This window comes from Dromaius novaehollandiae, chromosome 12 (genome assembly GCF_036370855.1).
Source record: "Dromaius novaehollandiae isolate bDroNov1 chromosome 12, bDroNov1.hap1, whole genome shotgun sequence".
NCBI lineage: Eukaryota > Metazoa > Chordata > Aves > Casuariiformes > Dromaiidae > Dromaius > Dromaius novaehollandiae.
In genome coordinates, this window is record NC_088109.1 from 19,768,145 (window position 1) to 19,839,381 (window position 71,237).

At 44.3% G+C, this 71,237-nt stretch overlaps 2 protein-coding genes across 7 annotated transcripts in view; both read left to right on the plus strand.

Moving 5' to 3' along the window:
- The window catches only part of KBTBD8 (kelch repeat and BTB domain containing 8), an 11,048-nt gene extending 4,182 nt beyond the window's left edge, over positions 1–6,866 (plus strand). The window contains exons 3-4 of the mRNA XM_026111088.2: positions 1–472; positions 3,238–6,866. The exon at positions 1–472 is cut by the window's left edge and continues 643 nt beyond it. Of these exons, the coding sequence (XP_025966873.1) occupies positions 1–472; positions 3,238–3,701 (936 nt within the window). The 3' untranslated portion in view covers positions 3,702–6,866. The remainder of the gene's footprint in view (positions 473–3,237) is intronic.
- A 6,886-nt stretch (positions 6,867–13,752) lies between these two features.
- LOC112989794 (monocarboxylate transporter 2-like) lies at positions 13,753–59,059 on the plus strand. Of its 6 annotated transcripts, none has more exons than XM_026111157.2 (7): positions 14,102–14,187; positions 16,765–16,812; positions 18,476–18,642; positions 18,983–19,206; positions 47,987–48,130; positions 53,056–53,931; positions 57,279–59,059. In XM_026111157.2, exons 4-7 carry the CDS (start codon positions 18,990–18,992, stop codon positions 57,569–57,571), a joined length of 1,530 nt encoding a protein of 509 aa, XP_025966942.2. In that variant the 5' UTR covers positions 14,102–14,187; positions 16,765–16,812; positions 18,476–18,642; positions 18,983–18,989; the 3' UTR covers positions 57,572–59,059. The 6 variants fall into 6 exon arrangements, with proteins under 6 accessions (XP_064375245.1, XP_025966942.2, XP_025966933.2 ...); XM_026111148.2 differs by having other exon boundaries at positions 18,479–18,642; XM_064519175.1 differs by lacking the exons at positions 14,102–14,187; positions 16,765–16,812 and adding an exon at positions 13,753–13,868 and having other exon boundaries at positions 18,479–18,642.
- The last annotated feature ends 12,178 nt before the right edge of the window (positions 59,060–71,237 follow it).

A 71,237-nucleotide genomic window follows, 5' to 3' on the forward strand; every position in this document is an offset into this window, starting at 1 on the left:
TTTGATGCTGCCCACAAACACTCAGGAAAGAAGCAAACAGTGCCTTGTTTAGATTCGGTCACAGGGAGAGTGTTTAAACTATGCAAGCCACCAAATGACTTGAGGGAGGTTGGAATTCTTGTATCTCCTGATAATGATATTTACATTGCGGGTGGTTACAGGCCAAGCAGCAGTGAGGTCTCCATTGACCACAGAGCAGAGAGTGATTTTTGGATGTATGATCACTCTAGCAATAGGTGGATTCCAAAAGCTCCTTTGCTGCGAGCCAGAATAGGCTGCAAATTGGTTCATTGCTGTGGTAAACTGTATGCAATAGGTGGTCGTGTTTATGAAGGAGATGGGCGAAACTCACTCAAGTCTGTGGAGTGTTACGACAGCCGAGAGAACTGTTGGACAGCTGTGTGTCCAATGCCGGTAGCAATGGAGTTTCACAGTGCTGTGGAATATAAGGAGAACATCTATGTTTTACAGGGTAAGGTGGCTTGACTGTCTGTTTGGTGTTATATTGGAAGTGGGCATTGTCTAATCCAACTGTCTGTGCACCTTAAGAAGGTGGATCTTCCTGGAGATCTAAAGAGTGCTATGGGACAATGAAGTGGGAGGAAAACTGATGAGGGCAGTGGGCAAAGTAGAGTGAAGCTGCTCGAGTTCTCCTGCCCTGGGGATGTGTCACTAAGTTGTAGTCTTGAGTTATTGCATAAATTGCGGTTCTGGTGTTCTTATAAGATAGCAATTTAGTATTAAATACTATAGCGAAAATTCCTTACTAATCTTCATTATCTAAGGTGAAATACACTAATGTTGAGGGACAAACTTTTGTCCTATGAAAAAGTGCTTTGTATTTAGCTAAATCTCTGAAAATTCCTGCCATCTGTCTTCGATGTCTTGTAAAAATGAATTAACCACTGTGGGCCTTCCCTTTCCCCCCTGCTTTTAGAAGCAATCTAGGTAGCCAAGAAAGGTGGTTTATCTCTTTCTAGTTAGCTCAGTTTCTTGGGTCAATAATTATAGTACTGTCCTTCCATCCTTTATTCCTGTAAATGACCAGATTTATTGGTGCGTTGAATCTTAATTCTTAAATGAGTGGGTTGGGCACAGTTTTAGTACCAACAATGGTAGTTCCATATTAGAGAAACATTTGCATCAGAATAATCCATAATGATTAAAATAAGTATGCTGACAAGGGTATATTAGCAAGATCTTGCTATTCATGGTCATGAAAATGGTATGATGGAAAAGACATTTGCAATTGTTTTAGGCTGGGAATTATATATTAAAAAGAAAAAAAATCATTAGGGGAATGGTTCAAATACTTTTTTCCCTTTGTTTGTAATCTTTATGGGTGCACATACATAAGCCATGTGGTATATAAGCCACTGATATATACTGGTCTCATCACTTAAGTGTAGACTGCTATCTGTAGGGCTGGAGTAAGAGTCCCAAGAGGTGGAAAGAGATGTGGGGTTTTTTGGACTTTTTTTTTTTTTTTTTGCTTTTGCTTTGCTAAGTTCGAGCTCTGTCTAAGCACCTGCAAAAGTCAGGATCTTAGTTAGGATCCATACCACTTTCCCTACACAGCTGGGACCACAGGACAGAAACAGCACAGAATATACTGTAATTTCATTATTATTTACCAGAAGTCATCAGCCTGACTTCCTGGCTTTGCACTTTTGCCACTGAGTAAGATTAGTGGGTTTCCACATGATCTGTAGAGATGGTGTTTTCTTCTTTCAGTGTTTCTATGTTAGGCTTGACTCTTTCTGGTTGTGGCTTTAGATAATTCTGTTATACTAGCAAGCTCCCTGTATCTGTGTTTTCTATTGGGTCAGAGGTCTGCTTTCTATCATTAAAAAGGAATGCTGAGGAGTATTTAGTTTAGTTGGTAGAATACTTGTTCTTCCTTAAACACTTCCTAGAACTGCTAGAAATTGAGGAGTTTTTTTAATAAAGTATTGTAACAGGTAGAAACTGAATAAGAACACTTCTTGTTTACAAATTTTAGCTATACTTAGTTCTGTGCTTGTATGGTCTTAAAGATGACTTGATGCTTTTGTAAATAAGGGAGCTGATGCACTGTGGTAACCAGCAAATCATAATGATTTGCATTGTGAAAAGAAGGGACTTCTCTCTGAGCCTGGTGGTAAAACCTTAATTGAGTTGCACTGAAGTACTTTATCAAAAGTTAGCTTTCAACTTTCCTAGAGAAAGCTTGTAAATTTGAAGTAGTTGATAAGGGCTGGCTTGAGACTTAAAATATCAACCCAAAAAGCAGACATCAATCATAGGAGATTATACTGTGGATCAAAAGTGAATAGTTAAAAGATGTGTTGTTATCTGTAAGACTTAGTCTCTTAAGCTGTGTTCCATCCATTTTGCTGTATTACTTCTATATTTTATACTCGATGTGCTTGTTTACATTGCAGGTTAAAATTCTTAAAATAGCCATGTAAAATCATACCTAATTGGAACTCTGCTCATATTTGGCAAATGTTAAGACTTTTTTCCCCAGGCTTTACAAAAGACAAGGTGGTCTTTATCTGTGTCCTTTTTACCAAGTTTGCAGAGTATGAGCTTTCAATGAACTGAACTTCTGTTATCTACAGTCTGTAGACATTACTCTGTGCAGTCAATGGAAGAGATGCCTTATTATCTAGTCACAAAAGTGTGTGAAGCTACTGATTCATCATTAAAGATTGGCGTGGCATCCTTTTAAGCAAATCAACCTAAATGATTAATCCAGCCACATGATACAAATGGTTTCAAAATCTGCGTGTAGTGTAAGATGCAGTTACTTGCTCAGATTTAAAAAAATTTCAAGCACTTAATTCCAAGATTTTCCCCCGTCTATAGATGGCACATTTTGTGATGATACCAATGGACCAAACAAATACTTCAGACACTTTGAAGATTAAAGTCTTGAAAGGTTTTTGTCCCAGATTCTCAAGCAGGGTTTAGAAGTAGTAAAGGGCAGCTGAGAAATACATAAAACATTGTATTCCTGATATCCTTCAAACTCCCTCTTCAGCCTGGATGTAAACTCAAAGTAACTTTTATCTATGCTATTAGTATTTTTATGCATTTGATGCATAGTGATGGTAGGTGTTTTGTTATGGGATCAGGGCATTTAAAAATTGGAAGACTGTGTGTAGGGAAAAGATACATGGAGGTTCAGTAGCTGCAGAACTCATTTTCTAGAGACGAAACATAAATTATATTTTCTTTTTGCTCTCTTTTCAGGGGAATTTTTTCTCTGCTATGATCCTCAGAAAGATTACTGGGGGTTTTTGACCCCAATGACTGTGCCTAGGATCCAAGGCTTGGCAACTGTGTACAATGACTCCATCTACTACATAGCTGGAACCTGTGGAAACCATCAACGTATGTTTACCATAGAGGCCTATGACATTGAACAAAATAAATGGACTCGAAAAAAAGACTTCCCATGTGATCAATCCATTAATCCATATATAAAACTTGTACTCCTCAAAAATAAACTCCATCTGTTTGTCAGAGCTACTCAAGTCACTGTTGAAGAACATGTTTTCAGAACCAGCAGGAAGAATTCACTCTATCAGTATGATGAGGTTACTGACCAATGGCAAAAAGTATATGAGACTCCAGATAGGCTCTGGGATTTAGGCCGGCATTTTGAATGTGTTGTTGCTAAATTGTATCCACAGTGTCTTCAGAAAGTTATTTAACTTTTTTTTTTCAGTAACAGGCCTTAGTGATTTCAGTGGTAATATGATGCTAGAGAAAACATGTCTTAAAAGAAAACAAAGAAATGCTGTCAGTATTTATTGTAAGCTGAAACAGACAGTTTTTTGTGTATGGGGATGGGTGCTCTTTAAAGGTTGCAGTCTGGGAGGGAATTACTGATTCAGTTTCATATTTACTGATATTTTCCTGGGAAATGAGAAGGAGGTTACAAAGTGCAATTATCAGCATTTTTTTTTCTGGTAAACACTTAATCATGTCATACTAGAGCGATGTTTTTGTGGTAAGAACAAATTAAGTGGAGGAGCCAGGATAACTATGCACTACAGGGAAAGAAAATCTAGCATTAATAGCTAAGGACATCCAAGCTGTTTTGAAGTGACTTTTTTCCTTTCTTTTTTTTTTTTTTTAATACGGGTAAAATTTGAGGCAATATCACTAAGTCTTTTATTTTAGATTGTTGGAAAGTACATAGAGGAATGGTAGATGCTGATTCTTAATGATCTCTTTTTGTACTGTTTTTGAAATCTGCTAAGATGTTCGTAATATTGTTCGTGCACTACAGCTTGGGAGAAATACTCCAGTCAGAATTGGAATATGGAGTATCCCAGAAGGAGGCCTGTGTAAATTACTGTACCACTTCCTGAATGGATTTTTGTTGAAATTGAGATTAATTATTTTAAAAACAAAAAAATCCCAACACCTGTTTTTCTGCCACTTAGATGTAGTGCTTTAAAAGCATTTTTTTTTTCTTTACACTGCTTAAAATGTCTGTCATCCCATAAAGGGCTTTAACCCAAAAGTTGATGGTGCTAGTACATTTTTAATACTTGTTTGTCTGAAATGGGCTAGCCTTATGCCTCTTACTTTTCATGGAGTGTCTGTCTGTCTTCAGGCCCTGTCCTGTCATCACATTGTCTTTTTTAACATTTTTACTGCAGTGGTAGATTCTTGCACAGAATGGTGACAGGATATGGCCTTAATGATACTGGTTTGTGGAGTGTTCATTTGGTCTCCACTAGAGCACAGTGCTACATGCAGTGTTGACGTGTGCTCCAGTAATTCTGAAAAGTGTGGTTTGACTTAACTTGACTACTTTTTCTCCCTGCAATCAAGCCCTCAAATACCTTTGATTTCATTCTGATCTATAATGTGAAAATTTGCACTACTGAGCTGTCTTCATAATCCAGTGTATTAAAGCAAAATTGACAGTAAGTGTCCATGGCTTAAATAAGCTTAGATGCAGATACAGAATAAGGATCCAATATATTGCAACACTTTTTCTCTATGTATTAAACATATAGCTTATTTCTAAGACGTAAATAAGTTCAAAATTTAGCCTCTACTTCAGTAATGAAAACTGGATAGAAAAGGGAAAAGATTAATCCTAGAACTCTTATCAGCTATAATTTGCCATATTTGATTTGTTACAGAGATAATTCTTCCGGAGCGACAAGTATGTTACCTTACCCTTCTATATTTTCTCAAATTGACTGAAGTAAAACAGTTAACTTGAAATGGCAGTGGCCATCACTGCCTATAAGTGCTTACCATTATCTGGCTTAACAAATGATATTTCAGTAAGCCAAATAGTTAGCTCATCAATGTTTATCCCCCTGGCATGGCTGAGAATTTGGATAATATTCACTTACTAGATGGTCTTACTGTTCCCAAATGGAATCTTTCTTATTTAAAGGAATACTCCCCTGGTTCTATTTCTTAATTCTTGCACAAAATCTTAAAATGGCAAAAACAAACAAAAAAACTGTGAAATGTAAAGGAAAAAAAATGCCTCTTTGCATTACATACCTCATCTTCCAGAGATTCACCAAACTGCTTCTTTTAAATGCGAGTGCTTGCATTTTTTTTTTTTTTTTCAGAAGTTGAAGTTGACAACATTTGCTAAGACTGCATTTTACAACAGTGTTGAGGTGTGTTTTTTCTTTGTTTAGTTTTCTTCTGGATAATGTTTTATATATATATCCATAGCCAAGAATAAGAGTGTGGGTTTTTTGTTGTTTAAGTACAACTAATTTCATTTTTTTAATTAACCTTAGTCCTTGGCTAGCTCTTTTTGCGCTGTTGTAGGCCTCTAGCTGCAAGCTTTCTGAAGCACCCTCCCTAACAGTGTTGCATTTGTGTGTAAACCATTTCTTTTTTTGCAAAGTGTTATGTAACTTTTCTCTTGTTTTTTTTTGTTTTGTTTTTTTTCCAAGCTTGGTTGAATATTTACATGACTTCTTGCTGCTTTTTGACAATCTTCTATATTTATTTAGTAGAACAAATTTCAATATATTACTTGAAACTATGAAATAGAATTGAATTAGCAATTGACTGGTCATGTGATGTATAGAAGTACAATATGCTGTGGTTAATTCTGCAGTAGGTTTGTTAATTTTGTTTATCTGCACTAAAGTACGAAGATCTGCATTCTGTTTAACCATTCAAACCGAGGGTATGATCCAAGTCTGTAATGTGTTTAACAGCTAAATCCTGGAACTTGCCGTGGGAGTAGAATATACTGAATATTTTGCATGAAGAGTTTGTTGAGACAGTAATGTAGCTGTGACATTTTGCCAATTCTTAAATGCTTTTATGTTTTGCTGAAAGTCAGATTCCTGGTAAAGTTTTGCTTTAGAGTCAGACTTAAGTAAACTTGCACAGCACAAAAAGAAAAAAAAAAAAACTTGCACCAAAGGTACTGATGATATTTAAACAGTGATCTGTACATTCTGCCCACTTAGTATTTTTCCTGCATTCATTTATTTCATTTTATTTAATGAATTTTTAGCATTGTAAGGATTTACATCAGTGTAAGTCTTTTTTCCAAAATTACTAGTTATTTTAGATGGAAGTATTTTGTAATTTCCACTTGATTCAATCAGTAACACAGAATAACTAAAAGCAATCTTGGTGCACCAAACATGCAGTGTGTGTATGTTCTACAAGAAATCAAAGAGCTCCCTGTTTGTAAGGCTGTTTAGAAGTGGCATCCAACATTCAGTGCTCAGGTATGTTAGTAAGAAGTACTGTAGTCCTATGAGGGCAAATGTGTGGATTTTTAAACATTTTGCCATAATTGCACAATTTTGCATTTTTACTTAATGTCATGTTATGTTTCTTAAAATAAACCTATTGTTGAAATACAATTGACTTCAGCTGTTTTTGTGATAAGTATCTTTTACATAAATTTTAGTAAATTGAACTTCTGAAAGTTAACTTGGTGATAACACTCTTTGCATGTCACTCATTTCTCTATTTCTGTACGTCTGCGCCTCAGTTGCATGTAATGTCACACCTCTTAATGCAGCACTACGGTGTTGCTTGGTGGAAAATGCTGAGCTCTGCTTTTTGTCTAATTCTTCCTGGCCATTCAGGTCTAACTTTTCATTTGCTTACACAGGCAACATGATCTTGCCTTACCTTCTGATGTAGTGATGGCACGTAGCACGTCTGCTTGTAAGTTTTATTGTTTGCTTGAAAATCCGTGTTCCCTATCAGAGGCTATCTAATGACTTTAGCAATGATGCAAAGTCATCAGGCTGGGAAAGCAATGTGAAGTTCTCACCTTGGCAAAGGCATTCCTATAGTCAGATTCTCACAGGCTTCCCCCCCCCCCCCCCCCCCCTTTCAGCCTGAAGACTTGTCTGGGAATAGTTTGAAGACATCTGTCGATTTGGTCTCAGCAGAAGCAATTCAGGAGTCCTAGGCAAATGGTTGCTGCGTATGTTCAGATCAACTCTACTGCATACATTCAGTAAGTCAGACAAACTGGGCTTATTGTGTAGGCCGTCTACGCAGCAGATTGATGTGGCAGACTGCTCATGAGCCACTCAGTGCAGTCCGCAGCCTTCTCTGGATTGCTGTGTGATAATCCTAATCTTGGGCGAGTTTGTGCTGACAGATCCATGTTCCTGACAGCTAGTTCAGAATGTTATACTTCCCTCAGACTGAATAGCCAATCTGAAGCTAATTAAAGACCCAAGGGTCCCAGTCTCTTTTTATGATCATTGATTCATTTTGTATGATCATGTTCATAGATCATGTTCTTCAAAGAGTTGAGCTCCTTTCCTACAACCTACGTGTCAGCGTGTACTGGACAATCTTGATGTCTCTTCCTACCAACAGCAGGCTGCAAATAGAAGAAACTTCTCCACAGGAATTAGCTAGCAGAGCAAGGCCACCACCTGCCCTCCTGTATTCCTGTCTAAATCTGCAACTGTTCTGTTAAAATCGAGGAATACTTCCTCTTCAAGAGTTAGCAGAAAAAGCAATGAAGCCAGGACAGAGGGAGGTAGGCTTACTGTCTTGCTTATTTGCAGTAGGCCAAATAATTCAGCAACACACAGTTGACTCTGTACTCTCTATTTGCTTTCATATCCGATGACTATTAGGGCCATGAAATACTGATGACTGCTGTTAGGAAGACAGCACTAAGTAGAACTGGCTATATTTTCATGCTGTCTCTGGAGTTTCCTAATAAAATAGCGGTTGAGGGTCTAAACTGGTCCCGGGATGGAGCTTGCAGTAGTACTTGAATGGTAAAAACATTCTGAGCTGAGTCTTCCTATCTGCTGTCACCTTTGCTCTGTCTGAGACTCCAAGGACTTGGAAGGAAAGATTTCTCTAGTGCTGTATTATGATTTGGCAACATGTTAGCATGTAATAAACTGCTGGGACTTATATCAAGAATGAGCTGAAGCTGACAAAACTATTTACCCTCCAAGAACAAAAAAAAAAAAAAAAAAAATCCTCACTCTGGATTCCCCAAGGGAAAAAGTTATCAAAGTAAAATAAAAGGAGACTGCAGGAAAAAGATAATAAAATTGCATCAGCTACCTGGGGACAAATTTAATTAACTCAGAGTCCACAGTGTGGACAAAGCTAGAGCGTTAGAAGCTAATTGGAATTATTATCTCCTTGTCTCCTTGTAATTTTTTTTTTTAACCCAAAGGGTAAAGAAACCTAACTGACAGCTGTCTTAGTGGAAGCCTCAGTGAGTGCTTTACAGTCTTCTGATTTAGCTGAATCATTCTTCAAAAAGATATCAGTGTATCTATGAATTAAGTAGTAGCTGTTACCTTTATGAAAGATGCATATGGAGATGTGCACAACCTTTCAGCCAAATCCTAGAAGTAGTATCTTGAAGGAGCTCTTGGTTTATAATGGCTAGGGAGAGGGAACAGGGATGAAACTGGGACAGATGTAGTTAGGTCATATTCTTTGATTCTCCTCTCTAATTTGTCTTCTGCTCTTGTGGAGAAAACAGATAAATGAATTTGTCCTCACTACTCCTAGTATGTCCTGGTAGCTCTTGTAAAATCCTCATAATGCTTGGCTTGTGTTATAATGTGAAATAGAGCATAGCAACAGATGAGATGAGTTTGCATGGTCAAGTCAGTGTATTTTAGATATGAGGAGCAGTAACAGCTAGGTGTGGGAGCAGCTTAGGTACAGTTTTGCAAATGAATATTTGACTATATCTTCTGAGTAAAGGAATAGTCCTTCTTTGGACATTAAAATAAATTATGGTGTGTGTTTTTGTTTTGGTTTGGTTTTTTTGAGAGAGAGATGGGGATTTGAGAGACTATTTCTGTCTGGGGCGGGGGGATACTTTCTGGCCATGTTGGCTTGCCTTGCTACCCAAAGGATGTCAGAAAGGAAGGTATGTTATTTTGGAAGGACTTGCTGGAGGAATGGAGTATTGTGGAGGTGACGCCTGCACATTCAGACCTGTGGGTGCGTGCCCACGAGCATCCCCAAAACAAAATGGCATTGCCTTGTGTTAGATAATCAGTTGGGCTGCTCCACAACATCTGATTCAATCTGACTTCAAGAACCAGAGTACAGATTCATCATAGCCCCAATATGTTCTCTTCAGTCTAGAAGTGTATTTGCATATGCAGCGTGTGGGGAAGTATCTCACAGTAGGGCAGTAGTATGCAGTCAGTAGATGGAGAAATAACCACCTGGCAGTTGCCTTTTCCTGCTGTCTGCAGTAAATAATATTATTCTGCCTCCAAGGGGGCAGAGTTAGACTAACGAAGCTTGGCTCCCTTTCTTAACATCTAGTTACATGTGCCTCACTGCTGGTTTAAGTTTCTGTACTTTATGTGAATATTAATGCAAAGATTCACTGTAAGAGGCAGGTATCTATTAACTTTGGCTAAATTTATATGGTCAAGCTACAGTTTAACAAGCTACGTCAAGAGCAGCAGAACTAACAAAGCCTGATTTCCGATGTGTCTCTCTATAGCGGGTTCTCAGAAGCATAATAAAGGCTGTATTATTTAGCTTTCTTTTACTGGAGGTAGCAGTGGGATCTTTTTTCTGTTTAGCCACTTAATTTCATAAAACTTGTGCAGACTGTTCTACGCACTTGAGACTTTTGCACCTTCGTCAAATGTAATTTAAACTGCATCATTCCAATTTAAGCCAGTCAACAGTCTAAGAAGTTTTGAGGTGTGTGGTAACAGATAGTGAATGAGCACATACACGAAATCCCATATACTGTGCTTCCTTAGGCAATAATGCTAAGAACACCACTTAGTGAATGTTTGGCTATGTTTGATTTTTGAAGTGCTAGATAGCTTCCTGCTATCGTAAGCACTGAGTAAAGAAGGCATAGCTCTGCTTGGAGAGGAGCAAAGGGGAAATAGATTAAGGAGAGTCTCTTTATACCACCTGAGCAAAAGTGAGGCATTCCCAGCGTAGGGGGAGCTTTGCTGCATGCAATTCTATAAAAATGGGTCACAGGCTTCTCACACATGCTAAAGGCTCCTGTAATTGTGGACAGCAGCCCACAACAGGGTAACAGGAGAGGAGAATGTGTCCCTTGACAGCTTCAGTTATTCTTTGAAGTGTGGAGTCTGACCTGTTAGAAGACAGTATGTGCTTATTTAGATATCTAAGTGTCACTGAGTACCAGCAATGATAACACATCTGTGAAACATCAACCAAAATAGTACCAAATAAATCCATTAAAGGAATACTTTCTGTGTTCTAGTGTCGTCTTATAGACCTGCATGTGACCTCTGTTCCTACAGCTCTGTTACTTTCAGAGAAAACTGGCAAGGTGCAGTCCAAATGTAAGCAGTATAAACTATATTTAGTTCGTGCCTGCTTTTGAGTCTTTCTTGTTTAACAATGAGATATGTACATTTTTGACTATCTGTAAACTCAGCTCTAGATTTCATTAGATTAATTACCACCTAATATATAGAGACAGAAAAAATGTTTTTTTAGGAGAAGAATCTTTCATAATTTGAAGTAGACCTGGTGTGTGATTTATCAGTTGCAGAATAATATTTGCAGAAAACTTTTGAACTATTCTATGCGTTTCTAGTGTGATTCTATTCATATTCCTTCTGTAAAAGTTTTCTGCAAACATTCAGGGATGAGTGGAGCAGGAATATTTAGTGAACAGCAAATTAACCTTCTCGCACAGGCAATAAATGAAGTATGGGGGAAAAAATTAATAACTAAGAACTAACTAAATTGTTTTTATTCCAGAAATTTGATTTGTATTTTTCTCTAAACATAAAGAATAAAAGATATGCCACACACTGCCTGTAAACTAATGTGTGCAGAGCAAGTGTTAAGAAAAACAGCTGTCCAATTCATTCAAATTTCGATTTTTCATTGGCTAGTGAAATAACGGAGTTTCTGCTGCTCTCTTCCACCTCAGCCACCTGTGCAGCTGATCAAGTTTTTCCAAGCTGATTTAGAAAAATAGTCTAAGTAGTTTGAATTGGTGTTGTCTCTGAAGTGCATACAAATGATCACAGGCCAACAACTATAAGCAGATGATCTGTAGAATTTATGCAATTCTTACGTTTTAAAAGACTATTCAGGTTGACAGCACATTTGCTTGAGCATCCTGTGAACAGGAGGAGGTGGTGTTTGTCGAATGAATCATTAGAAATGATTTGTTTAGTTTTGTTTATAACAGGCACTCAAGAGAAGTTCCCAAAAGAAGCAATGTAACAGCTTTGAAGACTCTAAATGCCAGATACCAAGAGAGAACACTTTAGAGGGGAAAGCTCTGACCACTGAACTTGGATAGCTTTCTTCACAGTTCTGTTTCTTTCATCAACCTCGAGAAGTAATGTCTCGTGTGCAACTTTGGCAAGCTGTGTGGAGCACTTGGAAATGAATTCATTATCACTGGTATGTAACAACTTTTGTCGTAGATGGTCTGCATGGTATGAGATTAAGTGTGTAAACCTCTACTACTGGAAGTTGTGGAATAACTTCATTATGTGCTGTCACTAAGATATTGCTCTCTTCCAATAGGCTGAATCCTACAATGGTTAATGTGTTACCCAAACATGGGGGTGGATAGAGGAATCATACAGTTTAATATGGGCAAATTCATGGTTTGATCCAAGCTCCAGTTCAAAATGGCCCGGGGCCAAGGAAACTTTAAATCTATGTTTATAAGCAAAGGAGAGTGAATATTTTTTGGAAGAAAAAGACCAGCATTGTAGAAGCCACTTAATTCTAAAAGTCTAAAGGAATTTCACCTTTCGTAATGCCATGAAGTTTTTAAAATAACATTACTCCTACAGGTTTAGTGTTGAAAGAAATGACTCCTGTGAACTCCTGCTCTGGTATGATTGCAGTCCTTTGAATAGGCAGCTTCCGATAACCTCCTGTGGGATGGAGCACAGAGAAGCACATGCATCTTGAACAACCGGTAATGAATTCCTATAACACCCCTAACAGTGTTTAAGGTTTTATTCTTTTTAGAAGACAAAAAAAAAATCAGATATAGTTGTTATATTTCTGAGGGAGAAGGTTTTAAAACCTTTTTAGAATGATAACAGAAAAGAATAACTGGTAGAAGCTGGGAACTAGGTAGAAAGAGCTGGACCATGGATCAGTCAGACCAAGGTACGTCTAACCTGGTGTTCTCTCCCTGGCAGGGAGTTATTGTGGATACCTGGGAAGACAAGAAGAACAGAGCAAATTGTTTATATTCCCTAGCCGCTAGCAATTTGCAACCCACAGTACCAGAGGTAGCATCTTTGTATTTAATAACCCTCAATGGACTTTTTTTTCCAAGAATTTGTCTCGTTGCCTTTTGACCCTTGTGCAGACAAGGTTTGACCCTTGGTGACCTTTAGCACCCTGTTAGTATTGGATGCTAGGAAAATCCTTTTAAATGGGAGGTATGTGTTACATGTCCCACGTTTGCGAGAAGAGCATCTGAGCTGGCTGCGAGAATGCTGGTAGCAGCCTTTCTTATTAACGCAAACTGGAAGCTGGTGGGTGGTTTTATGTGTTTGTTGTGTCCTTGTAGGGCAGATGTTTTTGCTGGGGCTATAGGAAGTAGCATGGGTGACTGCGTGTGGCTACAAGGCAGGAAATAGGGGCTCCAGGACATGCTGACTTAAGTCATCTTGGGTGAATTGTTTTTCTCTTTGTCTGTTTCCTTTTCTGATGAGTTTTCTACTTGGACTGGACAAGCACGTTACACTGGCCTGGCTACTGTTAGCTTTCTCCTCTATTTCTTGGGCCTAAATAGTCTGTTGCAGTGTCTGGATTATAAACACAGCAGGGGAATGTTTTAAATCCCCCAAATGGGGATTTGCAGTGTAAGTCTTATGGAAACATTCCTACTGAAATTGGGTTATATAAACCTCTGCAAAGTGTGTACTCATGTTGTGGACATTGCTCTTTCGCTGGTCCAATTCAACTACTCAGTTACTGGCAATAAATTCAGGAACTTTCTGTATCCCTTCTCCCTCCGCCTGCTCCAGGATGAAATTTACCCCCCGCTGCATGTTGCCCTGGCCTATGAATCTCTTTCTTTATTCTTGAGTGATCAAAATAAGTCTGACGCAGGATTTAGGTGACCCAGAGGTCTCATGCTGACCTACTGCATGGGAGGGAGTTTCAGCCAGGAGGTTCAAATGGCCACAGCAGGACTGGCACAGACAGGGGTGCTCTGTATGCGAGTTCCCCCAGGGGAGAGTGGGAACAGAGCCTGGAGAAAAGTGACTTGGAGAAAGACTAAGTTAATATGTACAGAGAGAGAGGATGGAAGGAAAAGAGATGGCTAACAATTTATTAACATCCGTAGAGGTGCGAGAGAAGCCGGCACTGGGAGCACAGTAAATGGGGAGTTTGCCCTGAACTTGTTCCTGGTGAGTGAAGGAGGGTCCTTGTTCATGAAGGGTCGGTGAATTTGGGATCCTGCTGCCTGTTGGTATGTTTGCCTGTGACTCGAGGGGTATGGTGGGAGCAGGGGGGTGTTGTAAGTACGAGAGAGGTCTTGTAGCTGAGGATGCAGCCTCTGATCTCAACCTTTGATCTCGGCTGAATCTGGGGCGGGGGAAGAGTTTAGCACAAGGCTTTAAAAGCCAAGGAGGTCACTGCCAGGGGAGCCAGCGAGCAGAGTGCAGCAAGGAGGGGAGTCAGCAAGGAGGGGAGCCCTGCTGAGGAAAGCAGCCGTGTTGAATGGTGGTTAGTGAATTCGTATGTCTGGTGCTTGGTGGCTTGTTTGACTAGAGGGGAATTTAGCACCAGGGAGTCTCTGGATCAACAGGTGAAGCTGCATTAGACTTGGTTTTGATTTATCATAGTGCTTAAACTATAATATTATAGTCTAAGAATAATCCCAAACTGACTTCGCTTACAAAAAGGGAGGACAGTAGTTGTACACACTGGTTCCAAAAGGAAAAATTAAGGAGACAAGCAGGTAACGTCAATTGGACTGAGACCTAAGGGACTTGATTATGCAGGAGACCTGGCTTTTTTTTTTAACATTGAAGTTGCTGATAGCAGCCTCGGCCAGTTTCCTAAGTCAAAGGGCAAAATAGCAGCTGAAGAAGCTCCAGAGGTGACTGACTGAATAACCATCTGTAAAGAGCTAACAGGAATACAGCAGGAAGCCTACAGGGAATGGTGGATGGAGGGATGGGAAGTGCAGACAATGTAAAACCTCACAAAAAGGAGCTAGGCATAAAGTGAGGAAGACTGTAGGTGAACCCAAGTTGGACCATGCTATGGCTATATGAAAAACAACAGTCGGGATGTTCCTCATTTACATGATAGAAGGAAACTAAAGAAAGAAGTAGGACTTTCAGTGCACTCTGGGTAAAGCAAAGATAAAACCCCTCGAGGATAGGATGCGATGGGATGATTCTCAAAGAACTAACAAACAAAATTCCACGCGTAGCGTGACTGGAGCGGCTGTGGCCGGTAGTGGAAGGGGAAATGCCCCGCGAGAGCGGCCTTGGACCCTCCTCGGTGCTGACCTGCCCACAAACAGTGGTGCATGACAAAAAGGAGGGGAGACTGAATGTGTTGCATTACTGGCTGTTCACAGCCCAGGCTACTAAACCCTGTTAAAATAATCCCTGAAGTCACTGTTTTATTCTCCCAGATTAGCCACTGCAGACCTTGTTTTACTGTCAGGAAAGTGAGAGATAACTTGTGGGGGGGTTTTTTAAGTATACGCTACATTCTCATTAAGTTCAGTTCCTCCCTTTCACTTTCTATATTATGTAAGAGTTAGACTTGATATATAAAAGCTGGACAATGAAGCACATACCACAGTCTGATTTTATTCAAATGTCTTCACGATAAATCTTCTGTTAAACAGAAAATGAATTTAAATTAACAAATATATTCATAATGTTAGACTTTTAAAGGCGTTGTACAATTAGTCATACACTTTTACAAGCAGAATGAATTGGCTGTAATAAAAAATAACCTTTCTTGTTAATTCTTGAAAATGTCTGAAGTTCACACTCACCCTTTTTAAAGGACTCCTAAGAAAAAGGCTTGAATTTGAGGATTTTGAGAATTTTTGCATGTCCTAAATTTTGATAGACTGTGAGTACCCAACATACAATGTTAAATAAGAAAACATGGGGTACCCAACATAATGTTGAATAAGAAAACATGCCCTGACTATGCTCACCCGTGAATTGATTTTTATTTTGCCTAACTTCAGAGCCTTTAAGATATGTCAATATTTGTGGGAGCTGGGTATTCTAAACAATATTTGAATAACTTAAATTGAGTAGAGTTACCATAAATGAAAGAAATACCCAGTGCAATGAAATGCATATTCGATAATAGTAAAATCTCTTGAAAGTCTTGTCAATGGACAGTCATTTCAGCGCTGCCACTATTACTCTTTAACATGGATTTCCTTCTAAAATCCCTACAGTAACAAAATATAATTAAAATAATTTTAAAAGACAATTCACAGTTATTCTTCCTATGGAAAAACTTAGGTGATGGATAATTGATTCTGCATCAGAATAACTTGTTCCATTTTCTCTGGATCCCCCAGTGAGAAAATAATGTTGCATTAATTTTTATAGGACCATTTTGTTCCTTAAAGTCAGAACAGGAGAAACTCTGCGAGTGCCATCTTCCTTGCTACTGAAATGATAATTCAGCATAAGAAAATAACCTCTTGGTTTAACAGGATGCTTCTTATTTATGGTTTTGTTATTGTTTGTTTTTAAGACCTTTTAGTTGGTCTTGTTTTGATATAGCAATGAAATCTCAAAATCCAACAAGTAACAACCCTAGATGTTACCCAGGTAGAAATCAGAGGTTTTTCAAGACTGGATTTCTTAAATATCACCATTTATAGTCTGTTTCCTCCAGTTATGATCAGGTGTGGCTCATTTGCTTTGGACATTAAATGCACAGCTGTGCATTTAGTTTTTTCTTTTTCTTGTTGCCTTGTAGAAGACAGCTGAGTAGCTCTGATCTGTGCATTTGCTTGAGGTACCTATGTGAAGCATGCAACAGCTCTTGGCCATTGCTGTTTCAGTGCATACCAGACGGGTATGCTAGCTGGAGCACTGGTGAGGCTTTGGTGTGGCTACACTGCTTCTGCCCCAGACTTGCTGGCAGGTGGCCAGATCAAAACACAGGCAGTACTCATGTCTGTTTGGACTTGCCTATGTAGACATTCCCACAATAACCCTAGACAAGCAATAGAATAAAGTGGCTTCAATTCTAAGGATAATTAGAGGGGAAGAAAGGACTTCTACCATGCCTTTCTTTATCTTCCAGTGATGATCCTGGACTATAACTGGTAATGAATCCTCACGTGGGCCTCAGGTAAGCAAAACCTGTAGCCACATGTGCAAGGCATAATCCTTGCTTGCTTTCTAGACTGGAATAGACCACAAGTCCGTCTTGCCTACAGCAGCTGGTAGTAGATGCTAGGGAGAAGGGTGAGAACAGGACTGGTATGTGGTGATTTTTCTGCAGCATAACCTCTTGCCCTCTGCAGACCCCCAGAACCGGAGGAGATGCCTTTGCAACACTGAACATGTGCTTACTGTAAATTCCATTAAATGAAACGTAATTGGAGCTGAACAGTCTCAGCTGCTAATCAAAAGGACAGTGAGGAAAGGTTACGATGAGGAAAAGCAACAATTTTCTTCTGAGGATCTGAAACTGTCAGATCATTGGTGGAGGTCTGGTGAAGAGTACTTCTTAATTCATCCCCATATTTCCTGCTGGATCTGGAAATCTTGTTCAAAGACAGTGTCGTGTTCTTTGCTCAGGGCTGCGTTCCCTTCCACAGCCTTTGGCTGCCACAGACATGAATAAACTTGGGTTAGACAGCAGGTTAACAACGAGAAGAAGGAGGCTCTGGATCAGCATCTTAATGAGAGGATCAGGGAATAAACTGTTTTGGAGGTTGTAGGGTTTGGGAACTGGATCTCGATATATTTCTCTATCATTCTTGAACCCTTTCTCAGCTCCTTATCTTAATGCTGTGTGTCCAGTTCACAGTCTGAGGCTGTCCCAGGATGATACTAAGGCTGGAGAAGACTGTCTACACCATATGTGCACCAATTGTCCACACGCAATTCTCTGTAGGCATTTGGGGAGCTTGAGGCCTGTAGTGTAAGGGCCCTATTTTGGTGTTAGCACTTAGCAGCAGTGAAAATTGAGGAAAGAAAGCGTAGCTTGATTTCAGGAGCATGTTTGTAGGCATGTTCTTGGCTATTCCGATAGTGTCCTCCTACTTGCAGCTTAAATCCAAACAGCATCTCTCAAGTGGTGATGGACTCTCAGATAGACACACTTACACTTCTTTTCACACAAATTACACTATTTTCCCTGAGGGTTTTTCTTTGCCAGATAAAGGTCCCTCTCTCCCTAGTCAACTGACTACGACCTCTGAGGTTCAACAAAAATGTGTCCAACCGATGCATGGGGCCTGCTTCTTCCCCTCACTTCTGATGATGTCCTTCCCTATCAACTTCTATTGCTTCCCGGTTTGCAATAGATAAAGGCAATAAACCACCTTTTATCCACAGACACGGTTGCAACCTGTGTCTCTCCCCTCCCCCCAGCACCCTTGGCTGTGGAAACTACTCCTCTCTCATCCTGTTTAAAGTCTTGACCTTGAGAGGAGCCTTGTGCATTATCTCCTGAGAGGCATATAGGGTTTTTTTCTTTTTACCCTTATTTTATTTTAATGGCCAGAGAGTATGGGAAGAATGCAAATGAGTGAATGCCCTCTTTGATCTGTGTTGCTCCTGAACATAATCTGCTAACCTGGCAAGAGCCAGGCACAAGTGGAATTGCTGCCCCTTAGTAGGAAGCAATCTCAGCCAGAAATTGCAAGAAATTGCTAGAAGTTTGCTTGTAAGTTCAGTGGAAGTGAGCTGCCGAGAGAACCTCATCCCTGTGCAGAACTGGGGATCTGGACATACTTTTGGGACCGATTGCCTGCTGCTTATGTAATAGGAATTATTCTTTTAAGCAGGGATAACCTGAAATCATGAGGCTTTTCCACCCACATCTGAAAAATACACAATGAAGCGTTTGCCCTAAAAACGGCAAAACCTTGGCTTCTCGCCCTCTCCAGAGGGACAGACTGAGTGACTGTGAGACTGTGACAAGAACACCTTCCAGAAGCCAGCTTCTGCGGTAAGACACTGAGCTACAAGCTGAATGTGTGAGAGAAAAGCAAACGGAGGTATTAACCTGACTTCTGAATGAGGTCTGTCCCTGTAATACAGGAGCCATGGGAGTATTTTGAGGGTACCTCAAGATGTTTTAAAATACAGGTGGAAGGTCTGGCCTGGGTAATTGGAGAGGGAAGGGTGATTTTCCTTTTGTAGGATTTGCACAATAAAACCATTAACAGCCAGGAAAAGCCACGGTTCCAAGAGTGAGTGACTCTTTGTACATTTAAATTATTTTATTAAGCTTTAAAATGATGCCTGACTACATGTGATATGCATGTGTTTTTTGCTCTGAAATCTAGATTGACCATGTCTCATCAAGTACCTTCAGATCTGGGCTATGTACCCCCTGATGGTGGATGGGGATGGGCAGTGGTGTTTGGAGCTTCCATCTCGGTTGGATTTGCATACACCTTTCCTAAAGCTTTCACAATCTACTTTAAAGAGCTCCAGGCTGTTTACAGCATCTCCTACAGCCAGATTGCTTGGATAACTTCCATCATGTGTGCTACCACCTACGGAGGAGGTAAGTGAAGCAAAACCATATCTCTCTTTAAATCAGAGAAGGAAAGAGCTCTACGCCGAAAGTAGAAAAGAGGAAATTATTGGAAAGATCTAACTGCAGATTTGGCTTTCTGTTTTCTGATGATACACGTTGGCACACTAGAGAAAATCAGTATTGCTAAGTATTTTATTGACAATATATATGATGTTGATTCTTATTATCTCATTGCAAATCTTGCTGTGTTTGGGGTAGAGGCTTGGCCCTCTTGATTATTTGAATCTTGGTCAGTTATTTCAGCATATTCAATATTACATCTTTTGCCCAGTTCCCATTCTTGCCTTCCTTTTTGAAACAAAAACATGTTTCTTGTTCTCACGATTGTAGAGAAGATGTTGGAAACTTGAAAAGTTAAGTCCCACTGATCAACAGGCATGGTATTTACATGGTACATGTAAATCTTGAGCAAGTGTGTAAATATGTTTTAAAATGTTCCCTGATTCTATCACTAGAATCTTGCTGCCAGTCATTTATTAAGGGATTGAGTTTTAGTTTTCTTTCTGCAGAATCTTTCTGAAAGCCCAAATGTGTCCACTGATTTCTTCAGGTTAAAAACTGAACTGAATACTCATACCTAATTTTCAAAAATAGGTATTGTGCAAAGCTCATGGGAAAGTATTGCTTGTCCTCGTAATGAAATCATTGATTGGTTATCCTTAAAGGGATGTTTGCCTCAGACATTGATGCCAGGTATTAGCCTGCAACTTTGATCTGAGAAGGTGGTATGTGCATTGCTGTTAATAGTTAGTAGAAGACCATCTTGCTTTTAAGTTCCTGATGCTTTGTCCACTGCTCAAAGATTACTGCTTGGGGTCTTAGCAGAGTCTCAGTTCTTTTTAGCCCATGTTGCAAGGATTAACACTTAAGAACACAAGAAAGGCCACATGGACTCTGATCTGCCTAAGTCAGTATTCTGCCTCAAAAAAGGTCAGTGACACATTCTTAAGGAAAGAGTATTACAAACAAGTCTTATATGGGGGGATCTTCTCCTGTAAATGCCTTAGCCCCCAGGACTGTGCAATTTAGAGACTTCCTTGGGTCAGGTATTACAAGTGTCAGGCATATGCACTGTACAGAAGGTGTGCGTGCTCATCTTATCTACCCTAGGAAATAGTATACAGCAATGAAAGAGGAGTTGTTTTGTGGTCTGCTATGGCAAGGAAGATGGTGAAAGGAGAAAATTTCTGGAAGGCTTACCTTGTACTCAGGACAGTGATACAAGTTGCTCTGTCTGTGCCCTGAGCAATACTTGTGACTTTGCGGACAACCTGCATCTTCACTCTTCTGACAGCTTATGTCTAGTGTTATTGAACATGTGATTCCCAAGATGACTTTGTGTCTTAGAAAGCTGGCAAAGGAGCAAGCAACTTTTTGCTTATTGATTCAAATCCAGCCCTTGTCAAGGGAGAATGAAAGCTCCTGCCGCTAAAGAGCCAGCAGATGGTCTCAACCCATTCCCAGTGGGCAGATACCAATGTTGCTAGCCTGCTGCCACAACTGATGCTAATTGGCATGCTCAGAATTAGGGATGTAAATGACTGAAGAAGTCACAGAGAAGTGGGAGGAAAGAATTGCTTTCCTGCTTGCAGAAGCGGCCTTTTCAGATCTGGCTAGAGTTGATAGGCAGAGCTGGGAGGAGGCTTCAGCAGGCTCTTTGGGCTATGGCCTCTGTAGATAAAAACAGAAAAGTTCATTTCCATAGTCGTTAAATTGTCAGCTCTAATAAGCACCTATTTCACTTTGAAATAATGAACATGTATTCTATGACCGCTGTTTGGCTCTTGTGGTTTCATGTGGAGAACTGAAAAGGGCTAGCAGAGTCTGAGCAAAAGTTCAAAAGAGACTCAGGCTCTGTGTGTGGCTGTTAGAGGGCTGACTTCCAATTTTCAGAGGGCCCTAACAGCCTTCCTGAGGATGTCTGAAACTGAGCACTTAATGTTACAGATGTCTCAAATTGATTGAGATTTCTGACTTTTGTTTTCATATTCTGTGAGCTGGGGTCTTCGACACCCAGATGAAGATATAGAGGAGAATATGGCAAGGGAACTGGTGTGAGTGATCTTGATGGGGGAAGAAGCCATTACTATATAAAGCTTTTGGTTTTCGTTATTGATCTTCCCCCCTTTAAATACTGACTTTTATTAAATCTTGTTGCTGCAGAGCTATCACCATAAGTTATAGCCCAGTGTGCAAGCGTCTGACTCTTCCAGGTGTCAGCACGTAACAAGAGGAGGGGATCAGTGTGGTGAGAATGTCAGTTTAAGTGGGAAAATATGAGATGCTCTCATGGCTGTTAGAAGCAAGATGACTTTTCCTTTTCAGCATTGCATTTGCCATTACACAAACTTTGGGCTTAGAATTCACTATCAATAGAAGGAGCTCTCCTGCTCTGCCTTTCCTGGCACTTTCACAAATGTTTAAGTTTATTGCTGTAAGAACACCTTCAGTCTTTGTGGATCTGTCCTGTGGTGTGGTAACTGTTGCTCCTAGCCTCACTGAGATTTCAAGTCACTGTAGCATCTGGGTTTTAAAAATGGACTACAAAAGAAATAGATCTTGGAAGAAATCTTGGGAAGAGTCCCTGTGTCATGATTATACACTTTTCTAGAATTAAGAAAGATCAATTATTTCCTCTGTTCTTCTGAATGATTAATAATTCTAAACACTTTCCTGTCATGTTCTCATCTTTTAGTTTTTGTTTCTCGTAAGTGATGTTGGCACCTCCATATATCTAAAAGCAGCAGCATGCTAATAGTAATATAAGAAAGAAAGGCAGTAATAACAGATATAGGAGTTTCATCTCGGAGAATAAATATCTAGGAGTGCATAACTAATTGAATACTTGGTTTGATTTTCTTTTCAGCCACACCAGTGTAAACCTAGAGCAATTCTATAGCATCTAGTCAAGCTACACATTGTATTTGAGTGAGCAGGAATGTATCAGCAACGCCCACCAGAGTGGTTTAGGGCATGCTGAGGATCCCATACCACTCCTGAGGAGCAGCACTGGCTCTTATCCTCATTTCATCCCCTATCAACAACCCAGTACAGGTTGCCTCAAATCCTACCTGCCCTTGGAGCAGGCCCCCCAGATTTCTGCAAGGGAAGGGTCATCGTCCTTGCCCAGCTGTATCACCACATGATCAGAGGGGAGAGGTCTGGGCTGGGACCTACTCATGCCTGCTGATTGTTGGATCCATCCAAGGTTTTGCCCTTGGGACTACTTTTAGGCTTATCCCTGAGCTGGCCCTGCAGCATCATGGTGAACATGTTGGTCTCTAGGCTCCCCCAGCAGCTGTTCTGTGCAGCAGTGTGGTTGCAGCCAAGGTGCACCAGAGATGTGTAAGCATGGGGACATGAGCCTTGTGCTGCTCATGCGCAGCTTTGGGGCTGCTCTCTGAGATTATCATCCTGTTCACATCCAGTCAGACTTGTTGTGAGCCAACTGAGGGGAAAAACGAAATCGTGGTTCTTTTCCTCTCCACCTCCTGCCCTTCCTCATTTTTCTTATAAATCATTTTGGAATGGAAGATTTGGCCAGTTTGAGCCACGGGACTGTTTATCAGTCATGCATGAAAAGGCGCAAGCTGAGATGTTAAAATGTAGCTTGTGACATGGCTTCAGTGAGAATTAGGCCTTTAAACCTCAACTTTAGTTTTATAATATTCAGAAATGTTACAGCTAACTGTATATAAAGGAGTCTTTTAGGAAAGTGTGTGTTTCTTTGCACTTGGGTAATAAAAAGAATGGCTCAACAAACTTTGCATGTAGTTTCTGGGTGAAATTTTGGCTGCATTGAAGTCAATGGGCACCTTGCCATAACCTTTAGTGCAGCCAGGGTTTCATCTTTTAGCTGCAAAATTTGATCTGTTGATCTATAGTGCTAGAAGCTTGGAAAATTTCAGCCCCAAACATGCTATTTGGGAAAGGAGGCCGTGAATGGAACAAAATTTTAGAAGTTCTGTGTCTGTAAACAGTCAGTTTCACAGAAGTCTCCAGGAATGGTAAGCGATGAACTGCCCTATAAACATGGCCTAGATAGTAGATGCATTTTTTGAAACCTCTCAAGAGGAGTCATTTCTGTGGCGTTCATGGGGCTCTTCAGCAGCTCAGTCTGCAAACCTGGGATTGCAGCAAGCTTGTGCAAATACCTACACCTGGACCATAAGTCTCTTCCTTTTGATCTTGCAGGACAAAATGGATGTACAGTGTCAAAAGTTCAACAAGCTCTTGAAGAACAATCTCTGTAAGACCTTGAAAGTTAATACTAAAACATCATGCTTGATCTGCTGGACAATGGTCAGCCAGAAGGGCAAAGCAACGAGAAAAATGCAGGCACAAGAGTCCAGCTGAGTTTATCTACAGAAATATTGTGTATTGCATCACTCTGTTAAGGGCGCAGAGAGCCGATTAGCCTTGCAGGTAGTCAGGGATGTTACTCAGCTATCCAGAGTGCACATGATGCACAAGCTAATCTTTTCCTATGTTTGATTCCCCTTTTGTTGTTGCTGCTGTATCCCAGCATCTCACTGAATTTTAAAGGTAATAAAGGAGCTTGCTGGCTTCCTCCATCCACAGGAAGAGTAGCTGGTTGTGTGCAGAGTGGCTACAGACCCTATGCTGCTTTGCCACCCTGCTTTCTTGCAGTGTCTAGCAGCATTACTGGTGATGAGAACTGTGTGGTACCAGCTGAGACTGGCTTCTGCTCAGTGCACCGTTGTGTTAGAAGCAGAGCACAGGCGCTGGATGTATACACAGCAAACAACTGTTCCAGCTCCCAGGGTGTTACAGACCTGGAAGGTTTCTTGGGGGAACTGTCATGAAGAGCAAAAGCCCTCGTGGAATTAGGATCACTTGTTTCTTTGTCAGAATAAAAAAACAAAGGAGGTTTCCAGTTTGCTTTTCCGCTGCACCTACTGCCTCTCTGTAATAGTTTTCTGCAGCCTTATACGATTATCCCTCCAATGTTTTGGACGCTTGGGTGAGATGGGGTTAATTTCTGAGGTCAATACCTGCATTATGTAAGGGCTTGGAGCACTATGATCTGCAAACAGTGGTGTCCCAGAGGCTACTAGTGGGATGGTGACTTCTCCCTTCCCCCTGCCTAGGAGCTTGCTGACGCTTGGTTCGGGCTCAGCCAATACCACACAGTGCCAGCTTTTGCTGTTTTGGGGTTGGAATCCCTCTTCATGGCACGCATGTGCAATCTCTTATCTATCAAACATCGGTAATGTTTTATGAGATCTGAAGCTCTCCATCTTGTTGTCAACTGTTATTCAGACAGCCCCGAGGCAGCTGATCCCTTTTCTATCCTATTGACAACTACTGGAGAGTTTCTTTGTGGCAGGACAGCCTTGGAGATCAGCTGGAGAAAGAGGCGATCTTCTGGATCCAGCTGTGCCACGCTGCTTAGTGCTGTGCGTGTGCAGAGCTGCTGGAGAGGCTGCTTGTTTTTGGACCCTTCAGTCACAATGCTTTGGAGTAGTTTTAATAGTCTAAACTATAGGTCTTTGCTAACCTGGTTCCTTTTGACTGAAATGAGTAAGGAAACTCTTGTACGAATATTTCCGTCGGAAGCCGCAGGATAACCATGCGCTCAGTGTCAAACCCCGGGCGTGAGCTGCAGTCTCCTCCGTGGCATGGCTGAATCCCAAGCAAGGGTGTACATCCACTGCCTGGGAGCCTTCCCCCTGTTTGCAAGCTGTGGGCTGATGGAGATCAGCTAAATTAACCTAGGGAACCAAATGTAGTAAAGAAGAGCAATAAGCAAACAGGTGTGGGAGACCTAGTGGGCATCTCGTGGAGTATGTGTTGGGGTGGCTCGAGGCAGGGGCAAACACTGACCTTGGGAACAGCTCCAAGGATTTAGCTGGTTGCTGCCTTTCCAGTATGTTGCTATCCTTGTATAAGACCGTGTGAAAGTAATTATTTTAAGTAAAATTGGACTTCTTCCTGCTTTGTTTCAAAGTATCTTAGGGTCACAGTTAGGCTAAACTGCAGTAAATCACCTCTAATTTGGAAAAGGTTGGTGCAGGTAGTTTGCAGTGGCTCTAAGTTGGCAGAAAGCAGCCTAAAGGTGCTCTGGGGTGGACAGTGCAGCTGCCTTGTCATGATCAGTATTCCTGTTGGGATCAGCTAGTCCGTAATGGGCGTTAGGGATCCCCAGCGTGGTAATGGTGTGACAGAGTTTGTGTCTGTGGACGTGTGCACGGTCCACAGGTTGTGGACTTCCCATCTTTAACTGGGAAGAAAAGTCAGTGTTTCATTTATTTGTGTATTTTTACTTCAGAATAAGAACAGCTAGGTAAGGTAAACCAGTGTAAGCAGGGATATAGTACTAATTTTACTTCGACAACAGCCTTTCTTCACTGCGTGTTTACTGAAAGCAAAAAAGTATGCATTCATTATCCTGCGGTAAAACCTCACAGCAAGGAAAACAAGGCTTGAGTCTGGGATTAGAGAACCGCAGGGCGGGAACCAAGAGGTTTCCCTCTGCATGGTGTCCTGCAGTGAAGAGTCCCCTTTACTTGTGCTACAAATGAAGCAGTGACTTGCTCTGCTCTGGCTAATGTGTAATTGCACCTTCAACACAACCTTCTACCCCAGCTGTTTGTTTGCCTGTGTTTGTGTGCATAATTCAAAATGCCACCAGCCTCTGCATTCAGCGATGTTTGGAAAAACTCAGTATTCGTGCTTATTTCTAATCATTTAGGGCTTGGTACCGCCGCACATCTGCCAGCAAAGTTAATAGCTAAATTCTCTGCACATCTCTGAGTACTTCAACCATGTTGTTTTTCCCTTTTTTTACAGTCATTTTCCAAATATAACAGAGCAAGGTCCTACTGGGATTAAAATGTAAATGAGAGTAAGATGCACTAGCAAAGGAATAATTTGCTTCAATTCCCTGGTGAAAACATTCCAGTTATAAGATTTAAATTAATTGTAGCCATCACTTCACCATCACAAATGTTTCTGTTTGGGCTATTGATTAAAATTCTGCAACAGGGGAGAAACAGAAGAAGTGATGTCACTGCTAGGTTTGTTTTATGAGCTACAGGAAAGCAGCATCTCCAGCAGCGTTGCTTCATGCACCTGGCCGGTTTCGTGGCATGGACGCAGGGCTGGAGCCATTTCAGAGCTTCGCTGGCTCCAGAGCGAGTTATTTCATGCTGTACGAATTCCTCTGCCAGCCTGGCCTCCGCACTGCTATTAATACTGGGGCTTAGCAAAAAAACAAGTTTGACATTTCATAACTTTCTGGTTTGGCCTCTCCTTGACCCCCATGTAAAACGTTATTTGGCGGAAAGCAGAGCTGCGAGCCTCTGCGGTGTCCTGTGCCGATTTCGGTCATGCAGCGCGGAGGATCCCTGGACCTTGTGCATGGCATCGCTCTCTGCCGGGTGTGCGCGGAAATGAGGACTTGCCAAAATGGCCATGGGCACGTTAGGGGATGGGGATCTGCTGTGCTTGACCTGTCTGATCTTCCCAGAGGACCTCAGCGTGGCACCTGGTCACGCTCGTGGTCTGCTCCTGCCTCCCTTCCTGCTGCCCCCCAAAACACCGCGGCCATGCAGAGCACATTAGGCTTCCTTTAATTAAAACCTCTAGCACGAAAATATTAGTGGTAAATCCCTGAGTGCTGGAGGTCTTGTGGCTAAACACGAAGGAATGTGTTTTGTATTAGCCCAGTCACGCTCAGCGGCGAGGAAACTCGGTCTCAGCGCGGAGAGGATAAGGCTAATTCTGCCCTCGCTGCCGAGGGGAACTGTTGATACGTCTTCAGGCTCACATTTCACGATTGCAGCTGTTTTGGGTCTAGAGCAAAGGATTTTGTTGAATTAATAATGTTACTATGGATTGATCCCTCGGAAAAAGTTAAGAACGCTGCTGGAAAAATAAATGCATGTGTCTATTTTCAGAGGACTGGGAAACCTCTTTCCTAAAACAGATGGCACTGAGGAACGTAGTGGGATCGCAGCCCGGGTTGCTGAGGCCAGGCCCGTGGTTTTGCAGACAAGTGCTGCTTATCTCATTCATCAGTTTAGAAGCTCTGTTTTAACCTCAGTTCTGGACCGGGTTTCACTGCTAGTTAATCTTATGAGAAAATGGAAAATGAGAACAGTGTAATTTTGAAAAACACAAGTATGCTAGGGAAATGTGAGTCACGGGCATTTGTACAAAGTGCAGAGTTACCTCTTTAGGTGCTCCTTTACCTGATGCCGTTTTCCTGCAGCAGGGCTGGTTGGTTTGTTTGTTTTTGTTTTTTTAATGTGGAAACAGTTTCTAAAGTTTTTAATTGACTTTCAAAGACTCAATGAAGGAAAACACTGGTGGGGTTAGAGTCATAGCTCCTACCTTTGGCTGCAATAAAAAAGAGAAGGAAGCCTCGCATAAAAGGCTCCAAACAAATTCTTTCCAAATACCAAAGTAGCCCACTGAGAATAAGAAATGCTTTCCATTCTCAGGGGAGCCCGGTTGTTTTCCTTTTTTTTTTTTTTCTTTTTTTTTTTTTTTTCAGGAAAAGAAAAACACACAAATTGCCAACATTAGTCATTTTCTTTTACCAGTTTTTGTGACCTTATATTTTAAAGAATATTGTTTATCAAACCTTGGGCTTCAACAAGTGAAAAATGCTAGGTCATTTGATTTATAAAAAAAAATTAAATATCTATTGGAACTGTCACAGAAAGCTTTGCAAAGTTGGGAAAACGGGCACTTGAGGGGGGAGAGGAACAGCTTCAAATTCCAACTTAATTCATTCCCCTTTTACCCCCTTGACCCTCTTCTGTCAACAGCTCCGGAGTTAAGAGCTCTGAATACAATAGCTGTCACTTATTTACATGGAGAACCATGATAGGGAAATGAGTCATCTGAAAAGGTGTTTTGCAATTTTAATCAATTTAGTTGCTGCTTGCCAGCAAATTAAAAAATCTGCCCTCCAGGAAGCGTCTGCTGTCTGGAAGAGCAAGCTGAGCTCAAACCCCCGAGGGGCCGAGCTCCCGAAATGGAGGGGTGCACTCACATAAGCCGTTTGCTGTGGGGTGAGCCCGAATCTCCTGAAGTTGAGAAAAGTCCTTTCTGGCCCAGCAGGCCCAGGATTTCTGCCACGCGCCTTGCGAGACCTGCCAGGGCTCGTTCTCGGATGGTCCCTCTCTCTCCTCGGAGTGTCGTGTCGGGCTTGTGAGCATCTCTTCGGAGCAACACGGGGGCACAGGCTAATCCTTTCCAGACATTATCATTTATCCCCTCCGCTCCCTTCTATCTTCTGTTGTAACTGATCTCCTGTTTGGTGGTGCTTCCCGCTCCAGTATTGAGTTTACCACCAGTTCGTGTGAAGTTGCCAGGCTAGTTTTTCCTGCAGAGGAAATTGTTTAATGTTACATTAGACTTGAGCATTTCTGTAGAAGGAAATGGTCCTGTTTTCCAGCCCCAGGTCATCGCCGGTGTTGTCCCTGCTCCTCTATCCCACTGCTCTGCAGGATCTTTCTATTTGCCCTCCCCATCCTCCACACTGGTGCTAAGGATGAGCCTAGGTTCAATTTTTTGTGTTAAGCTAAGGAAATGCAGCCTGTCTTGGTTCACGGTGGTTTCTGTACAGGCGAGTCTTGCCGTGGTAGTGACCATACCTGCTGTGAAATCCACCGCAGCAGTCCTCTGTACAACCTTTTGGTGGAAAAAGGTGAGGTGTTGAGCGAAAGCTGTCTTTGAAGGTGTGATAGTGAATGCTAAAGCGGCATAGTCCAGGCTGTACGTGTTGTTTTCCAACCGAGTCTGTCTGACCTCGGTACTTGGTGCCTCCCTTGGTCTCCCTGCAGGCCACCCCTCTTTGACCTTGGCTGTATGGGCAGAAACAGTCCCCTCTGCATAACGTCCCACTCCTCTTGTGTGGGTCCCAGACCTTATATGCAGATAACTTTGTGTTGGCAGACCCTGGAAACCATAGAGAAATTGGAGAAAACAGTCCCATCCCCTTGGCCATCCACTTTTTCAGCTGAAGCCAGGGTTTTTGCACACTGGAGAGACCATAATAATCCTGCCCCTTGGGTGTCAGACTTCCAGGTATCCCTTCCTTGCTGCTTCGTGCATGCAGTACGACATTGTAAAACTGAGTTTTAAGGATACCTGCAGCTCATAAAGTTAATCCAGGCTGTACTGCGATCAAATTCTCCAGATCATCATACTGCAACACTGACACCTGAGAGTAAAAGTCTTCTGTTCATTTTAAGTTTACTCAGTTTTATAGGAAGAAAGAAAAGGATAGAAAGAAAGAAATAAAACACCATCTTACAGAGACATTGTAAAGAGATCTTTAAAGGTCTAGGTTATCTGTCTCAGGAGAATTATGGAGCAAGACACTGATTTCCCCCTATCCTCCTTTATTGCTTAATTGCCTATGTAGAAAAATGGGATTTATCATACTGCACGTTCTGTTTTGGGAGCCTTGGAGGGAGGGTGGAAATGGGGAGGAAGGAACTTCCTTCTTTGTGCTCCATTAGACATGCTTGTACCTGAACCAAAAGCAGCACCAGCATTAAAATCACATTGTTAAGGATTAGCAAATTGTGGCTTCAAAATGACTGGACTTAGAGAAGAAAGAGCACTGGAGATCAGCAGGTTTTACCTTCCCCAGGCTGTGCTCGCTCCTGCTCTAGCTGCTGCGGGATCCGGGCGTCCCTTAGTTACATGGTGCCGGCAGGCAGAAACCTCCACTTCAGTTGGAGTGGAAGGATGAGCCCGCTGACCCGCAACCCTTACAGAGGGGTCTGGCATTAGGCTTCGTAAGAGAAGGAAACAAAAAAGTGCATGGCAGCAATGCTTAAATGCCATTCCTAAAAACATACATCTAATTAGCATGGATGAATAAGCCGTGACTTGTTTTCTGAATGTTAGGTTATTTTTTCTGAAATTGGATTGAATACAGATTTACGGGAGGTTAAGGAATAGCTGATGTGACCTTTTAAAATACAGAAGAGTCAAGGGCGCGGTGGAGGGTCTCCTCAGGTGATCTGTGCAGTGCCCATCGCGTGGTTTACTTGTAGGGAAAACGTGCTATGCCCAGATGGTCCTTTGCTTTCTGGTGCCTTGGTGCTTCCACAAGCTGGAGACCGCTGGAGCTGGCGTAAGGCACCGGCTTGTTTCAGTTCGGACCTTTGCGGCTGCGGAAAAAGCTCGCGGTCTCCCTCTCCGCGGTGCCAGAAGGCCGAGCAGGGTGGTGGGGTGGTGTCGAAGCTCTCCGGTGGCATCCGTGTGCGTTCCCGTGCCGTCGGGGCCGGAGGGCACAGGGCTGTCGCCCTCCAGCAACCCGCGGAGCTGCTGCTTAAGCCGGGAGGCGGCGAGGTTGAGCAAGAGGCGAGCGTGGCCGAGCCCCTGTGACTTTTTAGCAAAAGCAAACAGTGCTGGTTTCCTCGGTCGGACTCCCCTGTAGAGAGGCAGAGGACGCAGAGAAGTGGGGACTGTCGCCAGCGGGTGCCCAGCCGCACGGGTCTGCCGGGGCGCAGGTAGGGCAGGGGGCCAAAACCGCCATTCTTTTTTTTTTTAATGAGCTCCCTGGGTCCTCACCGTCCCGGGGCTGGGGGAAAAGCTGGGGGAGTTTCTGCTGGGGGGGGGCGGCCCGTCCCTTGTGGGGCGGTGCCGGGACCGGGCACTCAGCCGCGGCGCTGCCTGCAGGTGGGTGCCGGGGGGGGGGGGGGTATCCCAGGGGGGGTATCCTGGAGGGGGGGGTATCCTGGGTGGGGGGCTGCCTGGGTGCATGCAAGTGGGGCGGGTGCATGCTGTGTCCCACACTCACCCCAAAAGAGGAAAAACAGCAGCGGCACGGTGGGACAGCAGATGTAGCTGATTCTCGCCGCCTGATTTTCTCCACCTTACGCGGTAGAAACGAGCCGTACCGAGGGCACGCGTTCAATTTAAGCTCTGCACGTAGCGTCTGCATTTCTGTGGATGCAACAGGTTTCGTTGTCCAGCGGCTGGGCCCCCGCCGAGAGCACGTGGCGAGGGGACCCCCTGGGAGTGACCGAGCATCTGGACTTTGTTTTCCAGGGCTTCCCGAGGAGCGGCGCGCAGGTGGGCATCCGTCCGTCCGCTCGGCCTGGCCATGCCTCCCACCGCGGATACGGGGCGAGCCGCCAGCCCGCCGGACGGCGCCTGGGGCTGGGTGGTGGCGTTTGGAGCTTTTGTCTCCATTGGATTCGCGTATGCCTTTCCCAAGGGCATCGCGGTCTTCTTCAAAGAAATCCAGGATTTCTTTGGCACGTCCTATAGCGAGATCGCGTGGGTCTCCTCGATTATGTTGGCCACGACGTACGGCGCAGGTGAGTAACCCGGCGGTACCGCTGCGTTGCAGCGTGCTGCGTAAAACCAGGAATAACCCGGGAGCTCTGCTCTGGCACAGCCGGTCATGGCAGCGGGACGTAGGGCACGACCTCTTCTGAAGGCGCTTCTCCTGCCTGGTTGGGACCCAAGTAGGTAACTTGGTGCCCAAACGGCTGTAGAGGACAGCGTGGCCCAGCCGCAGCGTTTCTGAGCGCAGGTGCCTTGTGCCGCGCTGCCGGCAGTCACGAGCTCTCTGCAAGCCCAAGGGAAGGAGCCCGGGGAATCGACGGGATATAAAATAACAAGGTCTGGTTTCCAGCTACAGGGGAGCACGGAGCAGAGCAATAAATGAAGCAGCTGCTTGTTTATCGTGGCAGGTTATAAGCAGAGCAGTGAAATAGCAAGTCAATCATTCTTATCGTTCACAAAGCAGCGCGTATACCTTAGCTGTTTTCTTACGTTTTTTGATACCACTATCATGTCAGACAATGAAAAATTGGGCTGCCTGTGATAAAATCTGAAATGAGATGTAGACAGGAGCCATGCTCTGTAATTGCAGGAAACTTCATTAATATTTTTTCCTGGCCATGCAATCAATTCCAAAAATATTCTTTCTTTTAAATAGGGACTTCTTTTTTTTTGGCTTCCTTAAGAACGCGCTGCCGTGCTTTCTGGCAGTGAAAGTTAAGATGCTGTATGCTTTAAAGGTGCGTGGAGCTGAAGCGATGCTTGAATCAAAGCCACTCTACTGTAATCCACCCTACTGCAACCCGCTACAAAGGCTTGGTCCCACAAGAGACCAAGAGAGAGCAGCTCTGCAAGGCCTTGAGTTCGTATTTGAGAGGTCAGGCTTCTTGTTTTCCTGTTTAGATCCATGTGAACCCACAAACATGGTACTTCAAGGATGAAATTCAAGCAGCTGTTTGGAAAGGCAAACCACACGCAAGCCGGTGTCATCGTCACGGGCCACCCGCTGCTCTTGCACCTCCTGGCCTCCCCGGAGGGCTGCAGAGCCCCCGCGCTGGGGCCCAAATGGCTCCTGGGCGTCATTCCCCTGCACGGAAAAGCACTTTTGCCTCAGTTCCCATAACATAAATAAGCAGTGTGCAATGTATGGAAACAGTCTGGCCCCGTATAGGCTGAACCCAAGCTAATGGCATGCACCTAGGGTGCAGCAGGGGAGGAAAACCCTGCCGCGTGGAGGCTAGCAGAAGGACACCTTGTCATTTAGGTGCTACTTGAGTCCTGTTTTAAAGGGCTGGGATGAATTTCATCCTGATTAACTGGTTTCAATTTTAATCTCTTGTGATGGTGAGTGTCGCAGAAGCACTCAACTGGGGGGGAAAAAAAGGAAAAGCCACCAGTTGCTGTCTTTGGTGCGTTCAGTTGCTTACAGACGAGCATCTAGGAAGCAACGTGGTTTAGAAGTCAAAGAGAGATGGCTAGTTTTTGGTACAAAATACACGTGACTGTGTGGATGCTGCTGTAAATGCTGTGAGCTGATACAAAAATTAGGATGTCACTCGGGAAAGATTTTTTCTGGGATTTTAGTGCATTTCAGCACGCTAAAAGCGTCGTGTGGAGATTAGAGATCACCGTCCATCACTGCAGGCGAAACAGCTCTGCCCCAAGGAACGCGGCATCGGGGAGGGATGCAGAGCACGGGCAGCTGTGGCGGGAACCATGTAAACCTGTAACGCAGCAGAAAGTGCCCCAAAATCCTTCTCCATGAGCTGGGGGCTCCCTTTCTGTCTCCGCAGGCCGTGTCGATCCCAGCTCTGCCTTTCAGCGTCACCCCGTTCCCCCCAGGGCTTTTGCCATCACCAGAGCGTGCGCTTAGCGTGCCCATCTCCATGCAGCCGGCGGTGGTGCTACCCGTCCTCTGCTGGACACTACGGATCTGGAGACGGGGGCCAGCGTGGGCTGGTTTTCCTCAGCCTCATGGCCACGTGGTGCTGGCAGACCTCGGCTGGCTTTGGAGCGAGGCTGGTTGTGGATGTGGAAGCTGTAAACGTGCGGTGGTGGGGTAGACCACTGAGGGTACATGCTCTCATGCCGCAGCTCTGAGTGCAGCAGCTGGGGGTTGGAGGCCACAGCCCGGAGGACAGGTCCCACGACTGCATCAGGTGCAGAGCTCCTGCGTCTCTTTGCGTCTCTTGGTACAAGTCAGGGCAGAGAAGCTGATTCTGGAGCAGGTGAAACGTTGGGCTCATCTTGTCCGGCTTCTCCCACTTGCAGGCTTTCAGGTCCAGTTCCTCCTCTCAAAGGCTTCAAGCCAGCGCTGTGTGCTATGAACCCAGGATGTTGCAGTGGAGTGTCTTTTATCTCAATTACCTGAGCGTCTCCTGTCTTTTGGCAAGGAGCTTTAACTTTACCCTGCCTTATGCTGTTGTGCCGTAATACAGGCGATGACAGAAATGGGCACTGTTAGACTTAATTACAGATGATCATGCCTTTGTACCTTCCCACTCGCCTTGCGGTTGCTCAGAGTTACGTCCGTTTAATAGTCCTCTCCTCCTTTTCTCTGTCTTGAGCAAGATTTATGCTCGTTTGATCTTCCCTCTCGCTGGGGTGATCCCCTTGGCTTGCTGAGATGCCGAGTTGCCTAGTGACTGCAGACAAGGCTGTGGTGGGAGTTTACAGAACATCAAGCAATTGAAGCAGGTGCCCAAGAGTGTATTTAACACATCTAATGTGATTGACTGGGCATTTAACGCCAGAGTGGGTTTGACATATGAACAACTTCAGTGGTTTGGAAATCCTCATTAAAGGAATTGAGCACCAGTTCCTACGCGTTGCCAAAGTCCTGCTCCGCTAAGGTGCCCCGTAGAGTTGTTAGGAAGACAGCACTGTAAAGCTTGATTCGCTTTGCTGATAAGTTAGAAGATAATTTGACACTGGGTTTTTGTGAAACAGTTTTTAAAAATAAGAAATGCTAGAAATGCCCAAGCAAGCTTTTAATGTAGTCCTGAGCAACTAGTAGAGTTGCTAAAAAAAAAACTAGGGTAGTTATCGCTGCAGTTTGTCCATTTCTTCCTTCCTTTCCCCAAATGAGCAGTGAGACAGAGCTGTGTCACCGTGTCCAGGCAGAGGTGACACGGAGCGTGAACTGCAGCCAGCCGGGAGCTGTGCCTGGTGCGAGGAGCGTGTCCTACGCCGAGACGTCAGGCTCCCAGGGCTCCCTGCTGTGAGGTGCTCTCAGAAGCTGCCTGAGCAGAGGTTTGGCTTTTCTGGTAAGCGAGTGCCGTTAGAAGTCCTCAGGTGTTAACCTGGTCCACGTCTTTGTTGACATGAGTCAATGAAGTGGGGTGTTGTGAAACGGGTCAAAATAGGCAAGCAGCAATGTTCGCTGGGTCCCAGCAAAAACAGCTGCTGGGATTACGAAAATAATAGATAACATCTTTCTGGAGGCAGCTGGCCAAATGGTGGGTTTGCTGGTATCATACGTAGGCAACAGGACTGTTAGGAGCAGAATGAAACCCGATGCCTGGAGATGTGGGCCTGCCACCCTCCCTCCCCTCTGCTCCGGTAACAAAAATTGGCCTAGGTATGGAACAAAATGGGCCGAAATGCAATAATCTGGAAGGCAGCCACGCAGATCTAAAGCTGTCCCTGGGAGCCAGCAGCCTCCGCTGTTTGCTCAGCCGAGTTGAGGGAAAGCCCTGGACCGTGGCACGGCGGGCTGCTCGGCATCCTTGGCGGGGGCCACACCACCCGGCGCTTTGGGAAAGCGCAGAGGGTCCGATGTTCTCGCCCGCAGCAGCTTTTGTCTGCAGACCTCCGCAGGGAGCAGTCCCTCCTTCCCTTCACGCGTCCTTTGGTACGGGGCCTTGTTTTTAAGCTGCGCTGCTTTACCTCATAACAGAGCTTTTGTTTGTGTCTCGTGCGTAATGCAAGCAAAGCGTATTTTCTGAAAACACTTCCACAAACTAACCCAGACCTCCACTGGAGCAGTCTGTTGATCTGGGCAGCGTGGACGCAGGTTTACACCGACCACCTGAGGCTTTGGCTCGCAGCACCAGAGCAGCACCAGTTTTGCAGACTGAGGCTGAAGATCGGTGGCCGAGAATGTTTCTGCCCTTCAGTTTTCGTTTGATTCCCCTAGGAAGCTATTTTACACCAGCTGGGGCTCTGGCAATATATATTGCCGAAGTTTTAATGTGTCTTATCCCCTAGTTTCCTAGTCTGGACTATGTTGCAGAAAGCAATTTTGTCACTATGCTACAAGTAGTAAAACAGATTAGTGTGCAGTAAAGTGGATTGCTTGGACTTTATGACCAGGTGCTTGTAGTTCTCTCCAACGTTGCAGTCGCCGTGTTTCTAGGTGCAGAGCAAGCTGAGAGGTTTGTGAGTGAAGAGCACCAGGGAACATTGCTTTTCTCTGACGAAATCCTGCAGGGTGAAACTCTGTCAAGCTGATAAGGAAGGATTTCCATTTTGGAATATTTCTACGTTTTTTGTATAGGTGAAGAGCTCTTTCCTTACCCCAAATGAGAGCAGTGTTACGGAGCAGAGTCTTCGCCTCCCGCAGAGGACAGGACCCCAGACCTGCCCGTGCAGGACCAGCGCCATCCTTTCCTAGAGGTGCTTTCTGCTGTCGCTCAGCAACTAGGCATCAGGCTCTGGATGCGATGGGGACACACTGAGGTTTTTAAAATGTGCAGCACTATAGGGCACTACTTAGTCCAGCTGCATGGTCTTTGCAGGGTTTCCTTTGGCCAACCTGCTTCCTTGGGTTTGTCGTGACAACACAAGACTCAGGGTCCCAAGGTCTTGCCTCGCATACAGGCATTTATTTTATTCAGGCAGACGATCTTAAATATAACCAGAAAATCGAAGCGTGTGGCCTTGATGCCTCCTGACTTGGGCCATGTGCCCCAATTGTGCCCACAATACCAGAGTTTCCCTTTTTCCATTTTTAGGGTGACATGTTTCAAACTAGGCCACAGATGAGTCCCAGGAGATAACCATTACCCCAGGAAAGGAGGTGGCAGCTGAGCTCCCAAGAAGGAATATGAATTTGCTAGTAATTTAGTTGCCCTATTCAGCATCGAGGGAAGCAGCCAAACATTCTAAAAATAAGAAATACTGATGCTACTAATTTAATAGCAGCAATGTTCTTGTAGCTGTTATGGTCTCCTCTAAGGCTACAAGAGAGGCAAGGTTTGTGGGGAGAAGTAGTATCTTTTATTATGGCCAGCTGCTAGAGTTTGACAAATGGGCAGGCTTTCTGCCACATGTGCCAGAATAGAGAGAATAACTTAATACCTAGGACAATATCTGCATTTTCAGGTTTTTTATGATTGTGTGGCCAGAATGATCCTTTCATCATTGTAATGAAACAACAGAAGCCGTCTGAGTGAAACTCGCAGACCAGATCCTGACACAGAGTCATTTCAGCTGATAAGCTCGAATAGCCATGGCTATAGTAGGAGAAGTATGACGTTTTTTTTTTTCTTTCCTAATTTTGAAGAATCTCTCTCTTTCTTTTGCAGTTGTGCAGCTAGACCTTGTGTGTGTGTTTGTATATAGCTGGTAGCTGTCAGTATTTGCTGCTTCTGTTGTCCCTTAATATATAAAGCATTAAGCTGTATCAGGACCTTACATTGTTTTTATTCAATATCTAACGCAATGGAGTCTTGGTCTTTGTCTCTGTCTGCTCTAGTTATACAGCCCCAAACTATCCACAATGCTGTTTTTACATATCCAGATTTGTATTAAAATTAGGGAGTTGCCTTCCTTCTGTTTTGCAAAGACAGAAACAGAGCCACCTTTTGCAACACATAGAAAATGAGAATATTTTGGAAGTAAAAACCTTATCATGAAGCCAGCCAGTGCTTATTACTCTTGTTATTTATTATTTATCATTCTGAAATTGGATGAAAGTCTGAAGATTTAATTCTGGAGATGCCTCACAATTGATTCTTTTCTCTGAAGAAACTTTCTCCCAGAGCTTGTAACTGCTTAATAGATATCTGCTAAAGCAGCAAGGGAGAGATTGTGCTGTTCTTGGAAGTTGAAAGTTGACAGTTGACCTTGAACATTTAATCCAAGATCTTATAGCTATATTTTATTACATTGCTAGGATGATAAATTGCAGTGACAGGTTTAGAAAGGACCTTACAACATGCATTGACATAAAACAATATTAATAATGAGTTTGATTCTGTGGTTTTTACTTCATCAAAACTGCCCATTTTCTCAGGGCTCTCTTCCACTCGTCCCAAGTGCTTACAAATAGTTGTGAAGAGCCACAGCACTAAAAGGGGAAACTGAGGCACAGGAAGGGAGGTGATTTTTGTCAAGGACAAACAGCAAATGAGAATCAGAGCTTAGATGAGGACTCGGGAGGCGCAAGCCTTCCTCAAACCATGGTCATGATAGGCCCCTGGTGGTCCACAGGGCCAGGGCTGGATGTGCTGCTGCTTGGTGGAGCCAGACTTCACGACTGTGTTTCCTACCGGGAGGTTAGTGATGGGGGTGCCGGGCGGTGCCTGGGAAGTTGCGTGTTGTGTATTGCCCATTACAGTGGGAACTGCCAGCATTTTGCAGTGGCTTTTCTGTTCAGAGGCCCAAACTGACGGGAGTCCTCCTCATGGTGGAAAGACATTTGCATAACAGCAGGTTGCATGTGTGGAGCAGAGACCACAGTGGTGTTGTCCAATTTAAGCAATACTTTTTCCAAGGCAGGAGTCCTTTTGCAGCACTGTGCTCGCACACCATCGCTACCGTTTTCATCCCCTGCTGCTGAGAAAGGAGCTGCAGCAGCACGTGCAGCGGCTCTCACTTTTCCTTTAAGAAACCCAAAGCCCTGAACCTGCAGGTTCTCACACAAGTAGCTTCACTCCTAAGAAGCAGAGGGGTTATCCCTGTGGATCGTGCTTGGGTGATGGCAGCATGCGGTTTCCATCTTTTTCTATAACTTTGACTTAACGGAGAAGTAAAAAGGTAAGTACGGTTTGCATTCAGTGATGCTCAGCAGTTACGGGTACGTGTGTGCAGTGCTTATCGGCACTGCGCAGCCGGCCAGTCCCCCGTCTTTCTCGTAACATCACTGCTCTGGGCTGCAATGAGGGTGGCTGTTCGTGCGTGGAGGCAGCAAGCGTGCGTGCAGTCCTTGGGGCTACTCGCACAGCCAGGCGGAGGGCTACGAAGATGGTTAAGGGACTGGAGCATCTCTCTTTTGAGGAAAGTCTGAGAGAGCTGGGCCTGTTTAGCCCGGAGAAGGGAAGAGAAGACTGAGAGGGGATCTTATCAACCTACACAAATATCTAAAGGGGGGATGTAGAAAGGATGGAGCCAGACTATTTTCAGTGGTGCCCAGCGACAGGGCAAGAGGCAACAGGCACAAACTGAAACACAGGAAGCTCCATCTGAATACGAGGAAAAACCTCTTTACCGTGAGGGTGACAGAGCACTGGAGCAGGCTGCCCAGAGAGGCTGTGGAGTCTCCTTCCTTAGAGATATTCAAAACCTGCCTGGACGCAATCCCGTGCAACGTGCTCCAGGTGACCCTGCTTGAGCAGGGGTGTTGGACTAGGTGATCTCCAGAGGTCCCTTCCAGCCTCGACCCTTCTGTGATTCTGTGAAAAAATTTCAATCAGGGCTACAGGTTTCCCTGGGCATGTGCTTTTCTGCCTGGAGACTTTGTTCGATTGAAACAAGACTTATCTATTTATCCACCACGGATACGCAGTGTCCTACCACAGCCTTACGCCTGATGGACGGCCAGGCATCCTGTCCCGGGCCTGGGCACACAGTCACCTGCGCACCAGCTCCGTGTGCTGGCCGTGACCCTCTCGCGGGCTGCAGCCACTTCGTGGAGTCCCGCCAAGCGCTACTCTGGCTCCCTGTGTCATTTAAACGACAAATCTTCCCACGCTGGCACGATCCCGAGTGTAGCAGCACCGTTATGATCTTGGATTTCGTTAAGAAAGCTGGGTGAAGGGTTATTTGTTTCCTGTAATGGATGGCGCTGCAGATTCATATACTTCTACTGGCTCTTGGAAAGCACTCAAGCCCTGCAAGGTCACCACATATGTGCTTATATTTTTTATTTTTTTAAATAGCCCTGTTCTAGTTAAAAGCAATAATAGCACTATAGGTTCAGGTGAAATATTTCTGTGTTCGTGGACTTGGTCACAAAGCTTTATCATTTCGTCCTTTGTTGGAGCTAGCAAGGTCACCAGGCAGGAGAAATAGAGATGTGATAGACTTAATAAAAACAGAGATTAATAAGAACTAGGAAGAAGAAAGCGAAGGGTTTTGGTTGGGGGGTTGCTAATGCTTCACAGGCAGCTTTAGGTCCAGGAGGAGGTTATAATCTGCTCCAGCAAGTAATGTGTGAGTGTTAAAGCTTATTCCACCGGTCAGTACAGTATGAATGTTGTGTGTTGCCACAGGAAGGAGTGTGAGAGCTTTTATGCCAACTTATCTAGCAGTATTGCAATTATTCTGCCCCTGGATGGCCCCCCAAAATAACTGGGGTCTCGGTCAAATTATGGAGGGCTCCTAGGGTATGGACAAAGCCCTTTTGTAAACATGCCCAATTTGCTGATTTGCTCGTAGGGCCAGCGGTTAAGACCGCTAACCAAGAGCTCCTGATCTCGGGATAGGTGTTTCGGTGGCGTAGGAAACTCACGTTCTGCAGTTGGACTTCAGATGCAGACAGAGAATCTGGGGAACGGATAAAAGACTGCGGATCTGCCACAGCAAAAGGTTAGCTAAAAAAACCCATGGGAAAGAAATTTAAAAGACTTGGAGTCGTAACCTTCAGAAGGTCAGCGGCTGTGATCTGCTGTGTGGGTGCGATCCAAACCAGCCGCCCAGGGAAAACCGCTGAGCGCAAGCAGCTGCGTGCTCAGCACCTGGGATGCCATCGCCTTGCAGGAGCAGTTATTGCGTTGCCTAAATATGAAGTGACACGAAGGACCTTGGCTGCAGCCCCGATTTGGGAACTGTTGGCCTGTGGCTCCTCAGGATGCGGCAGGACCAACACGTGTCAGCTCTGTAATCTGGAAATTGAAATGCTGAGGCACTGATCAGATAAGATGGCTGGATAAGGAGGAGGACGCTTTGTCTCTTTGAAGCTTGGCCATCTTCTGCTTTGTGTTTCTTTTTTTTTTTTTTTTTTTTTAGATCAGGATGCTGCTGTGGCAAATTCATGTGTTTCTGCTGGGAGGTCAGACTGGCTTTCCAAGGACGTGTCTGGTGGGTGCAGGGAAGAGGGAGGGCTGCTGCAGCTTTGTTTCCCCGCTTAGTTTATTATCCTCACAGGCTTCTCAGCTTGTTCCTGGTCCAGTCCTGCTTTGGAGACCAGCACCACAGAGTGTGAACTCAGCAGTTTGATGATCGAGTAACAGACGTCCGTGCAGTCTCTCCCATGCTTGGGTCGTGCATCTCGAAGGGGTTGTGCTGAGATTGCCTTGCCCTGCAGCATTTGCTGTAGCCTCTCAAAGCAATGCTATTGCCCCCTTTAATATACAGACCACTTTCCTCACCCAAGAGGAGGGAAGAGAGGCAACTTTTAGTGACCGGTTAGTTGTTGGGGCTGCTGTCATGTATGCTGGATTTATGGCTGCTTATTTAAAACTGATTATTTGCAGTGCAAATTAATAGTAACACAAGGTGTCAGGGAGGTTTAGGGGTGGACTGATCCTTGGAGTTTGCTCTTTGAGGACTCGTTGAGAGGTATTTGCTGCTGTGACTGTCACCTCAACTGTTCCCTGTGCACAAAAACCCATCATACTGTATTATTAACAGGTACTAATACTACTTCTCCAGTAATTTGGACTAGATGAATGCAGGGTTGGTTACCACAGGTCAGCTGGCAAGCAGCAGTTCTCCAAGCTACAGCAACTCAATTACTTGCCTCTGTGTGAACAACCACTTAAGAGCGTGAGCCTGCTGCGTCCCGGTCCCTGTAGCTCTGCTCTAGCAAGGCAGGAGACCTGCAGGGTTGTAGGTGTGAAGATGCCATCCCTTTCCCCTGCTTTGACATGTCACTGTGCCCCGTATTTTCCTTCCTTTCAGGACACGTATCGTTAACGGGTGCTGATTGCTGATGCTGATCTGCGCTGCCTCGGGAGGCTGGTATATTCTGGCAGCATATTAATAACACGGGGGCATTGCTTTCATTTAAGGGGTAATGAGAAGGTTGCTCTGTTACAATAGGCTGGTACCCTGGTGGATAAATTACAAGGCCAAAGGCAGTGTTGTTATTCCACTGAGGGAATGAGATTATTACTGAGGAAATTGCAGGACTGCTCCTATCGGTGTTTTACTACGAGCGTAATAATAGACTTTGTTTTATTAGTATAAATGATTTTCCCCCCTTTCCTCTCAGCTGAGTACGCTCCACTCCTTATGTCCCCAATGACTCCCTATAGTCACTGAGCTCCTTACTATTATCTGTGTTTTCAAGCAGTTTGGAAAATATTAACTATCTAGGCAGTTCTTTTGGTGCTGACCAAAGCCCCCGTACAACAAGAGCTCTGCCTGCTCCGGAGCCGCTGGTCATGGGGAAGGGAAAACTGGGGGCAGCTGGGCTGCACCGGGGGACCTGAGGTCCACGGCAGAGTGCAGGGGGGCTGCGAGTCTCTTTTACGGTCTCTGTGGCCATCCCAGGGCCGTACCAACAGAAATACGATGTTTGCGCTGGCTCTGTGCCACTTTACACCCCCGGAAGGTCAGTCTCGCGAAGCGTGGGATAAATCCACGTGGCGTGGAGGCCTCTCCATTTCAGGGTCTGTCCTTCTGGATCTTGGTTCTTCATCGTGTGTCTGAAAGCTCTGCGGAGAAATATGCCAGCAGCAATTCATCTGAGCCAGCGTTCACTGGGAACTGGGAAGGATGCTTCTGTTAGTTTAAAAAAAAAAAAAAAAAAAAAAAAAGCCACAAGCCAAACTTTACAAATAAAGCACATATATATGGTTCAAAGCATGGGAGGGAAGAACATTTAAATAGAGTGCTTAATAAAAATACGCTGGTGTTTTGCAGCAAAACTGGAAGTTTTGCACCTCATTAAAAATTCATAAGTCTTATTGCTAAAAACAAAAAGGCAATTCAGGTGCCTCTATATAGTGCTGTTGCACTTGCGGGAGTTAGGGCTGATCTGGATTGATATTTCTTCTTAAATGCCAAGTCTGTGTTCTGATCCTGTCTGGATTACAGTTCAGGGCAGTGGCTCAAAGAGAATAAATGACAAGATGGCCTGACTTTGCAGAGGAAATGATGATCCAGTGTATTTTGCATTTTCTTTATGGTTTTACAGTCTCCTCTTCAGGGTCCTTTTCACTCCTGGAAACTCAGAACTCAAGGTGAAAAGTAATTGGACAAGCTAACAAATGAGTTAGGGCTTGCTTTATTTCCCATAGGCGAGTTACTGTGTTTTGCGTGCCACCAAAATCAGCTTTTTTGACATGGCCTTTCATGTACCAGCTAACAAAGAATGGGAATCTGCCACAGGTATGAGGAAAGAGGGGCTTTATACTGGACAGGCACTAAACCCGCGTGATTTATGTGGGCTGAGGATAGTGCTTTACACCACATCAGTCTTCTGGGGGTGCTGCAGTCCCAGCAGCATCTTTAGGGGATGTTTGGCGTGAACTGTTGTGCCCCAGACTGCAGTGTTTTCCTGCAGGCACAGCACCCCTCCACGTGCACCCTGCTCCGCCAGGGCTCTGGGTGTGAAACGAGGCGTTTCTGGGTGTTCCTGGTGGATTGGGCCGACCTGCCTGAGCCGGCTCGGGAATGAGCAGCAGTCCGGGTATGTCAGTGTGATGATCCCAGGGAGGCGGGAGGCCACGTTAGCTGGCATGTACCCTGTGCTGAGGGCGTTGCGCAGCTCCAGGTGACATCTCTGCAGGCATCTCTGGCTTGCCCTCCAGTTTATACCATCTAGGGCTTCCTTGTAGCTTCGTTGCTATTGTTTTTCAGGGAAAAACCAGCAAACTCCACAGCTGGAAGCAGTGGTGCTTTGCTGACTTGGCACATCTGCAGCAGGCAGCGGGAGGAGGCTCAGCAGCTCCGTGTGCCCTCTGCTGTCCCACGTCTGTTGCCTTGCGGTGGATGATTAATGGTCACCAAGACTGAAAGTCCGTCAAGAGGAAGCAGCTTCCCGGATCATGCAATGGGCTGCGTCCTTTCCTAAGGCTGGAAATGCCATTCCTTCCCTCTGCAAAAAGGCTGCTGCTACCAGCAATCTAGTCCTTGTAATATATTGGGGTGCAAGGCAGTGGTTCGGTTTTCCTTCTTGTTTCCTCATTAGCACTTGCCAGACGTCTCGGTTCTGGCCGGCCCGGGCCGAGCGCTGCTGGGGCTGGCTTTGCTCTGTGCCGTGACTTTTCAGGGAATCGGTCAGTGCTTGCGTTGCTGATCCTGCAAGGTCGTGCCAAGCAAACGGTGGCTTTCTGAGAGCTTGGCCAGCTGTTTCTCTTGCCCTGTCCTCACCTGACTCTTTTAGGTTCACGTGCCTCCCACTTCACTGCTAGGAAGTAAGGATGTTTCATTTTGGCTTCCAGGACAGGAACCACAGTTCCTGCACATTTGACCAAGCAGGTGTTAGCAAGAAAAGGTGCTTTGGGATCCGAGCTGCACACACTGTTACCGTAATTGGTTTCTGCGTGGTAATATACAGCATCTTCATTCTTTCCATGTGCGCTGAATAACTGGTAGATGGCAGGTCCTGCTTTTCAATTCCACCCTGTTTCCAGAGGCTGTCACACTTTTAATTTTTGCAATAGCTCCAAGCCAAGCAATAATCGTGTTTCCTATTTCTCCCAACTGCGATCCTGGCTTTGTTGTTCACTCTTAATTCCTCTGCCCTGTCTTGAGCTATTTGATGTTTTCTGAAGCTGCCCAGAACACTGCTGTTAAAGTGACCCGATGTTTGATGGCTAGTCAGCGTATAAATGCCTCCCTAGAAGAAAAACACTGCGGGTGGCATGTGGCTAGATGGCAGGAGAGCTGCATCTGGACCTGCCTGGTGTAACACAGATCACTTAAGACATCTGGGCCGGGTGCAGGGGCGCGTGCCTGTGCTGTGCGTGTCTGCCCAAGCCGGCTGGATGTGCATGCTGAAGTGTGCGCAGCAATGTGACACATCGTGTGTTCCAGTTTCTGCAGAGATGGGACAGCTTTTGAAAGCCTGCGCCGTTAAAGCCTATGGACAATCGCCTGTAAATTTCTGTAGCGCCAAATGATTTAAGTGGAAATAATTTTGGGGATGTGATTTTGTATTGCTTCAGTGCATTTGAAAGGTCTGCTCAGGACTATTGGCAAACCTTGGTCCTGGGAGCAGCAGCTCAGGGAAGTTTGGTTTCCTGGGTGTTTGAGGGCTGGGTTGGCTTCTCTGGTGCCTAGTGTGAGGTCCAGCTGCTGCTTTTCCTGCAGGTAGAGGACGCGTAATGGCCTTCTCTGTGGATGCTGCAGTGTCTGGAAGGCTTTAGTCCAGATGCTCTGCTTCCATCTTTCTCCTCTAACTGGCTGAGTTTAGTATCTTAGAGGTTTCAGACCCTCAGTCACAGGTGGTTGAAGCTGGCCAGTGAGATCAAACACAGTCGCTCGCACATGCATGTGGTGACCCCGTAAGCTGTGCTTCTTTAGAAAAGCAGACTGAAAGGTCCTTTGAGCTGAGGTTTCAGAGCATGAAGGAGAAAAGCTTATGTTGCTTCCAAAGCTTGCCACAACTCCTTGCCGAGCACCGCACGGCCCAAGCAGGTAACGCCTTTGGGACCGCAGCTCTCACAGCAGGCCAGGCCAGGCAGACAAATGGGTCTGGTTATCCCCATGTAAAGCTGATAGCTCTGATCAGCAAGCAGACTTCGTCTTTTATAAAGGTCACGTAGACCTACTGTAAAGCCGCTGCCGAGAGATCAGACTGAGTGTCACACCTGGCCTGCACAGACAGGAACAGGGCCACCCTCATGGGAGCAATTGCATTTTTGTGGCTGAACAAGTTACCGGTTGTGGTTAAAGACACCGTGCATTCATCGAGGCTGCCCCAATTGTAGAGGAAGGGTGCACTCATTTGCCACTGGGATATGAGCTTTCCCCTTCTCTCTCCACCGCTGTTACATCTGCTGCAGCTTCTGCGCTGGGTCGTCCCCGTAGAGGGGAAGGCAGAGCAGCGTGTGTCCCTGCCGCAGCCCGTTCCCGTTCACCATGCGCTGTTGGGGCCCAAACCCATCCGTATTGATGGGTGAAGCCGGGGTGACGGCTTACGTGCTGGAGTGAGAGAGAGGGACATGGTCCCTTCTCCCGTGATGGACACTGCAAGAGTGGAGCGTATGTGAGCATTTCATTTCACCTCTCATAGCAGGGACTTCTCTTCCCAGCAACTGCCCCCAAGTCTGGGTAGGAGAGGGGCCTTAGCAGGAGCTTTACAGGTTTTCATGCTCTGCTCCATGGTATGATGTCCCATAGTTTTAAGCCTAATGTGAAAGCACCCTTGTAGGAGGAGAAGGGAATTGAAAGAACACTTTGTTATTTGGGTTATTAGATTGATTCTGGAGCAACGCGGACATGTGGAAAATTGAAAAATGGAAAACTCGTGTCCCCTCAGGCTGCAGATGAATGGGTTGGTGCCTTTCCTGAGGAACATTGGCTCAGTCTATTGAAATGCCGGACACTCTGAGGCAAACTCAAATGTCATGAAAGCCCAGATCTTGTCCAGGGGAAGCTCAGTGAGAAAGATGCCTGTTTCCCTCTGTGCTGATCTTATATATCTTATATATCCCTTTCCCCAGTAATTCTCACTGAATTCTGTAGTGCTGTGCACAGAATAAATACATATATGTGAATCCAGTTAGAGGGTTAGGAGACAAAACCAGCCACGTAATTATATCCCCACACATGCTTTAATTGAATGTTGTGTACCATAGGATCGGCTCACAGATCACACAGCTACTGAGGCGTTGCTAGGTCTCTGCTTGCAAAGATTTCATTTATGAGTTTTTGAACTTGCATAAGTAAAACTGAAAGTATTTTACGTGTTACAGATGTACTGATAGGCATCATTCCCTAGATTAAACCAGTCACGCCTACTGTGTTTTATTCTTGCACACTGTAACAGCTCAGATCTTGCTGGAATGCTGTCCGGCACACTGAGTGGATACTGGGCTTTTCAGGTCCCACATGCTTCGGGGTATCCAGAGTCTAGAAAGGGTTCTGGCTCTATTTCTGACTGAGTTTCTTTAATCAAAGATATATCCTGCCTAATGGCTCTATGGTGAGGTAGGTCCCATAGTCAGACTCTTCAGAGATGCCTGTAAGCTTGAAATACCCATTTCCAGCATTCTGTATGTGGATACCATGGGCTATTGATAACTGCAGGAGCGAAGGCAAACAGGTACACTAGGTCCAGAAACACAATTGCTTTATACTGAGAAGCACTGTAACTACTAGGTATATGAAAAGATACTAAATGCTGCTTATATCCTCCTGCCTCATTTCCCTTACCATTTTTGCAGCATTTTGTTTCAAGGTTTTTTGGGCTGATGCAGAATCTTTTTCCTACCTCTCATAGCTTGACTTCTGAACCAAACACCCTCTGCTGCTCAGTTTGCCTTCTCTATTTCTGATTTCTCAACCTGATCTAACTTCAAGGTTCACTCTGCTTTGAGTAGGGATTGGACTGGACACCTCCAAAGGTTCCTCCAACATAGATTATTCCATCATTCTGATTTTTACTGGTCCTCCAGCTATTTGAGACTACTATACCAAAGAACTCCCTTCTTTCCTCTTCTGCCCAAAGCTGTCTGTGTGTTTCACTTCCTCAGATTTCAAAGCTTCCTTTCAGTGTCTACATTCTTCTGCCATTTCCCTTTTTCACAATTTTGCACTTTCCTGAACCACCTCTTTACATAAATGTGAGATCAAGCTGGTTCTTTTGAGCTCCAGCTAATCCATCATACCAAACTGTTTCCACCTTCCTTGACTGCTATTAAGATCTAATTAACAACTGTTCTGTTGGAGTCTCAGTCAGCTGGTCAGCAGTATCAGAATTGCATTAAATACAGGCATTAAAAATGCAGCAGTATGCATGATATCAGTCTTGTAATATGAACCAGTGTTTCATGTGCACAGTTTAGTCTGTCAAGAAGTCAAGAAGATTCTCTGTTTGGATCATGTGTTCACCTGATTTGGTATTGCTGTTTTCCTTCTCTGTGGATACCTTTAAGTCCTTGGGGCAAGGACCTTCACCAACTGCACATCTCAGTGCAGTGCTGCCATCTCAGCAGAGCACTCCACACGGTAGAGGTCATCTTCCTCTCTTTTTCCATTTTGTTCCTGAAGTCATTGTAGAAGCCATTAGCAGCAGTTGAAGGGTGCTGACACTGCAGAGTTTTACTTGCCTTGTATCAAACATGCCTTTCTGTCAGGGGATACCTACCTGAAAGATTATTTGGGGTTTTCTACACTCTTTCCCCAGGTCCTATAAGCAGTATTTTAGTAAACCGCTATGGCAGCCGACCCGTGGTTATGTTCGGAGGCCTGCTCTGTGGCATAGGGATGGTCTCAGCCGCCTTCTGCACCAGTATCCTGCAGCTCTACATCTGTGTGGGCTTCATTACAGGTAAGAAGAAAGCATCTCCTTTTCCCTGCGCTTGAGGCTCACTTCCAACTGCTCTGACACCTTTCCTTGGGCGAAGGCAATGGGGGAGCCCAGGCAGGACAGGAGATGTGCACATTTAAAATGCTGGTGGGATAAGGACCTTTGCTTGCTAACTGCTCCAGCTGAGCTTTAGCAAAGAGCATATTTCTTGCTAAACTCCATATTCCTTGCTAAACATCGTGGGGGAGAGTTTAGCATGGGATATGCTCTTTGCAGATGAGTGGTAGTGGTGAGGGTGGTCGTTAGTGCCCTTGGCCCTGCTGCACTCTGCCCTGGGCAGATAGGAGTTCTCTACGACTGAGAAGAAAGCACCAGTGACTCTATAGGACTATGTATGTCCATATATTCTGTCTGTGAGATATATGAAGTGCAGATGAGATTTCAGTGTGGGTTGGTTGTTTTTTTGTTTGTTTGTTTGTTTGGGGTTTTTTTTGCTGTTTGCCTGTTTGTGACATTAGGAGGTTCTTTATCTGAAAAAAATAACCACTAAAGTGTGTTTGAAATGTGGAATATTTTCCTGAAATGTAGCTATTCATTTTTTTCCCTATCAAAAAACCCCTCTATTTCCTTATTGAAATTCTGTGTTGCAATATGTATTTCCATATTGGAAACTCTAACAGGAGAAGGTGTAGGCTCGGTCTATCACCTTTAAAGTCTACAGGTGCTGGGTCATTGCTTTCAAAGGTAGATGGATTGGAGTCCTCTGTCTGTGTGAGTATTGGTGCTTAATTGTAAGCTGAATGCTTACAATAATTCTGATTATTTTGGCTCAGGTACTGCCAATGTTTCTTCCAGTGCAACTACAATATCTGCCCCAAAAGATGACACAATGAGTTCAAAATTGGCTTTCTCGGTTGCCAGGTGTTCTCCCTGTCACTGCAGCTGCATTGGGTATTGGTGCTATCTGAACATGAAAAGTACAAGCTCAACATTTAAAATCAATAAAGCTGGCTGCCAGCAAAGTAAGCTGGGACAGAAAGTTTGTCACCCTGTTCTCTTACACCAACATTGCTTTATTAAATCTGCACAGTGGCAAAGACATCCCCATGGAGGATTCCTTCCGCTGCGCCCTTTTCTTTCTACAGAGAGCCACTGTAGTTAGTTGAAACTGTTATTATTGAATGAATAAATCTGGCAGATTCCTTGAAAGAGATTCCAGAAACAAAGCCGCAAGAAATAAAAATCACCAATGCCTCCCATGGATAGATTCAAAAGTAAGCTGCCAATGCCTGGGCCTGCAGCATTCCCTTCTAAACAACGGTCCCTTAGCAAGTTGTCAAACAGTAGGTAGCACATGGAAAACATAAATCCTTTGCTAGTAATATATGCATGTTGGGGAGCAGAAAGGCTCAGACATGGCTAACGGCCTTTTTGAAGGAGTGAGGCAGTTGTCCCAGTTGTGTGGAGTGAAGTCTACTGGTAGTGTACATCCGCACTGGTCCACACCAGCCAACTGGCTTGGAGGCACAGCACTTGCTGTAGGGATAACTGTGAAACAAAGCGGCTCCTCACGGAGACAAAAAATCATGCTGTTTGTATCATGCAAAGGCTCCAAACAAGTTTTGACTGTTCCAGGTGCTCCCTAAAGCTGTGGGAAGACACCAGGTCCTATTTTCAAGGGCAATTTAGTGCCTAAGAAAGGACTTACCTAACCCTAGTGGGCCTTGGGTTTCTGAGGATGCTGCCACTCTTTGATTCCTGAATGTCTGTGCAAATCCGGTCCTGCTGCCCATCCCAGAGAGCCGGTAATGCAAGTTATGCATGATGAACACAAGCGTAACCCTTCTGGCAGTGCCGGAGAGCCCAGGGGAAAGCTGCCTCCGCGTCCCCCTTGTCACCAATGCTGTGATGCTTCCTCAGAGCAAAGCATGTTTTTATTTGTGGACCTCTTTCCCTCTTGCATGTTGGATGACCACATCTGTATGGATGGAGTCTTAGCTAATAACCCATCACCTCCGAGCATGGCGTGTGTACCGGGGAATATTAATTGGACAAAGAGAGGGAGACACTTCTAATTCAGCTAACATGGTTGATGCTTCTAATTACGCCTGAAGTGTTTTTCCTGCTCAGGTCTAACATGGAAGCATTCAAGGACAATTATATAAAGCTGCCTGCTGATCACACGGCTGAGACGGCATTACTGTAAGAGGAGAGAGACTTTTGTAAAAGCAATTTGCAATGAATATAAAAGCAACCTGTAAACATCATACTTTTTCTAGCCTCCCTCTTAGCAGCCTGAAAAGGAAACACACTGGCGTAAAAGACCACACTCGTGTAATTCTCAGGGATGGAGATAAAAACAAGATAGTTGGTACGAGGAGGTCTCTGCTGCAGTCCTGCGCCTTTGGCATATTAATCGAAATCTCTTCAGAGGAGCAGAGCAGGAAGTATCTGTTTACAGTGGAGGGATTAGACACAGCAATCTCAACTGCTTTCGTGATTATGTCTTTTCCATTTGTATGCAGATCAGGGGCCCGGCTCTGCTGTCAGAGGCAGGTCTGAAGCAATGCTGTCCTGGGTGGCGGGGATGGGCTGCTGGGGACACTTTCTTTTCCATGTGCTGTAGCAGCCAGGTTCTCTTCCGCAGCGATGGTTTGTTTCCCTATAGCACTCTGAAGAAGAAATGGGGTTTCCAAGCTGGTGTCCTGGATGACTGCCGGCTCGGATGCGTGAGACAGGCTTTCAGGCACGCGGGTCCGTCTTGATGTCTGAGACAGAAGCAGCAAATTTCAAAGCTAAATGGAAGCCGATAACAACTGGTCAGAGTTTAGTTCAATCATTAAGACCACTATAAAATAAAAAGGGATTGAGGATGAAGCATGTTGACGAAAGAGGCTGAAGGCTTTGCCTGGGCTCTCAATGTTGAGCGCTCTAAGTAGCTGGTGGGCTCTTCCCTTGCTGCAAAAAGAAGAACAGTATCAGTAGCTACTCAACACAGTACTGTAGCACCACTTATTTCCAACTTCTGGTAATGAGGGAGATGTATTCAACATAGGGAAAGATGCTCCCCCGGCACAGACTTACTTCTGTTCATATGGCACCAGGAATGGGCCTCTCTGTCATTCTTTGGGGAGAAAATGGGTTTTTTTGAGGATCAATTTCAGTCATGGGAATGCTGCTATAGTTCCTGCAAACTGGAATAAAATGCATATAAATATTTCCATCTGAAGTCAGCCAAAAGCTTAAAGTAAATTGAAAATCCAGTCAGTCAATTTGAAACTCTCCAAATTTAATTAATGGGAAGAGCATGAGGTAATATTAAATTAGATATGTCTGACTTGCAAATTAATGTTCACTTAATAAGAGATTCTAGTTGATTATTGGTTAAGTGGGTAGCTGGCAGCCAATCTAATTTTCATTCTCCTCTGAGGGGCTCTTTTGGCCACTGCATGTGGTAGATCCCTACCAAAAATGATTTTGTGAAAATGAATTTCCAGTTCCTGCGCTAACCTAACACCCTGGGAAATATGGAGTTAAAGCAAACTCTAATCCACTGTATTGCATCTTCTCAGGTGAAACTAATTCCTATCTCTGAGAGCTGGCAAAGCTGTTCTCTAACTAATGCTGTATTTTGCCTCTGTAGTTCCCAGGTTGGCCCTCTTCACAGGGATCAATTTGGCCCCTTATGTGTGATGTATAGTCTGTACTTCCCAAAGATATGCCATACCAAACGTGGATTTTTTTCTAGAAGAAAAAATTTATGCTAAGGATGTGTCTCCTCCTACCAAGACAATACTGATATGTCCTGCTTTTTCAATTTCTTTTTAGTGTTTTAAACTTCTGAGTCATTTTTAATAAACAAATCCTAGATTTGGCAGAAGACATAATTTTGTAAAAACATTCAAACTTAAGCCAGCCAACATTAGTTGAATTCTGCTGCATCAGTTGGATTCTATTATATCAGCTACTAACGATAGTGTTCTTTAATTAATTTTGAGGACCTTGACCTTTCTAAATTCTCTTCTGTAAAGCAATACGCCTAATTATGTACTGCACAGTTAAACAAACTAATTATATAGACTAATGAACAAGAAAAAATCTGCATGACCCTATTTTCAGGATTCATGTTCTCTGGTATAATCACTTCAAGGATTACATTTCTGCTTTGTTCCAATGTGGCTCATTCTTTCCTAGATGATAGGGCGGAAAATATGTGGCATGATTTTTAAATGTCATTTTGACAAAGTTCTGATAATTTAACTTTTTAAGGAAATGCAGCACACAGAAATTTTGAGAAGAGAAATTACTTACTAGTGTTCTGCAACAGAGCCCCAGAAATTTCAGACTGCCACAGCATTTGGTAGCTCTTTCAGATTTCACCTGTGCAAGAAAAGCTAGTTGACCGTATTAGCAGTGTAGATTTATAATACCATTTATATATCTAAATGCAAGAAAAATAAATTTTAATTAAAAGAAACACTCTAGGGTCCTGTTTAATTAGCATCTTCAGTAGCTATTTTGCTATGTACTTGCAGACCTCTTAATTTTTTGCATTAGATCTGCGTTGCTCACGTCACCACATCAGTAGTGGAAGAGACAGCTGAGGCTGCGTTTTGGGGGAGGTCTGCGTGCCCTCCAGCATTTGTTAAGGGTGGAGTTTCCATTTAGTACAAAGCAAACTCTTGGAGGTGGGGTTTGCCACCCACAAGATTTGCAGCCCGAAAGAAAGGGATGTTCTGTGACCCAAAGCACTTTTCTGGGGGCTGGTTCCCCAAATTCAGCAGCCAGAAGTTTAGGGATATCTTGTGCAAAGTTTCCATCTAGGCTATTGTGTTGAAGAGCCGTCAGTGGACCAGTTCTCCACGAATTTACCTAAAACAGCGAGCTGAGGATAAAAGAGTCTCAGATCTTCCTTTTGGTATCTCAGCTGTTTTTCTCCATTTCAGGATTTGGCCTTGCTCTCAACCTCCAGCCATCCGTGATAATCATAGGGAAATACTTTTTAAAAAGAAGACCCATCGCAAACGGCCTTGCTATGGCAGGGAGCCCCGTGATGCTTTGTACCCTGGCTCCTCTCAACCAGTTCCTTTTTGACAATTTTGGCTGGAGGGGCAGCTTTTTAATTCTTGGGGCAATTTTATTAAACTGCTGTGTGGCAGGAGCTCTCTTCAGGCCTATTGGGGCGGCCAAACGGTCGGTCAAAAACCAGACGACTGAGAAAGGGAAGGAGGCTCCGAAAGAAGAGGTCAGTAGGATGTCCATGGAAATGAGCAATCCCACATATGCTCCTGCGGAGACCAGAACAGAGGAGGAAGAAGAAAAGGACTGTTGTGAAAAAATCAATCAATACCTTGATTTTTCCCTCTTTAAGCACAGAGGGTTCTTGATTTACCTGATTGGAAACGTGCTCATGTTCCTGGGGTTTTTTGCCCCCATCGTTTTTCTGGCGCCATATGCAAAGCACATTGGCATTGATGAATATTCAGCTGCTTTCCTCCTTTCGATTCTTGCCATCGTGGACATGATCGCCAGGCCTACCACCGGCATCATTGCGAACAGCAAGTGGGTGAGGCCAAAGATTCAGTATTTTTTCAGCTTTTCTATTGCTTTCAACGGCACCTGCCACCTGTTGTGCCCCCTGGCTTCAGGCTACACGGGGCTTGTCGTTTACTCCATCTTCTTCGGCTTGGCCTTCGGCATGGTCTGTGCCATGCTTTTTGAGACGCTCATGGACCTCGTGGGAGCTGCCCGGTTCACGAGCGCTGTTGGCCTGGTCACCATTGCGGAGTGCTGCACGATCCTACTTGGGCCGCCGATTGGAGGTGAGTGTGTTTCCTCCTGTAATTCCACGGGGATGATGTTCCTCGCTCAAAGGGCCTATATTTGTCCCCTTGCAAGCACAGTTTGTAACAAGTGATTCTGAATGTGTTTTCTCTGCTTCCCACCCTTTTTTTCCATTAGTAATTAGATGGAGCATGCAGATCCTAGATTTCTGCTCCTGCATTTCTCCTTTACTCCTTTCTGTGTAGTACTCCAACTGAAGTCTACAGTTTGGGGGGGTGATCTGGGTGCAGAAGGAGGATTTTATTCCCTGATCCTTTCAAACACTTAAACTGAACTTGCACAATGGGACCAGCACTCATAAAGGAACTTGCACTTCAGGCGATTTCTCCTGGAAAGCCTGTTGCAAAAGGCTGGAGTTCACCGTAATTTAAGCTCAGTAAAGCACTATGAAATCGTTTTCTTGACTCAAGCCCAGGGTCTTAATTAATATTTGCTATTTGTCTCAGGCTATGCTGGATCCAGCAATCATATGTAAATATTTTAATTTTGGTTTCAATAGTTTACAGTGAAGGTAATTCTTGAATATTTCCATTTATGGATTTCTGTCATCTCAGCACATCTGATAGACTTGAGGCTGTTCCAAAAATAAATCGTGTTTATTTTTGGTGGTACAGTATTTGTTTTGAACACATTTGAATTTTTTTTACTAATTGAAAAATTTAGCATATTAGAATACTTAATAGAGTAAAAAGCAATTATAAAAATGACTGAGATCTCTGTTCTTTTTCTTGTAGAGTATTTCCTCACCTGTGAAAGTACATCCTTTGTTTGTCTCATGGTCTGTGTTTAGAGAGATGCTGAAAACAGCCTGGTCTTCTGCTATCGCTGTGTGCTGAGCATCCTTTTTGGTGCTAGGCCCTTGTGACTGTCGTCCTGGGTCTCACTGTGCTCTGTTACGTTTACTAGCCACTGCTATTTCTTGGCTTCGAGAGAGCTGGGACCAGCTTGCAGACTGCAGTTCGTTTCACTGCAGTCTCTACGCATGGCTGTAGCGCCCCAAGGGACGCTCAGGGAAAGTGTGCAGGAGCCAGAGACCCTCAAAGGTCCATGCTGACAATATTAAACCCTCCAGCAATGCCTACAGGCATCTGAAGATAAGTGGTGCAGTGAGCTCCTGTGATTTTAAGAGCTTCGTCTTGTTTCCCTCTATAGCACGTGTTCAGTTCTTCTTTTTCTATGAAGAATGCGCTATGTCTGGAAGACACAATATTTGAATCCAGGATTTGGCTCTAGTAGAGTCAAACCTAATCTGTCTTGGCTATGAATTAAATGAGTTTGCAGGTGACATCCTGTCAGTGTACAGATATCATCCTCTCTGTGCAAATTTGCATTTCACCCGTATGCAAGCTAGAATCACAGGTTTGTTAACCGGTCGCCTTTATGTATGCTGTACAGCTAAAATACTTAACTAGGTTGTGTGTTCTATATATGTTTGGCTATATAAAAGTTAAACTCTGCTAATTCTTTTAAAGGGGACAACATTTCCAAGTAAGTTTGAAGACGGCACAGACGGAAAGCAGGATAAATCCATTTCCTGGATTCAAAATTTGAGAGCTGGCTAAGCTTCTTATTCAGTGTGACACATCTGCAGAGCCATTTAATTCTTTGTATTACCATGTAGTGCATAGAGTGTGACACAGGCAGCTGTATCCTCTTGTTTTCTTAGAGATTCATTATTTAATTAATGACAAACAGAAGAAAATATGATTTAAAAATGACCATTTTCCAAGTTATATAATTTTCTGTGTGGAAGATTAAGTTAATGACCAAAGACTGCTAATGAGGCTAAAACAGTTCTGTGTAATACTCAGTAATATTAGTTTTGTAGGGTTTTCCCCACCATTTTAATAAGCAGCAAATTTATTGGTTCTTTGGCATTTTAATAACCTACTGCAGGGTTCTGCTTTAATGAACTAAGTAAATTGTTCCCAGTGTGTTTTATGACTTTATCTTATTCTCAAAGGAAAAGAGGCGAGACTATCCTACTGTTGAATTTTCCAATACTCTACTCATTAAAACTCTTGTTGAAACCTATTTAGGAGACCTCTAGGTCATCCTGATTAGCAGAAAAGGAAGAATTGTTGCAATTAGCATTTGGTTGATGTTTCATGAGTAGCATGAAAAACACAGTGCATTGAAAATAGTGTACCAAGACATGTAGGAATGATTCAAGAAGAACTGTTGACCAAAACCAGTTAAAATAGTTATTTTTGCAATCAGTAAATCTATTTAGTAGCCATAAAATCCCTTGTTAGTGTGAGTATGTGGTGGGATAATTAATCATCAGATTTTCAGCATTAAGAGTCAGTCAGGAAGTAATTAAAGATCCCTCTTTTTAAGGAGGAGAGCATATTCCAGGAAGTCAGGGAGGTAATGAATGATGGGCCATTTTAAAGCAGGGTACGGGGTATCTGTACTATGAAGGCCGGGTTAGAAGTAGGTCTTGCTTTAATTAGCATCTGGGATGTTAAGAATGGTCCATGTTACTCCGGTAAATGGGAATTAATACTCAGGATCATAATCCCAATAAAGTTTGCATTACATTCTGACATAATGGAGAACACTGACATTTCAATTAAGCCATCTCCCTTCAATTACTCTGTAACTCTGTAGCTGAGGCATTAACCTTTGAGAGGAACCTGTCACATTTGTCTTGGCACTGAAATTATCTGACGTTGACAGCATCATCTTTGCTTTCCCTGGAACTAATGTTTTCCAGTTCCATGCAGTGCCCTTTCATCTTCAGGTCACAGGTTTAAATGCAGAAAGGGGAGCCGTGACCAAAAGCTGAGTACCTCTGATGCTGGTGCATGACCCGTAGTAAAATAAATTGGTGGGTCTTAGTTAGTAGTCTGAGATGAGGCGCAGTGGCAAGATGTCCACCTCACAGAGGTCTTCCTGAAAGCTGCCACTTTTGTTGGGAGCCTCAGGACTACCGAGTTGGATGGATGTCATTTACCTGATCGGGTGATTGCTGAAGTCAATAGAAAGACTGTGTGTGAGCTAAGCAACCGTGGGTTTTTGTTTCTGCATGGAAAAATAGATGTGTCTGAAAAATCCAGAGATCACGATGTAGGTTCTCCATCCCCTTCTGCCTAACTGTACAAATTATTGATGGTACCATTGACATTAATGGAGCTACCTGCAGGCTGTAGAGTGGAGCATGTGTGAAGCATTTGCAGGATTGGACCTGAACAGATCAGAAGTATAAAGAATGTCTTATTTTATCCTAACGCCACAAGAATGTTCCTTTATATTTAGGAACTGCAAACGCAATATTCTTGCCTTTGTCTCTAAATTTCTTTTTTTAATGTATGTTTTACAGGAACTCTTATTGATACCTTTGGGGACTATAAATATATGTTCATTAAATGTGGAGCTGTGATGGTCCTGGCAGGAACGTTCCTATTCATCATGAATTACTATAATTATCGTATGCTTGCCAAAGAGGAGAAGGAAAGAAAGGCAAAAGAAGAGGATCCTAAAATTGTAAGGACAGAAAATGAAGGTAGAAGTAACTGGAAAAAAGAAACCCTACAGGATGGGCCTGAGCTGGAACCTTTGAGAGATGAACGAGAAGGACTAAAGACGGAAGTGAACGGCACAAATGAAGTTTAAACCTGTTCTAATGGACTGAACAGGAATCACTTCTGAGTTGCTTAAGTTGACTCTAGCTGTGAAATCACACTAGTTTTTCAAATTCTGCCTTATGCTCTGCCATGTGCATCCTCTTCGTTGTCTTAGGAGAAGACTAGGACAGAAACAAGTCTAGTTGCTCATAAAGTGCTGGGACACAGTGTGGTATCCATTCATATACCAAAAGTCCTGCACCATTTTTCTTATGTATCTCCCATAGGTTGAATGGGAGTGTAACGCATGCTCCAGTCTTATTCCCGGTACTACAGGTCTATTCGGTGAATAGGCCGATGGCCATCAGAGTCAGTGCAGAGCCCTTCCCGCAGCTTGAATGGGCTGTGCATTAAGCACTGTGATGGCTGGATCATCTCATGATGCAGTCAAAACACTTGTACTCCCTGGTGCCCATAGACACAATCGAAAGCCTCTCTTGTCTTCAGCAGGTTGGACTGCAGCGTCAGAGCTATCCCAGGATTTGGTGCTGCCTTCCACTGGTGGCTGCACTGTGACTTACATCTCTGTCCCATGGAAATGTAAAATCAATCTTATGCTCGACTTAAATGCAAAATGAGCTAGAGCTGCTTGAACCAAAGGAGGGCAGTGCGTGTCTGTGCATGAAGTGGCAGCCAGGCAGCCCGTCCTTGTGAAGAGCATGTGCTAGCAGGCGCTGACTTGGGGTCGCTCGCCCTGGCTTGACCAGGGACCTCTGCATTTAGCAAAATGCCTCCAAAAAGGTGGCGTTCTGCAGGGGGCCGGCACAGGGCCTGCGTGCTACAGGAGTCCTTCCCGTCCCTTTGTCCGAGAAGGGCAGATCACGAGAGGGCAGCGCTATGCAGCACTGCTTAAACTTTGAGCAGCATTCGAACCGTGCAAAATTCTTTAAAACTTACCCAGAGAGGCTAGATAGTCCGTATTATCCAGTATCGGAGTGCCTTACAGTTTTTACCGTGGTTTTTCTTTCTTTTAACAGCACAGTAAGGGCTATTATTATTAGTTAATTGTACAAACGAAGAACTGAAGCACAGAGCAACTACAGGCATCAGCGTGTCGGTGAATAATCTTTAGGCATGCTACAGCTGCAACGGGATCCATTGCCCCTAGCCGGGCGCCTCGGCCCCCGACACGAAGGGAGTCACTGGCAGCGGGGCAGGGGAGCTGAGAGCCTGTCTGCCGAGCAAAGGTATCCCCCGCTCACTTGTATCTCCTTGTACAAATTCTTTTCATTTAAATCCTTCATTCCACTAAAGAGCAATGGCATTCAGTCATTGACTTCAGTAGGACTTGAATTTTATCCTTATGTAGTATCTTGCATTTTCTCTGAAAAAACAAAATCCATTCAAGAGATTTGGGATTTTGTTGCTGTGTTTTTAACATTCTCTATTGCTGTCAAATAGATCTATGGCTGTTCGGTAACAAAGACATTGATGGAAGGTCCCAAACTTTCTCTAATATGCCTTCTGGAAGCTTTAATATAGTTAATAAAGCTCTTTAAAAAAAAAAAAAAAGAAATGAATTGACATTTGCCTGGTGTGATCAGTAGGTTAATGCTGCCCTTCTATTTGGTAAGTAATTTATCCTCGAAGGGTTTCCAGCCCTGACTCCATGCACACGGTAATATGACTCTTGGTCATAGACTTTTACTCCACAGCCACTTCCAGGAACTCCTTACCACACAGTTTCTCTGACAGCGTCAGTGATTTCTTGCTGCCTCCACTCCGAGGGAGCTTGCTCCACAGCTTGTGCAAATGGATGGACAGAGTTCCCTGAGATTAAAATTGGCTTTCCCTCATGTGTTGTGTCTGCCTGAAGTTACAGCCAAAATCACTTCTTCTTCAAGGGAGATGTTTTATTGCTTGATACAGCGACGTGTTCAACCTTGGCTGTGATATCCATATTTAAGAGAAAGGGGAGTGATTCAGACGACCTACCACAGAGCTTCAAGACCGTGGCTGAACAGGGACCCATGTGTGGTAGTCTGCCGTCTGCATCGCCCCTGAATCAAGCCACTGAACTCGTAAGCCCCTCTCCTCTTCGGGGTCTCTGTATTCTGGCACCGACTGCACACGCACTGGCTGCACATACTTCATTCTTCACACAAGCAAGTGAATTATTGCAGGGTTCCTGCTTTCCGTCTGGGATCCTTCTCCTGCAGCAATAAAAGACCTTGGGCTCTAAAACCCTGGATGGTTTGTGGATGGACAGTCCCGGCTAGGAATCTGGGGAGAGAGAGGAGCTGCCAGAGGTCCCTCCATCCCACCCACCCAGGACGGGAAGGGGCAGGTCCTGGTGGTATTCCTTGCTTCCTGCTGGCTGTGGGAAGAGCCTACGCAAGCAATCCTAGACAACATGCCTTGGGATGACCAGGGCTGGCTGAGGGAGTTCCCAGAGCAAAACCAGCAGGCTGTTGCCTGACAGTCACTAAATGCTGGGCCAGAAATTGAGCCCATTTAATAAGATACATTGTGCTGTAATCTCTGAGTGAACCTTGATCTTTTAGTAGAAGAGCTAAATATTTCTTAATGCTTTTAATAATTGTAGATGTGGTCATGTAAGGGAGCTGTCATTGCCATTGCTGTGGAGAAAGGAATGACTGAAGAAGCGCCATCATAATGACACAGAAATACTTGGTTTTGAACCCAAACAGACAGTCTCAATTGTTGAGGAATGTCTCTCTGCAATACAATTCCTTGCTGGAAGTTGGGTTGTCAATAGCAATCGGGGATGTCAGTAGCTAAAGGGCTGCCACAGTGGTGGCAACTGCTGCTTCAGTGACTGCCTGCCTGCTTTTAGACTCTATCTGTTTAATTAAGGCCATCCCAAACCAGAGATCAGGGCTGTGCTCTGCTTCTATTTCAATTATTAGCCAATGCACAGCCCCTCAAGATACTGCTCCTTCAAACAACACAAAGCAGGTCATCTGCAGCAAAATGCAATCGCAATTCTGCAGCTGACAAGCTGCTGAAAAGAGTCTCCATTCTATGCTAATCTAGTCCTGGCGCACAGTTCAAAGACAAATTAAATCAATGCAAAGCTCTCCAAATGCTTCTTCAATAGGACTTGGGCCAGCCTGAGTCACAGTCCCAGTTCCACGGCACCATAACAACTCTGAAAGTAGCTGAGAAGGATCTGGCAAGGATCTGACAGGTTTATTTTCGTTTCTTCCCATCAGGTCTTATCAATTAATTCTAGGAACAATGACCCAGATCCTCAGCTGTTCTTGCTGCAGGAGCTGATGCTTAGGCTCTCCTTTTAGCAGAAATCCAAAACAAGCTTTTCAGATCATAAAACTCTGTTAATGCAGGTAACATTTTTAATAAAAAGGCTTTTTGTTTAGCTAGCTATGAAAATCATCTGGAAAAGATGCACCTTTATTAGTCTGTCCCTGATGGCAAAAGATGCTGCATTGAATAATGCATTCTTTACACTTTCAGAAGTCTTTTAATGTTAAGCAACTACCTCTTTAACCTGCTTTTAACAGGCTCATGTACTGTCCTTAAGATTATGGCACCATTTCTATCACACAGGTTCAAAGTTCAGGTCACGGCAACTCCCCAAGCAATGCAGCAAAGCAGAGCAATACACCTGTGTACTTTTAAGGTTGTGATTAGCTCCAGAAATGCTTTGCTGAGTCAAATCCAATGAATTCGACACCTTGCAGGCTCAAGCTGTAATCCAGGCTTGGAAAACTCTCAAACTTTCCTAAGAACATTTTCAGTTATTAAAAATGACTGGTGCAATACAAAATATCCATTAGAGAAAGCTCTTGTGAAGCAGTAGAAGCTGCCTGTGCATCTAATTTAGTGATTTGTGTGGTGAATTGGAGACACCATTCATTTTTACATGCATACTTAAGTCTGGAAAGCACCTATGTAGGCGAGTCAAGAGGTGTGAATGTTGTACCGTAAACATATGTATTAGGCATATGGGGCATGATTTGGATATCAGATGTGCAAGGATGGTTGCTCATGCTTTCATTAGAGTGCAATTATTAGACATGTCTTTTACATTTCATTAACTTGTGACCTTAACAGAAGCAATTGCGCATGGTTTCCAGGGTTGCTTGAACTTGGGCAACAGCCTGATTTTGATGCTGAGCCATCGTTCGCAACAACCGCAAAAGAAGCCAACGGACCAGGCAGCAGCACGGTGCTCACTGCAGCCTCGTCCTGCTGGTAAGGCACGCGTGGTATTTGATAAGGAGGTGCAGTAAGTACCACAGTTTGGATTTAGATTCACCCCACGTACTCATTTCTCCTTTCTAATTCCCCTCACTTTCTCCCACTCTATATTTGGCTTTCCAAATCTAAAGCTGTGGAGGAAGTATTCCAGTATTTCAGCACGCACTCAGAAGGGCCAATGATGTGATCAAATAGCCGAGGACACCAGTACCCAGCACTTAAGGAACAGAATGCAAAACCAGGCTTTCTTGTTGAGCAAGCACTGGAGGCTGCAGTTTTCAATTTCGTAACCATCATCGGTGTGTATTTATGCCACGCTGTGCAGCCCTCCACAGCTGGCACGGAGAGGAGCTCGTGGACCTGAAGGGGAAGGAGGGGTTTTTTGGCAGCGTGTGCAGCAATAAAGCAAAATATAATCGGCATCTTTTTAATGAAAGGAATGAACCATATCCAAAAAGCGCAAAACACACACGGCAACCAGAGAGGTCTGGAAACACAGCTGAGTGGAGATAACCTGACGATAGCTGTGTGAAAACAAGCAAGCAAAAAAGAAGAGCCAAACAGGTGCAAACAAAGCTCCCTCCCTGAATTTCTAGATGAGGACCCATATATATATTTTTGAAATATGCAATCACTTCAGAAAGCACTACAGATTATTCAGGAGGACAGCTCCCCTGGCTGCTGACACCAAATTTATTTGGCCGCGTTGAGAAAATGCCTAGTAGACAATACAGGTGCATTAAGATTACGTTGAGGAATGAAGTTAAAAGGCAGCTTTCATGCCCTCAGCAGTGACAGTGACATTGGCTATAGAGTAGCACTAGTTAGGCTTATCAGAACCGTGTGCAAGTGTTTTGATGAGTGACATTCATAACTGTCAGCAAAGCTCCCTGTGAGGGCAATACAGCTCCCAAACAAAGACTCCATTCGCTATCTGTCTGCCTTGGCACTCACTGAAGTATTGCTCTGTTTTCGTTTGTATTTGGAGAGAGAATCATTTACTCTATGACACCAAAAAAGGGGCATATATAAGTAAGTAGGATCTTCTAGGCCATCAAGGTCAAGACCCTGCTATCACAGGTAATGCCATAAAATAATCCCTTTTAAAAATATATATAAACTATTGTCCTGTGGAGTTAAGCACCTACCAAGTTTTGATTCTGCTATGACATTTATGTCTGCAACACTGATGTGTCTGCAGAGGGCAGATCTCCAGATGTTCAGAAGTGCAGATGTCTAGAGGCATAAATAATCCCAATTCTACATGGCTTCAGCTACCCAAATATCATTAAGGAGTCAGGCATAAACACAGACCTTAGCCTGTCAATCAAGCAAACAGCTAGGATATCTACGCAAGGGAAAATGATACAGCCCCTCCTTCTTCCAAAAAGGAGTAAATGTGGACAGTCTTGAACCATTATCTTTCTCTTTTTACATGTTACATGTTTATATATTTTATGTGACACTCTACATCTTTTCAGCTTTAGGATTACTAAAGAATTTGGACTGAAAATGCTTCCTCTAATGGCTTTCCTTTCTTCTCTCTTTAAAATGGTCTCATCAGATACACCAACTTTACACTGAACTTTGTTGTCACAGTGTACTATTTCCATACTTTTTTAAAACATATTTTGCCTGTTTCAGCATTTTTGAAACATTACAAAGTCAACTAAAAGTTATAGATCATATTTTAATCAGAAATTCAGGATGCAGTTTTGCCGGATACCATGATAGATTTGTTGCACTGCAAGCCGGACAGGGATGTTTGCAGGGTGGCGACACCGAACCTCTTGCAGCAGGGATTAGGCAGGTCATGGAGAGTCTGGCACAGACACTGAGGTTCATACCTGATAAATGTAATGGGCCCTCCCAGTATGAAAAAGATACATTTACATTTTGACTTGTCTAAAACACAGATAACTCAGTGACAGACATTTGGTCACAAGTGTTCAAAGCAGGTAACTACTCTGGATGTCTCAGCTCTGCTATCTTTCATGTATCGAGCACTGGAAAGGACCCTCTCTTCACAAACTGAATGTGCAGCACTGCGAAAATTAGTTTGCTAAAAAGGCTTATTTAAAATTATGCCACAACCTTGCATTCAGCTGAGTTTGTGTTTCCCAGCCAACACCGTGGGAAGGGCTAGAGGCAGTCCCAGCAGGCAGCATAGAATTTAAAAGCTATTGGGGAGTGTGGTTCTGTTTTACAGAAGCAACCCTTACCTAAGAAGGTGCAGGTGCCCAGCAGATTTTAGGAGGGGTAGGAAGGAAATAGGGTTATTGCTACAAAGGCAGCTAAAAAGGCTGAGGGTGTCCCTCAACGCACGCAGAGGACAGAGTCCTGCATTTTTTCCATAGATGCTACAGAGGTCAAAGTCTGGATCTACTTCAAACGAACTAACTGCTGGGCCTAGTGGTACAAACACCTAAACTGGTATTAACCATCATCGCACCACGGATATCGCTGAATGATCCGTTCCTCACCAGCAGGTTCTCCAGCCCATGAATTTCTTGTCGTTTTCCACATTGATTTAAGTGTATGGGAGATCAGATTAAATCCATGGGAAACGCAGTATTTAAAGGATCTCCAAAGTTTTTTTAGACGTCTGGCTGTTCAGTGCAAAGGGATTTCACCAAAATGTATCACGTGAAGAAATTCCCACCATCTGTGGGAACACTGCTGTTTTGAATGCGCACCAAAAGACAGCACACTTGTAAATTTTTACGGTCAAATCTATCTGTTTCTGCAAGTGGGAAGGTATTTATTCACCAGAGAGGGCAGATTCTGGGTCTAATTCTGACTAAGCTCAGACACACCAGATTCCTTCTGTACCCTGAGTTCCCTTTGGTGCACAATGCAGTCATTCAGGATCTGCTGTTAGGGACAAATGAACTAATACAACTGAAATGAAATAGAGACAAGCACTTTCCCTCTATTGCAGGGCTTGACATTCTCATCCTGGCCAGATGAGTTCCTTAAGTAGTTTTTAATCAGTATGTAATCACTCCTGGCCATTATTTGTACCATCTGATCACAAACACAACTCCAGACAGAGTTTCTTAGGACGCCTAGGAAGATCCGTGCATTATTAAGTGAAATAACCACAGACTCTACCTGCCACCCATTACTACTATGTATAATAAGTGCTTGTTGAGCAAACTTGCCAAGTCTAATTGTTTTCCCAGCAGACTACTGCTTTTCTTGGCACTTCTACAAGTCTAATGGAAACGGCAGCAGGCCTGCTCCTGCAGAGGCCGCACGGGGAAGGAAATCTCTCTGACGTGTTTTGTACTTCCAAGGTAGTCCCTACCTTGTGTGCACATGCATGTGCCCCCAAGTCCCATAGATCCGAGGGAAAAATCCATAGGCTATAAATCCTTGCATGCAAGGGCTGCATGTCTCTACCATCTCCTGGGTGCACGTGTCCCCTGTCCTTGCCACTGGAGAGTACCTCTGAGAGAGTCGTGCCACCAGACTACTCCTGCTTCAAGGAGGCCCCTTCTCTGGAAGGACAAGGGAGCAGAGCTGGTCCCAGCCAAGGGCTCTGACTTGTGTCTCTGACCTGTTGGAAGTTATTAGACAGGTCAGTTCCAGATTTTTCTGCTTCAGTTTTTATAGAAAAAATGGGTGTAGCAGCATTCCCCAGTGATGTTAGGATAGATGTGTTAAAAGGCTGAGAGTCACTCAAATTTGGCATAAGAGGGTCCCTCAAAGTATCTTGGGCGGATCCTAGGCAAATGCCAGCTGCAGTCTGGAGAGAGTGGGGAGCTTCTTCCAGTGCTGACTCGTGAAACCAAACCACAGTCGGAGACTGAAGAGACAGCACAGCTTGCACTCCAGAGCTGGCCCTCCTTTCTGCTCTTCCATCCAGGACAACCCCCATAATAAAATTTGTTCCCAGCTCACAACCTGGGGGATGAGATATGATGATACATATTTCTTCTTTGTTTGGACTGAATTTGTTGAGCTCTCTCAGCATTACTCCCAGAAGTCAGCGTAACACTACGACTATGGATATATACGTGGAATGACTTTGGAGCACATGTGCTGCTTCCCGAGGTACTGTGCTCACCATAAAGTCTGTCATTAGTCTATCTCACAACAGTGCTGGTGGGCTGATATGGCTAAGATGAATGAGTCCTCGTAGCTCATCCAAGTTAATAAAGGAGATTGTGCTGATTAATTAAGACCAGACGCAAAGCCTCCCTGCTGCTCTGTGGGTGGGCTGAAGCTTTGTGGGGCTTCTCCTGCTCGGAGTGCAAACATGCCATCCGCATTACGATATTTAACCAGAGGCTTATGATGAAGAGAGTGGTAACACCACTTCTCCAGAGAAAGTCTCCGTTTGGAGAGCTCCATCAATGGACTAGCTTGGAAAATACTCAATATCCAGAAGGGTGCTTGCCCTTACTCACTAAGCTCAGCATTTTGCAAAACAGTCCTGCTATTCGGGATTATCTTGATTTCGAAATCCCCTCTCTATGACTCAGCATAGGTCACTGAAGTTTAACCGTACATTAAATGAGCAGTATTTTGACCAGCTTTCAGCGCCTCTCTCTTGGTAGACCTCGGCCTATGTTATTATCTATTATAAACAATATATGTTGATAGATTGCAGCCATTCTAATGAGGAAGTGTTACAGAAGAGGAGAGACTTGCCACATGGTAATACATAGTATTAGCCTAACCTCTTTTTAATCTGTAGCCACTTCTACAACTGAGTTCTTTTGAGCTTCACTTAAACATATAATTTGTCTAAGGAAGACGTCACGCAGTGCCTGAAACCTGGCTGAAACTCTCCCTGCTTGCACGGCCACATTTTCTATACTGTTTTCTCTACTGTCTCATCCCACATTTTTCAAAATACTTGTTAATTTTTCTGTTTTTCCTATTGTTAGTAATCCATTGCCAAACTCTTTTTTAAAAAAAAAAAAAAGATTGAGTAGAATGGCTAGAAATATATTGAATTCATCTCTCCAGTAGACAATTTTCTTGTGATTTACATGTTACAGATATACTTCAAAATACAGAATAGTGTAGGTACATTACAGTATGAAACTTGAGGGACATTATATCATCAAGTAGACCTCTCAGCTAGAGAAGATAGTAATTACACACTATATAAATAGAACTGCAATGAAGCAGCTTTGTAATTACAGTGTAACTAAGCTGCAGCTAATTCACTTCTAAAGTGTGTCTGAAGTTAGTAATTAGAGCCAGTACATGATGAAACACTAGCAATATACTTACCTTCACATGGTGTATTATTTTTCAACCATATCTATCATGAACCTGGATATTTTCCTGGGATTAATGATAGGCTGTGAAAAGTTGATAGCCTGAAGTTCAGCAGAGAGCCATTAAACTGGCCTGGTCATTAATCCCTAGAAAATACCCTACACCAAGGTTGTTATAAGGTGAATACGGAAAATAGCTTTTCGCACTCCTTGACTTTTGTCTTGGCTGCAATGTCTTTGACAGCGCGTAGAAACAACGCCCCAAATGCCCACTACTGACCGCACATGGAGACACTGTGACACAGGACCCCCAGCAATTCCTACACCCTGATGGGCACCTATCTCAACTAGTCAATAGGAAATCCAGCGAGAGGGTGAAGCCTAAACCACACCACTTTTGGGGACATTCTGGGACTTGCATATCTAACCCCAGAGGGATGGAAGTACCTTGCTCCCTGGGGAGTCTGGCCTTGCCCAGTGCCTGGAGGTGACAGCTCTGCGCATCTTGCCTGTGGACATCTCTCTCTCTTCATGGATTGCTCTGGCATTAACATGTCCTACCTAAAAGTGGGATTTCATCAGCCCAATTATAGGCACCTTGCTGGGAGGCCGTGGCATCCTTGCTTCTATGTAAAGTTGTTAAGGATTCAATCTAAATCCTAAGTGAACTTGCACTCTTTGCAAGTGGCTTTTGCTCCCTTGTATATGGATGTATTTAATGTTAAAGAGTCCACCCTAAGTTCACCATTGTACACTACTGAGGGATGTCAGTAGAAGACCCTAAATAGACAGTTTGTATTCTAGCAAATCTATTTTAGCCACAGTCATCTGGCAATGTTTAGAGGTTAATTTTAGACTGAGCCTCCATTTTCTGAAATGTGCAATTCCAGCTTCTCGGAGCTGAGAAACAACACTGGCAGCCAAGTAAAAATATCCATTACCAGGGGAATATGTAAAAACACTGTTTCATCAGTCATCCTGCTCACACGATTCCCTCCCAGAACTGAGGGTGGTAATGAAAGTAATTTAACATACATCTATAATTAATTTACTACATTCTTCCCGCTGATGGCAATCATCTTACCTAGGAAAGTTCATGAAATTGATGTTAATGCATGAAAATAGAGATGGAAATGTGTTAAAGGCAACTAAATGTGGTTTACTTCTAAGCGTGTAAGCATCTAAGCACTCTTTGGAGAAATGTTTTGGGGCTCATTTAGCAAGAGACATTACCTGTGAGAAATGACTTTGAACGCACAAGCTGAGCCAGGGCTTTCCCCTTGACACACACGGTTTGCAAGTGCTGTTCAGACAGCAGCGGGCCTCGGCCCCTGACATCGCTCCCGTCCTGCACAATGGGAACAGAAATATGAGCTAGGTTCAAAGAGGCTTTGCACGAGGAGACGAAGCTGCTGGACAGCTAGGAAGCACTAGGAAGGGGAACTGCACCCTAAAACAGCTCATGGCTGTTACTCCAGTGCCATTTTAAGGCATGGGCCCGTGAGGCCCCAGCCCCATGCAACCAGTCTGAAGGAAAGGTCTAGTCAGTGCACAAAAAGCCCAGGGGCAGATGTGTCTGACCCTCTCTGCATGCACCACACAGCTGATCTGCGCGTGCATTGCAAACAGAGAAGGTGATGGAGAGTCCTATGTACATGTGTGCACGGCTGTGTCTAGGGCTTCCCAGTGGCTCAAAGCACCCTGGGGTTGCTCAGACATCACTCAACAAGAAGGTATTTCAGCTCAAGGTAGGAATAAGATTATTGTGTCAAGTGATGCAAGACTAGCTTCTAGCCTGCCTCTGTCCCCTCTGTCCCACACCCTTCACACATGCCAATGACTCTATTCGGGGTCTTTGGCAATTAGCTGTTATCATTTTCCCAGTCATATTGCTACGGTTTTTGTGCACATCCATGAATGCCACACTCAGGCGGGCTGGTGGTTTCTGCCCTCCCAGTCTCCTCACACTCCTGCAGCTCCTTCAGGTCAGCAGACGAGCACCACCATCAGACCTATAGTGATTTATAGGCCTATATACAGATCACATTCAGTGCTCCCCGAGACTCTACTTTAAAATGCAGGTCATAATGTCATGACTTCAGTATAAGCTGGAAAACCTAGAAAAGCAGAAGTCCATACCATAGCATAACTCAGTGCTACCGTAACAGCTATATAAATATGCACATAAATAAGTAAGAAGGCTTTTAAGTGTGTCTTCCATCACTGTCACCTGAGAACAAGGAACTATTTTAAATGGGCACAATAACCTCGCCTGGAAGAGGGGGTTAGCGGAGAAAGAGCCACGCCGCCCTTCAGTGCCCCCAGCAAGGCAGAGCTCAGCCTGTCCTTCCTTCACTGCAGAGGGGGAAGGAAGCCCTGCATGGGGAAATGTCATATGGAAAAGACCTGAATGCAGGAAAGCAAAGCAACTATTTTATTCCCCCCATTATCTGCCTACGCAAGAGAGCCCACCGAATAGACCATAAGCCCTGCGGTCTTTGTAGCTGGGGTTGCTTTTTGCAAGCGTGTCCAGTCGAGGATAATTCCTCAGCAAGGCTGAGCTGGGGACATTTTCTACAGGCTGCTTTCTTCAAGTGCAAAGCTGTCGATTGGCTTCTCCTTAACACCAGAAAGAGCAAGATTTGTCAGGCCCTTGCTGTCTGGAGAGAGGGGCATGAATCAGCCTAAGGACCTGTGCAAATGGCAGTGGGTTGCCGCAGGACTTTTATTGCATGTTGGCTGTCAAGCAGCTCCTCATCACAAGGTAACAAACTCTTTCAGTGTTGGCTGCTGGAGCTGTGAGAGTGACAGCCAGTAGCAAAATGTGAAAAACAGGTTTGAAGCCAGCAGAAGCCATAGAGGGTTGCTTTAGAAATGCCAGTGCGCGAGCCCTGAATACTTGCTCTTGCTGATGCCTCTGAGCTCACCTGCAGAGAGCATCAGGGCAACAGGCAAGGCGAGTCAGGCTGCAGAAGACTGGGAAAACATCTCCTGCTTCACCAAAACTAAAATCTGCTGTGAGCAAGATGCAGAAGGAGCTAACCAAGAAGCTACGGGGAAGGCACTGAAATTGCTGGACTTTCTCTGTGCCGCTTTGCACTCTCAGTCTACACCGGCAATACCACGACTGTTTGCAGAGCCCTTCGGAGAGAGCATCCCGTGCTTTAGAAACCCCTTCCACTTCCCAGGCCCATCATCTGACTAGCTAACAGCATCAGCTACTACGTCATGCAAGACTTGGCACACCTTCCTCCCTCATGGCCATGTTAGAAACACAAAAAAGCATTCAGTACAGACATGAGGGCAGTTTTGTGACACAGAGGCATTGCCTGGAAAGGGCTGAGACCCAGCCTGCCCTTGCAGTGGGGGTGGACAGAGACTTGCCACCGCTCTCTTGAGGAGCAGCCTGTTTGATCCCAAAAGCAGTTGTCAGTTGTGAGACATGACTGTAGGGAACAGCCTTGTCCTTGAAAGACTGTAGCTAGAGGCAAGAAAGCCTAGATTGCCTTGGCTGAAAACTTAATATGGGGAACACAGCTCTTTCTGCAGCCGAAATATGGACATTGAATATTGTGCCCACTCCTATGTAGAGGCATCTCCTTGAGGAGACCAAAGCAAGCTGGTGTCCCTGTCTGAGCACCACTGGCCTCCTACCACGGGAGAGATGCCCCCAGGCAGCTACTTCCTAAGAGTATCCAAGGCAGACAACATCAGAGGGACTGTGCTTGCCTTCACATCAAAGGTGATCTGAGAGGTGAGTTTGGTGGGAGGAGAATTAGACCAGCACTGGACACTTGGAAAAAAATGAGCCCTGCTTTTCTACAAGTTCCCATGTTTGCTGAGATTGGCTCCTTCCCACTTCATTATTGCCATGTGCTGATTAGCTGGTTCTATCTTTCCTTGAAGTGGTTGTGTTTTGGGTGATATTATTATTAATTGTTGCTGTGAGACACCCAGCTGGAGAATAGATCACTGGATGTTAGCTGCTGCACAGACGGAATAAAAAATGCTGGGTCTGGGAAGTATGTGATATGCAAAGCTCTCTTGAATGAACAGTGCTAGATCAATTTGAAGTATTCTTAATCATATCTTCTTTAATTAAAGAAAGGTAATATTTTATTTGGGGGGGGGGGGAAATCATCCTCTGTTTCAAAGGACAGCAATGGATGAAGTAATTTTCTGCAGTTTGCAGGCTTTTCTCTCTAGCCTTATGCGATGTTCATCAGCAAATGC

Coding starts and splice junctions, on each gene's coding strand:
- LOC112989794 (XM_064519175.1), top strand. CDS start 18,990: ATGTCTCATCAAGTACCTTCAGATCTGGGCTATGTACCCCCTGATGGT. Junction 48,131..53,055: donor CTGTGTGGGCTTCATTACAG/GTAAGAAGAAAG, acceptor TCTCCATTTCAG/GATTTGGCCTTGCTCTCAAC. Junction 53,932..57,278: donor ACTTGGGCCGCCGATTGGAG/GTGAGTGTGTTT, acceptor TATGTTTTACAG/GAACTCTTATTGATACCTTT.